Here is a 72089-nt window from a genome sequence, read left to right on the forward strand (position 1 = left end):
CCATTTCATTTCCCAGAATAACCAGTATTAGCATCACACAATGGAATATCTAGGAGCAGACTCAATTAACACCTCAAAAGCATGTGTCCCCACATTGAGTGAAAACACTCAATTGACCTGTTGGAGTCAGACTTTAACAACTTGTAACATTCCAAGATATCCTGCAAAACATGAATTATCAGTAATGTCCCATCTCATGTAATTTATAATTATCATTTCTCAGTCACCCTATGCCTAAAAGGGGGACAGGATAACCCTAGACCCAAGAGCCATTAGTGATGCTGGCACAGGAGTACCCCACATCATTCAAAGGTCTCTGGGTGTCACGGGCCCTTCCGTTACAATAAATAACAATTATTTGTAATTTTTAAATGATGGCAAAAATTGTGAAAATTTCATGTAGGCAAAAATGTAAATGATCACATTTCTCAAAAACATTGGAAGGTTTTCATTTTTCCTTTAAAGCTTTCAGATTTTGTAAAAGACCCCCCAAACCATATATTTTATGAAAGTATAGGACCAGTAGAATAAAAGGAAGGGGCTACCGATTAAACTTTTAAGGCCCTCACGATATATGTGCAAATGTTTACAAAGCAATATTTTTGCTAAAAAGACACTAAAATAATTATGAGCAGAAACACAGCAAATTTTACAAAATTCCTCCTAAATTCCTACTAAATTTAAAAACTCAACCTGTATTGAGTTAATCAATAATAAATATTTGTACATTTTAAATTACACCTTTTTGCGAAATGGTGAAAACTGAACGTACACAACACTATAAATAACAAAATTTCGCTAAAAATCTGGAGGTTTTAAATTTTCACTTACAGCTTTCAGAATTTGTAAAAGACCCCCCAAGCTTTATGTTTTCTGAAAGCATAGGAGCAGTAGAAACAAAGCAGTTGCTACTGATTTTTAAGGTCCTGCAATATTTGCGCAAATGTTTACCAAACAATATGTTTGTAAAAATGCACTAAAATCATAATTAGCAGATACAAACACAGCACATTTTACAATATTCCTGCCAAGTTCCTTCTAAATATAAAAGCTAAACTTGAATTGAGTTAATAAATAACAAATATTTGTAAATGAAAAATGTTGCCTTTTTGAGAAATAGTGAAAATTCGCAAAAAATCTGGAAGTTTTCCTTTTCATTTACAGCTTTCAGAGTTTGTAAAAGACCCTCCAGACCATACATTTTCTGAAAGCACATGGCCAGTAGAATAAAAAGAAGGTGCTACTGATTTTAAAGCACTGTGATATTTGCGCATACAGTACCTGCCGCCGAGAATGTGTTTTTAGCACGACAGCATCGCGCTGATTCTCGGCGACAGGGTGCTGACATCTCGCACTCGCTTGAATGGTGACAGCACATTCCAGCAAGCGCGTCATAGAAGCGACGGGAGATCCGACTTGGATTCCCGCCAATTCTACACGTGTGCGGCGTTTGTTATGAATCCTGAGGGGGAAGTCCCCGCCGGATTTTAAATAAAAATCCGGCATGGGTTCCCCCCTCAGGAGCATACCGGGCCCTTAGGTCTGTTATGGGTTGTAAGGAGAGCCCCCCTACGCCGAAAAAACGGCCGGCCAGGAAAGGAGTGGGGACAAGCGAGCGCCCCCCTCCTCCTGAGCCGTACCAGGCTGCATGCCCTCAACATGGGGGGGTTGGGTGCTCTGGGGCAGGGGGGCGCACTGCGGGGCCCCCCCACCCCAGAGCACCCTGTCCCCATGTTGATGAGGACAGGGCCCCTTCCGGACAACCCTGGCTGTTGGTTGTCGGGGTATGCGGGCGGGAGGCTTATCGGAATCTGGGAGCCCCCTTTAATAAGGGGGGCCCAAGATACCGGCCCCCCACCCTAAGTGAATGGATATGGGGTACATCGTACCCCTACCCATTCACCTGGAGGAAAAATGTTAAAGTCAATAAACACAACACAAGAGTTTTTAAAATAATTTATTAGTTACTTAGGTACTTTTTACCAGGGGGGCTTCTTCTTTGACGTCTTCGGGTGGGGGCCGCTCTTCGCCGCCGTCCGGTTCTCTTCCACCGCCGGGGGGGGTCGCTTTTATAAAACCGCCCACTCCTCGGCGGGTTTCCTCCGACGTCTTCGGCGGGGGGGTGGTGTGCTTCTTCTTCCGCTATCCGAGGGGTCTTCTTCGGCTATCTGGGGGGTCTTCTTCACTCTCCGGGGGTCTTCTGCTATGTTCGCCGCTCTCCGCTGTTGACTCAGCGCACCCCGGTTCTTCCTCCAGCTGTCCGGTGCCTTCTCCTTCAGCGCTGAACGTCTATCTTCTTCTTCCGTGCTGTGACGTATTCTTCTTCTTCCGGGCTGTGACGTATTCTTCTTCTTCCGGGCTGTGACGTCATCTTCTTCTCTTCTCCCGATGTTGACACGCCGGCTCTTCTCGCTGAAATGACGGGTGCGCGGCTTGCATCGGACTTATATAGGCCTCACAGTCCCATCATGCTCTGTACCTACCCATGTGATACCTACCCACGTGGGTAGGTATCACATGGGTAGGTAAAAAAAAAAATAATTTTAAATTCAAAACATAATAGAATAGAAAGAATATAGACATCTTCTGAAATTCAGAATTCAAATAGAATAGAATAAAATATAAATGATGTATAGCTGGCTTCAAAAATATAATTTTGAAAATATAATTTTAAATTTTAATATAATAGAATAGAATAAAAGAGAAAGAATATAGCTGTTTCCACAAATCTAATTTCACATAGAATAGAAAAGAAAAAAAAATATAGTCAACTTTCGAAAATTTAATTTTAAAATTCAAATTTCAACTTTAGAATAAAATGGAATAAAAAAGAAAATAATTTAGCTGTTGTCTGGAATTTAAATGTTGAATCTTGAATATAATACAATACAATAGAAAGGCTCTAACGTCTTTCAAAGTTTAAAATTTAAATTTAGAATAAAATAAGAATAATATAACCATCTTTCAAAAGTTAAATTTCAAATCAAATGAAATAGAATAGAATAAAATGGAAAAAATGATTTTGGTTATATTCATTATATTTTATTCTGAATTTGAATTTTAAACTTTAAAAGATGTTAAAGCCTTTCTATTGTATTCTATTCTTTTCAAGATTAAAATTTCAACATTTGAATTTCAGATGTTCTTTCTATTTTATTCCATTCTATTCTAACTTGAAATTTAAATTTCAAAATTCAAAATTAAATTTTCGAAAGTTGTCTATATGTTTTTTCTATTCTATTCTATGTGAAATTAGAATTTTGGAAAACAGCTATATTTTTTCTTTTTTATTCTATTCTACTATATTAAAATTTCAAAATTACATTTTGGAAGTCAGCTTTTTATGTTTTCTATTTTATTCTATTCTATTTGAAATCTCAATTTTGGAAGATGTCTATATTCTTTCTATTCTATTCTATTATGTTTTGAATTAAAAATACAAATTTCTAACATTTAATTTAAATTTTGAAGGACGGATATATGCTTTATTTTTAGTCTATTTTATTTAAAATTAAAATTTTGGAATTTGAAATAAAATGGATGGCAGTTATGTTCTTTCTATTGTTGTCATGGTCTTACCTCTCTCCTGTCTCCTTCGTTTGACATGTGCTGGCGGCCATCTTGGTTTCTAGGTCTCTTGTAGCCTCCCACCCTGCGGCTCCTCCTTCCCACTGGGAGGAGCTGGATGCCTGGCTCACATATTTAGGAGGTCTGTGGCTTCAGTTCCTTGCTTGGTCCTCCTGTGTTCACATGCTTCTAGACTGCTGCTGCTTCTGGTTCCGATCCTGGCTTCGTCTGACTTCCCTGCTGGTTCCTGATCCTGGCTTCGTCTGACTTCCCTGCTGGTTCCTGATCCTGGCTTCGTCTGACTACCCTGCTGGTTCCTGATCCTGGCTTCGTCTGACTACCCTTCTGGTTCCTGATCTCTGGCTTCGCAAGACTCTGCTTCGGTTTTCACCATCCATTTGGACTTTTGATTCACAGCTTGATTTTCAATAAAGCATTCTTATTTTCACTTATCTCTTGTTGTACGTCTGGTTCATGGTTCCGTGACAATTGTTTTCTATTTTACTAAATTTTATGCAAAATTTGAAATTTAAATTAGAATTTTGGAAGTTGGCTTTATTTTTTTTCTATTATATTCTATTTTGTTTGAAATTATGAATTTTAAAATATTACTGTATAGTTTTTATTCTATTGTATTCAAAATTTGAAACTCAAATTTCATCATATTAATTTCAGAAGGTTGCTATAGTCTTTATATTTTATTCTATTCTATTCTATTATTTTCTATTTCAAAATTCAAATTCCAAAATCTTAATTTCTCAAAACAGCTATATTCTTCCTAGCGTAAATCCGCGTGGCGCAAGCCCGCCTATATCAAATGGGGCGGGGACCATTTAAATTAGGCACGTTCCCGCGCCGAACGTACTGCGCATGCGCCGTCCCTAAAATTTCCCGACGTGCATTGCGCTAAATGACGTCCCAAGGACGTCATTGGTTTCGACGTTAACGTAAATGGCGTCCAGCGCCATTCACGGATGCCTTACGCAAACGACGTTAAATTTTAAATTTCGACGCGGGAACGACGGCCATACTTAACATTGGGTAGACCACCTAGGGGGCAGATTTATCTTTACGCCACATATCTCTACGGAAACGGCATACATTTACAGCGACGGGCAAAGCGTACGTTTGTGAATCAGCGTAACGACTCATTTGCATATTCTACACCGACCGCAATGGAATCGCCACCTAGCCGCCGGCCTATAATTGCAGCCTAAGATCCGACGGTGTAAGTCACATACACCTGTCGGATCTTAGGGAGATACAAAGATACGGCGGCGTATCAGGAGATACGGCGTTGTATCTTCTTTATGAATCTGGCCCTATATTCTTTCTAATTTATTCTATTATATTCTAAATCTGAAATTCTAATTTTCAGAAGATGGCTATATTGTTTCTACAGTATTCTATTTGTTTCTATTCAAAATTCATATTTCAAAATTTAAATTTCCAAATATATATAAATGTGTATTGTATATGAAATACATTTGAAATACATATTTTGGAAAATGGCTATATGCTTTCTATTTTATTTTATTCTATCATTTAACCACTTGCCCACCGGGCCTATTCTGGCACTTCTCTCCTTCATGTAAAAATCACAATTTTTTTGCTAGAAAATTAATCAGAACCCCCAAACATTATATTTTTTTTAGCAGACGTCCTAGGGAATAAAATGGCAGTCATTGCAATACTTTTTGTCACACCGTATTTGCGCAGCGGTCTTACAAACGCACTTTATTTGGGAAAAAATCACCTTTTTAAATTAAAAAATGAGACAACAATAATTTTTGCCCAATTTTTTTATATATTGTGAAAGATAATGTTACGCCAAGTAAAATGATACCCAACATGAAACGCTTAAAAATTGCGCCCGCTCGTGGCATGGAGTCAAACTTTTACCCTTAAAAATCTCGATAGGCGACGTTTAAAAAATTCTACAGGTTGCATTTTTTGAGTGAAAGAGGAGGTCTAGGGCTAGAATTATTGCTCTCGCTCTAACGATCGCGGCGATACCTCACTTGTGTGGTTTGAACACCGTTTTCATATGCGGGCGCTACTCGCGTATGCGTTCGCTTCTGTGCGCGAGCTCGTCGGGACGGGGCGCTTTAACCACTTCAATACCGGCCCATTGTCATTTGACGTCCACAGATGGGATCTCCCATCCTGGGTGGACGTCAAATGACGTCCTGGGCTTTGCGGGTGGATATCTGAATGATGCCTGCAGCTAGAGGCATCATCCAGATATCCTTTTGTTCTGCCGGCGATCCTGCGCACCATAAGAACGATCATAGCGGCAATTCCGCCGCTAGATCGTTCTTACAGGCGGCGGGAGGGGACATCCCCCCCTCCTGCCGCCATCCGGTGCTTCTCCGGGCTCTCCCGTGCCATCGGGGGCCCGGAGAAAGAATCGTCCCGCGCTCGGAGGAAGCATAGAGATGACTAGTGACCAGATGGTCACCAGTCATCTCTATGACCGTCGGAGGACCCGGGCGCGATGTGATGACATCACGCCCGGGTCCCGTAAGTAAACAAAGCCGCGTTTGCGGCTGCTAAGCAACTGTATTCATGAGATCGGTGAATTTTTTTTCACCGATCTCATGATTTCCAGCCTGGAGGAGAGATGCAGGGTCTTATTGACCCCGCATCTCTCCATAAAGAGGACCTGTCACACACATTCCTATTACAAGGGATGTTTACATTCCTTGTAATAGGAATAAAAGTAAAAAAATAAATAAAAAAAATTAGAAAAGTGTTAAAAAAGAAAAAAATAAGTAAAACAATAAATAAAAGAATAAAAAATAAAATTAAAACGCCCCTGTCCCCGGTAGCTCGCGCGCAGTAGCGAACGCACACGTAAGTCCCGCCGACATATGTGAACGCCGTTTAAACCACATATGTGAGGTATCGCCGCGTGCGTTAGAGTGCCAGCAACAAATCTAGAACTAGATCTCCTCTGTAAATCTAAACTGGTAACCTGTAAAAAAAATTAAAGCGTTGCCTATGGAGATTTTTAAGTACCAAAGTTTGGCGCCATTCCATGACTATGCGCAATTTTAAAGCGTGACATGTTGGGTATCTATTTACTCGGTGTAACATAATCTTTCACATTATACAAAAAAATTGGGCTAACTTTACTGTTTTGTTGTTTTTTTAATTCATGTAACAATTTTTTTCCAAAAAAAGGGCGTTTGAAAAATTATTGCGCGAATACCGTGCAAGATAAAACGTTGCAATGACCGTCGTTTTATTCCCTAGGGTGTCTGCTAAAAAAACATATATAATATTTGGGGGTTCTGCGTAATTTTCTAGCAAAAGAATGATGATTTTTACATGTAGGAGAGAAGTGCCAGAATAGGCCCGGTAATGAGGTGTGTATAAAAGCCCTGTATTGAAGTGGTTAAAAAAAAAAAAAAATTGTTTTCTTATTTATTTTTATTTATTTTTATAATTTTTTACACTGAAATAAAAATAAAAAATATCGCTTTTATTCCTATTACAAGGAATGTAAACATCCCTTGTAATAGAAAAAAGCATGACAGATCCTCTTAAATATGAGATCTGGGGGTCAAAAAGACCTCACATCTCATATTTGGGCTTAAATGCAAAAAAAAGAAAAAAAAATTAAACTGTCATTTTTTCAAATGACAAAAAAAAAATGTGCCTTTAAGATGCTGGGCGGGACTGACGTTTTGACGTCACTTCCGCCCAGCAGAGCTATGTGGACGGGTGGGGGCGATTTTTCCCTCAGTCGCATCCCCACACAGGTGCCGAATGGACCCGATCGCCTCCGCCGCTACCGACGGCTCCGGTAAGCGGCGGAGGGCGTGGGAGAGCGGCGGGAGGGGGGGGCCCTCTCCCGCCACCGATAACAGCAATTCGCCGCGGAGATCGCCGTTATCGTTTACAGGACCGTTGGCACTAAAGATGGATACCTCGGTTGTGGCAGCAGCTGCTGCCGTTACCGAGATATCCATCTTTAAACACAGGACGTATTTTGACTATGGGCCGGTGGGCAAGTGGTTAATCTATTCAACTCAGATTTATTCTTTCTATTTTAGTCAATTTTTCAAAATTCTAATTTTGATATTTCAAATTGGATTCTATTCTATTCTATTTAAAATGTAAAATACATATTTTGAAATTCAAATTTTGGAATTTGGCTATAGATTTTGTTTTAGTCTGTTGTATTTGAAATCATGGGGCCAGATTCACATACAAATCCCGCGGCGTAACGTATGTCCTTTACGTTACACCGCCGCAAGTTTTAAGCGCAAGTGCTTGAAACGAAAAAAATAAAAATAAATTAAAATTCGAAGCGGGAACGACGGCCATACTTTAACATGGGCTGTGTAAAGTTAAGCAATGAAAAAGATTGCTTAACTTTGCGACGGGAAAAACGACGTTACGCACGCGAGTAGGTTCGTGGATCGCCATAAATGCTAATTTGCATACCCGACGCTGGAAAACGACGCAAACTCCACCCAGCGGCGGCCGCAGTATTGCATCCTAAGATCCGACAGTTTAAGTCAATTACACCTGTTGGATCTAAGGGCTATCTATGAGAAACTGATTCTATGAATCAGCCGCATAGATACACTCGGAGATACGACGGCGTATCAGGAGATGTATCAATTTCAAACTTTGAATTTCATAAGAATGCTATATTATTTTTATTTGAATAAATTATATTATTTTCTATTCTATTATTTTCTGTTCATAACAGCATTTCAAAAGAGTGCTATATGCTTTATATTTTATTCTGTTCTATTCTATTAAAACATTTAAATACAATTTTCAGAAGACAGCTACATTCTTTATATTTTATTCTATTACATTCTTTTATTTTTAAAATTACATTTTTGAAATTTAAATTAGAATTTTGGAAGACAGAAGTATTTTTTTTCTATTTTTTTATTTTATTTGAAATGCAAATTTTGAAAACCATCTACATTCTTTCAATTTTATTCTGTTCTATTATATTCAAAATTTGAAATTTGAATTTCTAAATTCAAATTGTAAAAGTCACCTCTACATTTTTATATTGTATTCTATTCTATTTGACATTTGAATTTTGGAAGAAGTATATTTTCTTTTGATTCTATTCAAAATTTTATTTTCTAAATTAGATTTTTGGAAGGTGGCTATATTTTTTTCTCTTTTATTCTTTTCTATTCAAAATTCTAATTTTGAACACAAGCTATATTATTTCTATTTGAGTGTGGTCAATTTTTTTAAATTTTAAATTCTAATTTTGGAAGATGGTTATATAGGGCCAGATTCACAGAACAGATACGACGGTGTATCTCCTGATACGCCATCGTATCTGTTGTTCTAACTATGCGGCTGATTCATAGAATCAGTTCCGCATAGATAGCCCTAAGATCCGACAGGTGTAATTGACTTATACCGTCGGATCTTAGGATGCAGTACCTCGGCCGCCGATGGGTGGAGTTTGCGTCGTATTCCAGCGTCGGGTATGCAAATTAGCAGTTACGGCAATCCACAAAGGTTTTTCCCGTCGTTACGTCGGCGCAAGTCTTAGTTTGCCGTCGCAAAATTAGGGGTACTTTAACATGGTGTAAAATTACTCCACCATGTTAAAGTATGCCCGTCGTTCCCGCGTCGCTTTTGAATTTTTTTTTCCCGGCGTAAGTACGTTACGCACGTCGCGATTCACAAACACGTCGCGCCGCCGTAATTTCGCGCAAAGCACGTCGGGAAAATTGCGAACGGAGCATGCGCAGTACGTCCGGCGCGGGAGCGCGCCTAATTTAAATGGTACCCGCCCCATTTGAATTGGGCGGGCTTGCGCCGGACGTGTTTACGATACACCGCCGCAAGTTTACAGGTAAGTGCTTTGTGGATCAGGCACTTACACTGAAAACTTGCGGCGGTGTAACGTAAACGGGTTACGTTACACGGCCGCAATTCTATGTGAAACTGGCCCATTGTTTATATTTTATTCAATTCTGTTATTTTCTTTTCAAAATTTCTATTTCAAAATTCGAATTTTTATTATTTTATAATTGAAATACACATTTCTGAAAATGAATATATTATTTCTATTCTATTCTATTCTATTCTATTCTATTATGTTTTGAATTTAAAATTACAATTTCTAAGTTTTAATTTTAATTTTAAAGAACTGATATATGCTTTCTTTTTTAGTCTATTTTATTTGAAATAAAAGATTATGGATGGCAGTTATTTATTCAAAATTCTAAGAAGAAGGCTATATTCTTTCTATTTTATTCTATTATATTCAAAATTCTAATTTGGGAAGATGCTATATTCTTTCTATTTTGTTCTACTCCATTCTATTTTATTTTTTTCAAATTTAGATTTTCAGAAGACGGCTATATTCTTTCTATATAATATAATTTAATTATATTCTAAATTTGGAATTCAAATATTGGAAGAGAGTTATATTTTTTCATTTTATTCTATTCTAACTTATTGTCTATTCTATTCTTTTCTATTCTAATCTGTTAATTTTTCTATACTTTAGTATTGTTTTATTTTCTATTATATTCAGTTTCATTCTATTCTTTTATATTCTATTCTATTCGTTATATACTTTGTATTCTACTATATCCTATCATATCATATTCTATTCTTTTATTTTCCATTTCATTCTGTTTTATTCTTTTCTATTCTGTTCTATTTTTTTACAATTTATTCTATTTTATTCCGTTTTATTCTACTCTACTCTATTTTTTCTATTATATAAAATTGTATTCTGTTTTACTCTATTATGTTCTATTATTTTTATATTTTATTATATTATATTATATAAAGCAGCCCAAGTAGAAAACATCATTGTTCTTTTAAACCTTAATGTTATCACATTGGTCTACAAATTTGGGGAAATTATCACCCTCTGAGATAAAATGTGATAATTCTTACATATTGTGATTAGATGAATTAGAAAACAGATGATAAAGGTGCTGGTTGGCTAAAGTTTTCCAGATATTTCACAATAAATATTTATACACAGAGGAGTATATTTCCCTACAAGGGGGGAGGAGTCTGATGGTCATGATGTCTCGTAACTTCTCCACAAAGTACAGAGAACAATGAAAATGGCACCACATGGAAGTATAAATGTATCTTCACTGTGACACTAAAGATTATTGCCTGACTGTAATTTATTCTTCTTTTATTACAAGGTACATTTGTCTTGGTCAGATCTACGCCTCATACAGTTACATCTGGTGACTTGTGAAAGTGTCATTGCCGAACATTTCCAAGGGACAGTTGTGTGATATTTTCCCTCAGAAGACAAAATTAGACATGTGCCATTTGTTTTGATCCAAATTATTTTTTTAACACATTTTGAGAAATTTGTTAATCTGGAAATATCCAAATGAATGAAAACACATTTAACATTTTTTTTCTGAATATTCGTAAATTTTTATGTTTGAAAATTCCTAAATTCAAAAATAAAAAAAATCATAAATTTGTCAATTTTAAGATTTCGGAAGTTTGAAATTTAAAAATCCAAAAACCCGAAAATTTGAAATGATGAAATAATAACGAATTAATAATAACTTAACTATTACTAACTATTAAATTATAGTAGCTAGATTCACAAAGAGTTACGCCGGCGTATCTACTGAATCTAAGCCGGTGTAACTCGGAATCTAAGCCGTCGTATGTTTAAGTGTATGCTCAAACTGAGATACACTTAAACCTAGCTAAGATACGATGGCCTGTGCCGTCGTATCTTAGCTGTCTAGTTCTGCTGGCCGCTAGGGGCGTGAACGCTGATTTACACCTAGAATGCGTAAATCAGCGAGAAACGCTGATTTATGAACGTACGCTTGCCCGTCGCAGTAAAGATACACCATTTACGTAAGGCATTTTCCGGCGTAAATTTAGTCGAACAAATAGCTGGCCTAGCCAATGTTAAGTATGTTCAATGTTCAAAAGCTGACTGTGTGACCATCATTACACCAGTCGAGGATATTAAGGAAAATTGTGTTGCTGTGATTCACTGCTGGATTTTTAATTTTGTTTTATGGAATTTTTCGAAATATTTTTTTTTTACTAGTAATGGCGGCGATCAGCGATTTTTTTCGGTACTGCGACATTATGGCGTAGGCCTAGTGTTTGATATCTGTGCTGTAGAGGGATGAATGATAATAGAAGGAAGACTGAAGCTGTTTCTGGTCCTGCTGGTACTGGATTGCACTTGTACTGGCTGGTGATCTGGAATCTTTCTTTTCTATCACTCTCCAATCAGTGTGTGAGGGCAAAGTGGGGGCAAGCTGCTATCTTCAGGTGTTGGTTACATTGTGTGATGCTTTGATTAGTCACATCATTTATTTGTGATCAGCACTGTCCAATGGACAATGCAGTGACAGTACTTTGCTTGTGCATGCTGGGGGGCGTGTAAGATAAGGTGACCAGATTTTTTAAATGAAATCCGGGGACATATTTTTTCTTTACTAGTAATGGCAACAATCAGCGACTCTCTGCCCATCGCCGCCCACCTCACAGCTTCTCAAGTCTTACTCTTCGGGCCCCGGCTACTACTGGATGGGGAGCGGAGGAAAATCACTTTGCCAGGGAAGGCAAGGAGTTAGGCAAGCGGTTGACTAGGATTTGAGCCAAGGCAGAAGAACATGCAAGCGAAACTGAATGGGCATGCACCCGAAAACTGAAGAAATATTCCCTCCGCTCCGACCAGTACATGATCATCAGAAAGGGGCACAGATAATGGGAAAAATACACCCCCCCTATGCTAGTAGCCACGGCGGAGCGGGGGTGTGTAATTCTAATTTTTTTATTTTAATTCTGCACTGATTGTCTTTAAAATGACCCCTGCCCCCTATTAAATCCAATCTGGGGACAAAACCAGGGACAGAATTGGTCCGGGGACAGTGTCCTCAATCAGGGGACTGTCCTCTGAAACTGGGGATGTCTGGTCACCCTAATGTAAGAGCAAGAAAAAAATGAAGCTCTAAAATATCATCCAATCCTGTGACATCCACCTTCCATCCACTTATGTACAGTAGGCAGACAGAAGGCAGTCATTGTACCCAAAAATCACAATTCTGATGTTAATGTCATTCATAATGATGATGATGGTAACAATATGACTGAATTTGTTTAATCTGATCTACAGCATTATACATTGAATCAATGTGTTACATTTACATCATTCTCTTCCCCAGCATTGTCCCTCTCGTGTTCAGTTCAGGTTTGAAAAGTAAAATGTAGAGTTTTGGAGAAAACATACACAATAATATTCCAGCACTGGAGGTCAGTATGGCGAATATCTCCACAGCCACCATGTATTTCCCTCTGGTGCTCAGATAGGCCGGGATCATGGCAATCCAGACACTGCAGAACATCAGCATGCTGAAGGTGATGTACTTGGCCTCATTAAAACTGTCCGGTAATGTCCTCACCATGAAAGCCAGAAGAAAACTCACAGCTGCCAGAAACCCCATATAACCCAACATAGAGTAGAAGCCGATAACTGACCCCTCATTACACTGAATGAGGATCTTCCCAGGATAGGAGTCCATGTCATACTCCTGAAATGGTGGAGAGATGGACAACCAGAGAATGCAATTCATAACCTGAATGGATGAGCAGAATAACATGACTGTATTGGGAAGTTTGACTCCCACCCATTTTCTACAAGAGCTTCCAGGTCTGGTGGCTTTAAAAGCAATGAAGACCATGATGGTTTTGGCGAGGATAGAAGATGCTGAGATAGTGAAGGGAATTCCAAAAGTGACTTATTGCAGCATACAGGTAATATCCACAGGACGGCCAAGGAACAGGAATACAGAAAGGAAGCTCAGTATGAGGGAGAGGAGCAGAATGAAGCTGAGGTTCCGGTTATTGGCTCTGACTATGGGAGTGCTCCGAAACCAAACAAATAGTCCAAGTATAAGGAGAGATGTTGTAGCAAATATGACTGAAGTTATAGAAAAAAATAAAACTAGAATGTCCTCCTCGTATGATAAATACTCATTGACCTTGTCATTACAAATAGTTTTAGCTTTGTTAGGCCATTCATTGTCAGGACACTTCTTGCAGAGTTCACTGTCTGTAGAGTAAAAAGAAGTGAAAATAACATTAATCATGGTATACCGAGAATGCAACTATTTGACAGTTTTGGCCTCTTCTGTGTAATCATTTTCCTGACCATTACTTTTAGATACAGTAAATGTTGGAGTCTTTCTCAGACAGACAGTGGGAGGAAGCAGATTCTTGTTGTTTGGTGCAAAGTGTAAAGTGTGTACAGAATCACTTTAAAGGACTTTAAAAGTTTTTCATTTTCTAATCCAATATCAGAGTTTCTATGTAAAATAAAAATAGAGCTTACCAGGTTGGTTTGATATTTCTCCTTCTGAACACGGAGCACAATTATAACAACATGGGTGATATCCTTCTCTTACAGATTTTCTGAACCCCGGAAGACATTCCTCGGTGCATTTACCTCTTGGGACCTGAGATAATATAGAGCTATATGATCTATTCAAGAGCAAAAGTACAGATATAATAGTGTAGGGAAGCCAAGCTTCTGATGTTTACAATGATGCAGCATGTACAGTATACCTTGGTGGAAACACATGGACCATTCCAGAAGGTGGCCCTTCATTAGTCTGGATACCACAGAATATGTTCTGATCCGGAAGACAGAAATAAACATCTAGGAGTACTAGCAGAATCCTTTCATTAGAATGGTTACAACATCCCCTTTCCCCCTTGCTATATGCATTGGCAGCTGAGCCATTGGCCATTGCAATCAGAGCCCACCCTGACATTCAGGGTCAGCAGCGAGGCCCCACTGTAGATAAAATAGGAATGTATGCTGATGATACCATCTTATATCTAGCGGACCAGTGACCATCACTCCAAGCTGCGTTACAATTAATTGAACAAATGGGGGGATACTCGAGTCTGCGTATAAATCGGGACAAATGCCAAATTCTTCCAATAGATGTGCTTCCCCCCCTTTCACAAGCCCCCCTCTACCACTCGCTAGGGTATCCAAAATGTTATATTTGGGGGTGGAGGTGACTAGGGACCTAGTTGACTATGCACCCATGAATGTAGCTCCCCTGTTTGAATTACTTAAAAGCAAAATGCAGACGTGGTCCAGACTACCCTTGGGGGTGATGGGACGTTTAAATTTAATAAAAATGATCATACTACCCAAGATTCTATACCTAGTGTGGCATGCCCCCCTATATATCCCCTTAAAACCTTTTAAACAGATGGAAGCCATTCTTAATTCATTTGTTTGGGGTAATGGTAGACACAAACTAGCGTGGCAAATCTTAAAGAACCCAACGGATATGGGGGGTGTGTCCCTCCCGGACCTACAGGCCTCGCAATTATCTCACATGTATCATTTCCACACGTCGGAAATGCAGCGCTACAGATCCTTGGTTTGTGACAAACCGGGTCATCCGACATACACACCCGTTCAGGCGATCCTTCGTGGGAAAAAAACACCCGGTCCTGCCGCACGGTACAACTCAGGCATGTTGTTACATCTCCAAAGGATATGAGAAATATCTCTTAAAAAGCAAAATATGGGAAAATTTTATTCTCACACCCCGTTGTGGCTTAATAGCCATATGCTGGAACTGGAAACTATTCCAGACTTGATAGTTTGGGCTAGATATGGAATACAATATCTCCATCAGGTTTTGACAGATTCAGGGCTCAAACAGTTCCAGACCCTTAAGGAGGAGTTCTCCCTCCCACACCAACTAACATTTAAATACCTGCAGCTCCGGTACGCACTTAGAACCCAGATACCAAACCTAGATGTAGGGATGGAGCCACCCCCTGTGCTGGATGTTATTTTGGGGGATGACCCCTCCAAACTCATATCACGCATGTACTACACGATTAGACGATGGGGTGCAGCTGTTATTATCCATAAGGCCAAGATGGGGTGGGAACAGGACGTAGGACCCATAGCTGACGATGAATGGGATGAGATCTTGGAGGGAACCAAGACAGTGTCTCTCAAGGTGTCCGACAGACTGACACAACTGTATATAGTGCACAGAGCCTACCTGACGCCTATACGATTGGCAAAGTTTCAGCACACGCCGAACCCGACGTGTCGCTTGTGCAGGGCTGACCCTGGCTCATTCTACCATCTGATATGGACCTGTCCCCATGTTCAGACGTATTGGACGCAGGTTGTCCGTTTCCTCCATGACAATATGGGTTCCCCTGTGGTGCCGGACCCTAAGCTATGTATTTTGGGGCTACTGCCAGATGTGGAGGTGGACAAATATCACACAATATTTATCTTTGAAACATTATTCTTGGCACGTAAGGTGATAGCTCGGGGATGGATGCAGAACCCCCCCCCCCCCACACACACACACACACACACTTTGGCACTGGAAAAAAATGACACCTTGCCCTTTAAGAAGCTGATCTACACACACAGGGGGTCCACCCAAACATATTCCAAGATCTGGGACAGATGGTGGGAGGATGGGGAAACATGTGTGTAAGTGTTATGTGCCTGGTGCATGATTCCTATGTATCTGGGGCATAACTTGTCAATATGATATACTTGTGTATGTATTTTCGTTGTCCAACCATACGAAAAACTTTCTGAGACTAAATGTAACTGAATGACTTGTAAACTGTGCTTTACATCAATAAAGTTGTTTTTTTTCCCAAGTAAAAAAAAAAGAAAGGTGACAGCAACAAAACTATCAGTACAAACATAAACATTGCCTTAAAATTCCAAAGAGAAAATCTCCTACAATACAAAGAGAAGAAAACAAATAGCCATGTACCTCTAAAAGCCACATACAATCCGGCACTAGAAGGGGGTGAGAGAGATAATAAAATAGATGGAACCCATCATAACAGAGGACAGAACCTCTGGGGTGCCAAGCTAGGGACCCAGCAGAGAGGTGGGGGTGATGCTTGAGGAAGATACCACTGTGAACATTTGAGGAGCTCGAGGGATTCAGTGGCAGTGATTCATCTAGTCTAGTGAGAGAGACTGGGAGCTCAGTGGGCTGAAGAACTACAAGAAGTGATTGTAGTGGAAGTGAAGGAACATTTACACCTTGTATTAAAAACTGTTGCCATAGGAGACAGCATTCCTACACATGCAGAAGTGGTGTCTTGCTGGATGCCTTTCCCTGCATGGCTGTCTTCCTGTTGAAGTCTTGGAGTCTGCCAATTAATCTTGCAATTACCAAAGGGTGTCCTGGCCCTAACCCTCTCTCCCAAAGTCCTGTTAAGAAAAATAAAATCTCTTTTGCATTCAAGAAGTGTCTGGGGCCCAATGAATCTAACACCTTTGCACCCACTATGCCTCACAACCCACCATATACAGAAGGATGGCAGCTTTCTCTGGCCCTGGGGGTTCTCATTAAACCAAAGGAGGCTGGAGACCTTGCTACATTCTGTACACAGGAGTCGGGGTCCTTCTATAAATGTCTATGTCCCAGTCTGTGTGATGAGGAGGGGGAGGTAATAGTAGTTCAGCTGGACTTGTTCTGTAATGTAGAAGATGTTTTGTAGTTTATCTACTCCTTCAGTTATATAAAGTGATGGGAACATATCCCGGCATTTATATCCACACATCTAGACCTGACATCTAATCACCATGGAATGGGTCAGGGCAGATGTTGGTGGTCTATGAACAGGATGTGGGGAGGGGGTTAGGTTTTGTCTGGAGATGGCTTTAAGGTAAAAACTAGAATGTTTCTTGTATAAGTTGTGGATCAGCTTCCCCAGTGTAACTCACCTTGTCTCCTTTCCATGATATTCGCTCCGGTTCTAGTGTAAGTTGCTGATCCTCTGAAAGGGACCCATCAAAGTGACCCACAATCATCCAATCAGTGATATTTCTACCTTTAATTCTTGTAATCCAATTTACAATTTCCAGTGGGCTGGGCAGTTCTCCTTTATCATTAAAAATCATGACCTCGTCATTCTGATCCTTGTACTGGACTTCTTTTACATAGCGGGACAGCTTAAATAATAACAGAAATGATTATAGGTAACAAGTATATACACTTACAGACCGGATGATTTTCCCCCTTAATGACCAGGGGCCAGATTCTCTAAGAATCTGCGTTGGCGTAGTGTAAGCCATTTACACCACGCCACCGCAACTTACAGGAGCAAGTGCCGTATTCCCCAAACACTTGCTCCGTAATTTGCGGCGGCGTAGTGTAAATGGCCTGGCGTATGGCCGCGTAATTAGAAGGGGGCGCCTTGCATTCAAATTAAGCGCGCCCCCGCGCTGATTGAACTGCGCATGTGCCGGGCTGAAAATATCCCAGTGCGCATGCTTCAGCTCACGACGGAAAACGTCCATGACGCCGACGTGTGCGTCATTGACGTAAAGTCGTATTCAAGAACGACTTAGGAAAACGACGTAACCGACGGAAAAAGACGACACGGACCCGACGCCATACTTAACATGGCATACGGCGGACTGGCATAAGGTTACCCCTCATATAGCAGGGGTAACCTTACACTTACGGAAACGACGTAAGCGACGAGTACGCGACGCAAATTCATTCGGGAATCGGCGTATCAGGCTCATTTGCATAGTCAAATGAGACCTTAACGTAAACGTCACCTAGCGGCCGGCGTTGCATTACATCTAAGATCCGACGGTGTAAGTGACTTAAACCTGTCGAATCTTGGCCGTATCAATGCAAAAATGATTCTAGGAATCACTCGCATAGATACCCGGGCTCAGAAACAGAGATACGACGGTGTTTCCTGAGATACACCGTCGTAACTCTTCTGAGAATCTGGCCCCAGACCATTTTTTGCGGTACAGCACTGTGTCACTTTAACAAACAATTGCGCGGTCGTGCGACGCTTCACACAAACAAAATTGATGCCCCTTTCCCCCCACAAATAGAGATTTATTTTGATGGTATTTGATCACCTCTGCGCTTTTTATTTTTTGCACTATAAACACGAAAAAGAGCGACAATTTTGAAAAATAAAACAATATGTTTTACTTTTTTGCTGTAATAAATATCCTCAAAAATGTTTTTAAAAATCAAATTTCTTCATCAGTTTAGGACGATATATATTCTTCTACATATTTTTGGTAACAAAAATCACAATAAGCGTTTATTGATTGGTTTGCGCAAAAGTAATAGCGTCTACAATATACGGGATAGTTTTATGGCATTTTATTATTTTTTTTGCCAATTCTTGAGGCGGTTAAAAACGGAATAACTAATAAAAAAATGAAAGAAAACCAAAACAGAGCATGACTTCTGGTCAGATCCCTCAAGAGGACTTCAAATCCCCCCAGTGTGCTCAGAATTAATATATCATATTGACTTTTTAAAGTTTAGCCCTAAAAACTTATAGATCCCATGCTGTGTGTGAGTTCAGGAAATCAGTGCCAGAAATATTTCCTGTATAACTAGGGATGGACTGGCCATTGGGACTACAGGGAGTTTCCCGGTGGGCCGATGGCTCAGTGGGCCGGCTTGAGTGACAGCAGACCGCCGCCCCCCTCCGGTCCTCTGTATCTCCCTTCCCACAGCACTCACCTCCTCTCCCTCCCCGCAGCACTCACCTGGGGGGAACAGGGAAGCAGGGGGAGGACCAGAGGAGCAGGGACGATGACAGAGGAGCATGGGGGGAGGGGACAGACAGCTGACTCAACAGCTATGGCCTGGGAGTTTCTCACTTCTGCCTAATCTTGTCCCATAAGGGGGGGGACCAAACTGATTTGTTTCCCTGGGTGAAATAATGTCTAGCTTCCCAACTGCCTATAAAAGTACCAGTACCAGCCGTTCTACTCGAATAAAGTAGAACGGCTAGTGGCTAGTGAAGGGGGAGAGGGGGCTTGGGTGGCCCGGGGGGGGGGGGGGTGGTGTCCGGCCGCCATGGGAGAGACCTGTCAAAGTGGGCCAGTCTGGATGAAGTCCAGGGCCAGAATTTTGTCCCAGTCCAGCCCTGTGTATAACTAGAGTCAGACAACTCTGATATGAAAACATATGAACAGCCAAAGAACTAGCATTATCCAAGGAGAGTTCAGCATCAGCAGCCTCCATTAGGGAGACCAGTGAATGTCTGTTTGTTGGTCTCATTAAAAGGAACCCGTTCCCCAAAAAAGTATCACATAGGGGACTTGTGTCCTCATATGATCAAAAATAAAGTGTAAGAAAATAAAGTTAATTCCAAGCACTTTAACCCCCTTAAAATACATAAATATGAACCTCCCATCACATACACACATATACAAAAATAAACACAGATGGGGGGGTGCCTGCCGCACTAAAGCTTCAATTTTTCTGAACATGTTATCAACACGCATGCTTGAGTGAGAACAATAATTGTATGTTATCAGTTATCTGGTGTGAGTGGATCATGGGTGCATTGTCAGGCTCCTGCAGACAAGTCCTTCAGTTTTATGCCCATACATCTGTACAGGCTTTTTGTTAGAAAGCTGGAGGACTTGTGAATGGACTATGAGTGCACTGATCAGCACAACCACAGTCCATTGATAGTACAATTCTGTCTGCCACGATGGAAGAGAGGACTTGTAGTTTATTCATTCTCAGATTCTTGTGAATAAATGACATGGCTGTGTGGGTGGAGCCCTGATTTTAAATGTGGCTGCGGTTCTGTGGGAGAGGAACCTCCTACCCACTGGCATGGGAGGTTCGGGTGGTGAACACCCTAAATACTGATGTGCCATGTAACATGTTCCAAAAGGTTAACTTAAAGCCTTAAAAGCATTACCTATGGAAAAGTGAAGGTACTAAAGTGTGTCACCATTTCAGACGTGACGGTTATTTTATGGCTTGACATACTGACTATCTATTTATTCATTGCAACCTCATCTTTTATATTTTACAAAATAAGTGGGTAATATATTACATTTGTATGCCCTAAAATGAACTTAGTGTATCTTTTACTGAAAACAAAATATTACATTTGGTAAACCATTGCACTGATATCATGTGACAGAAAAAGATGATACAGCAAACATTGTTTCTCCAGGGTCTCTGCTTTCACAAAATATACTGTATACTGTTTGGGGGTTTTATTTAATCTTCAGGCCTAAATGTTTTTTTAACATGGGTGCAATAAAAAACAGCTCCAGAAGTGAAAGGGTTAAACACCTCTAAACAAAACATGAACCTGAACTGGGTGTAATTTTTGTCTGGGCCATTGTGTTCCAGTACTGAACTCACCGAGTATAAAAAGATACAAGTAAACTTTTATTGGACGCTCTCACCTTATACTTTAGTGTGTGTGGATTTATTTCAGATTTTTTTTTTGTTTTAAATAAGAAATCCATGTCATGTAATGCTTGAGCCAAAATGTAGACTCCAATATACACTCTATAGGATGTTTTCTCATCAGAAAAATATAAATTAAGTGGACGTGTCTCCACACCGCAGTCCCTAAGAGGACGTCTAGTTGTGAGTGGAATAAGGAAATTTTTCATTTGGTTTTTTGAAAAGCATTCATATTCAGATATGAGAATATCCTCAATCAGGGGGTCATTTGGGTGGCTGGATGGATAAACACTACGAAAATATTCCATCAATCCCTTTATGTAGAGATGGGGGAATGTAAACACCAAGCTGCAGTTACTGAGAGCAAAAAACATTTCACTCATTGACCAAGAATCTGGTATAATAAATGTTTTCTCCGTGTAATAAGGGACATTTTTAAACAAAAACTTGCAATAAGTGAGACTAACTGAGCCACAAATAATAAGAACTTCCGTGGTTGAGCTCCGCAGCTCTGGAGGAATTTTATCACAATTCTCTTTAGACACCAGAATCTTGAATTCAATACAAATTCCATGATCAGATAAATGTTTGCTGAGATGTCGGATCTCCCTCTCTCCGTATTCATCATCAGATGTAAGGATCCCGACCCAGTTCCACTTCAACCTTTCCAGTAACTTTGCTATGGCCACATATTGCATCTCATCATCCGGAACTGTCCGGAAAAAGTTTGGATACATCTTTCTATCACTCAGCAAAGTATCTCTGGCTCCATAACCAATCTAGAAAGGAAGAAAAGTCTATATAATTAATCTGGAACTCTTAATGGACAGAAGAGAACCTTAGAAAAGGTTTTAATGTTTATTTATGTTTTATTTTTTTAAGAGCAAAAAAAACGTGTCATCTGACCTGTCTACAATAGATGTATAACCACATTTTATTGGTGCTTTTATTTCCCCGGACCAACCAGATAAAGATACAAGAGTAAGCCCAGGTTCACACTGGGCTGCGGGAATGAAGCTGTGCAAGTTCAGCTGAACTCCTACAATTTCACTCCCGTCTGTCAGTCCCGATTTCGGCCGCGATTTCAGAGACATCTGTGCGGGTTCCTGCACAGATGTCAATGTAAATCGTGCCCAAAATTGCAAAAAGTAGTACAGAAACTACATTTTGAAATCAGTGCAGCGCCGCAAGATGTGGCATTGCACCAATTAGGACATTGCCAGCAACTGCTGGCAAATGCCGCTGATTTTACATGTCAAATCACATGTCAAAATGCACCAGAGTGAACCAAGGCTACATGTATTATTTCATAAATGATTGCAGCCATCCGTAAAAGCTGATAACTCTAAAGCCCTGTACACACGATCGGTTTGTCCGATGAAAACAGACCAATCGTGTGTGGGCCCCATCAGTTTTATTTTCATCGGTGTAAAAAAATAGAACATGTTTTAAATTTTTCTTATGGATAAAAAAACGATAGAAAAATCCGATCGTCTGTATGGAACTCTATCGGTCAAAAATCCACACATGCTCAGAATCAAGTCGACGCATGCTTGAAAGCATTGAACTTTTTTTCGGCTCGTCGTAGTGTTGTACGTCACCACTTTTGGACACGGTCGGATTTTTGACCGATGGTGTGAAGGCAAGACTGATGAAAGTCAGCTTCATCGGATATCCGATGAAAAAATCCATCAGATTAGATTCCATCAAATATCCGATCGTGTGTACAGGGCTTAAGAGTTCTTCCTCCTGTAATCGCACCTAGGGGTTTCCTGATCATCAGTTTACTGGACAGACACTCCCACTGCAAGACTGATTTTGACTTTAGCTTGCGGTGAACAACTGAGTATAAACACAATTACCAGCTCAGCTCCTGAACCTGTATATATTTTATGGACCAAATGAATGTTTACATTTCCACTATGGGTCTGTCTATTCAACCAGAACTCTCATTTCTTCAGATAACAAAGAAATATACTGTATATGTATATATATATATATATATATATATATATATATATATATAAATATATATATATATATATATATATATAGAGAGAGAGAGAGAGAGAGAGAGATGTCTATACTGTATGGGGCAGATCCACAAAGCGAGTACGCTGGCGTATCTACTTATACGCCGGCGTACTTTCAAATTTCCTGCGTCGTATCTTTGTTTTGAATCCTCAAAACAAGATACAACAGCATCTGGGTTAGATCCGACAGGCGTACGTCTTCGTACTCCTTCGGATCTAAGACGCAATTCTTCTGCGTCCGCTGGGTGGCGTTCCCGTCGTTTTCCGCGTCGAGTATGCAAAATTGGCTATTTCCGACGATCCACGAACGTACGAGCGGCCGTCGCATTCTTTTACGTCGTCTCTAGTCGGCTTTTTCCGACGTATAGTTAAAGCTGCTGTTTGGTGGCTTATAGTTAAACCTGCTATGTTAAGTATGGCAGTCATTCCCGCGTTTAATTTGAATTTTTTTTTTTCGTTTGCGTAAGTCGTCCGTGAATCGGGATGGAGGTAATTTACGTCCACGTCAAAACAATGACGTCCTTGCAACGTCATTTAGCGCAATGCACGGAGGGAAATTTAGGGACGGCGCATGCGCAGTTCGTTCGGTGCGGGGACGCGCTTCATTTAAATGAAACACGCCCCCCTCTTCGCCGATTTGAATTAGGCGCCTTTACGCCGTGAGAGATACACTACGCCGCCGCAACTTACAGCGCAAATTCTTCCAGGATTTAAACCAAAAAAAGTAAGTTACGGCGGCGTAGCGTATCTCAGATACGCTGCCCTGGGGCAGATCTTTGTGGATCTGCCCCTCTATCTATATCTTTACACTTCCATCTACTTTGATCATTATTTTCAATATCTTTCTTGCACTGTGTACACACATTGTATCTGTGACGGGAAGGCCCATGGAACCCAGAATCCCTCAGAAAGTATGGGATACCCTTGTTTTAGCTCTTATGTCTAAATCAAGAGATTTTGGGAAACCCTTATACCGTATTTCCAGGAGTACATGAACTCCATAGGGGGAGGCATGATAATGCGTGAGGAAGCTTTGGGAGTCCACATAACTCTTATAGGGAAGGAAGATAAAGATCCCTCATTATGTGTCAGTTATAAGCCTATATCTTTGATCAATGTTGACATAAAGATCTATATGAAAATTCTGGCAGATAGAATAAGACCTTTCATGTCAGGGCTGATAGAAAATGATCAGTCAGGGTTTGTACCTTGGAGGGAAACGAGGGATAACGTCCTAAGAGTGTTATTTCTGATACAAAAAGCCAAAAACAGTAAAGTACCAGTACTGTTTCTGTCAAAAGGCTTTCCTAATATTTTGAAATATATATATCTGGAATTTTTATCGGGAGTGTTTGAAAATTTAAAGAGCTTTAAGCAGTATCATCATCTTAATAGTGTTTATTCTACCCAGACAGGATAGTTTTTCTGGAAGGAAAAGAAGCCCCATATATCAGTTGAGATTTTGACCAGACCTAGACAAGAGGGAGGACTATATCTACCAGATTTTAAAAGATACTATGAGGCAGCTGTACTAAAGAGGATAACCGACTGGTACCAGGAGGAGGGACAAAGAAAAAATGGGTAGAAGAGAGCTTGAGTAAAAAGGAATTGGGAAAGAGAACATTGATTCCACAACAATATAGAGCCTTCTCTCAAGAGATACCATCAATAACAAAAGAAACCTTTAGAATATGGGATAGAGCATGTAAAATAAAAGAGTGGCCCTATAACAGCCCGCTGTTGCCCCACACGGGTACGGACTACATCCCCCCAGGAAAGGGAGGTGGGGTATACCTGAGATGGGCAACCTCGGACACACAAAAATTTAAGAACTTATTGAAAGGTAATACCTTGTGCTCTATGCTGGAATTACAAGAAAAATATGGATCTACCTTAGGAGACACTTGGAGGTATAGACAATTTCAAAATTTTTTTAATCACATTACCGAAACCCTTGCGAGCTTTGAATGAGCTGAATCCATGGGAAAAACGTATAGTGTGGGGGGGAATGGGAAGACAGGGAATATCGAATATATACAGGATATTGATACCTTCAAGGGGGTCTGAGACATTGAAAATACTAGAAAGTTGGGAATTAGAATTAAATCAAACAATATAAGAGTATAAGAAGAGACACGTCTTTGACTTTGTCTATTTTACGTCAATAGAAGCTAAAGTAAAAGAGATGAATTATAAGCTCCTAACTAAATGGTACTATGTTTCAATGAAACTCCATAGAATAAACAGGGAGACATCACCCTTATGTTGGAGAGTAGGGATGAGCCAAACATACCCGCGTTTGGTTCGCACCAGAACGTTCGAACAGACCGATTGTTCGCGCGAACATTAAGAAACCCGTTGAAGTCTATGGGACTCGAACATTCGAATTCAAAAGTGCTCATTTTAAAGTCCAATATTCAAGTTATTGTTGGAAAACATCATTGAGAACCCGGGTCTTGTTCCAGGGAACATGTATCAATGGAAAAAAAAGTTTTAAAAACTGTAGTTTTTTCTTGAGCAGCGATTTTAATGATGCTTAAAGTGAAAAAAAAATTACTCTCAGAAAAAAGTAATTTAATACTGCTTGCGGCTTTAATGTAATGTTTGGTCCCTGCAATATGGATAAAAATCATTGAAAAAAATAGCATGAGTTTCCCCGCCACCACTCCCCCCAGGTCATTACAAGACCCAGTGCCGATCCTGACCTCCCTGGGGCCCTAAGCAAAATGACATGGCACATTAATAATGAGAATCGGGGGGGCGCTGACGACAGTGACATGTCACATTAAAGAAAGTTGAGAAGCGGGGTGAGGGGGTGTTCTGCTGTCGGAAATGACTCAGCCAGCGAGTTTAGAAGCGGGGTGAGGGGGCGAAAATGACTTCTCACCAGGCGGGGGCCTCTAGTAATTTGGGGGGCCCTTTGCAGCTTTGCGGGGCCCTAAGCGGCTTGCATAGTGAGCCTAAAGCGAGGATCGGCCTTGACAAGACCGTTTGGCCATATATACTGTTACTTTTAATAACTGTATATTTAAGATTTAATAACTCACATATATGATATATGGTTAAAATAAGAGAGTTCTATTGTCCAGATCGAAAGCTTTAACATAACACACATTTATTAGAGCTTATACAAAGTCTAATCTAACACACAGAACTATAGTCTCAAACAAGACTGTAGGTTAAAATACATACATTTACATGAAGGAATCTAGAGTATATTCCTCTAAAACATTAGATTACAAGTATGTGCAGTTGCTACATGCAATTATCACATGTCTATACCATAATTACCCTTTTAAGACCCATGCCTTTAGGCCATCTCTCCATCAAGTCATCCTTTCATAAAGTGATGTTTCCATAAAAGTGAGCTCCATTAATCTGTGCTGTGGAGTATATATTTCTAAGCTGGTGTCCCATTGGTTGGCCTAGCTAGGATCATGATTGGAGGCCTGACTACATAAGTCAGCCCCCTTTCATGCAAATTCTGGTTTCTATATCCGGTAGCAGATTAAAGTGACCTTTCCCAAGCTTAAACAGGATGTGGCTATCTTGATTGAACATCCCAGCATGGGGTCCATCACATAAGGTGGTTTAATTCACTGTCTCCAAAATGTCTGGTTACAACAAAGGCTTGGCTATGTACTAAATGCCATGAATTAGCATGCTAAATGAACAATAAACTTTGTACTCTGACTGAAATGTCTTCAGCCCCTACTCAGAGAAATATATTCATAATTAGAATATATATATTTATATTCATACACAGACGCAGCCATATATATATATATATATATATATATATATATATATATATATATATATATATATATATATATATATATATATATATATATATATATATATATATATATATATATATATATATATATATATATATACACACACTTATCTCTACTTAATTTAGATTACCCAAAAACCATATGGCAACAATACTTTGAACAGCAGTATACAGGTAGTGCAAACAAGATAAGGACTGTAGGTTTCTTAAGTAGAATCAGAACCATGTCATACTTTGCTCCTGCATATTGCACAATTTCCTAAAGAGACCCTCAACAAACTACATGACACTTGTGCCTGATGAGGCCACTGATGTTCCAGTGGTGGTGGCCCGTGAGACTGTCCATGCAGGCTTGGCCCCCCAAAGCGCACGTGCTGTGTGGCAACAATATGTCGATTATTTTAGGGGTGGGGGGGCCATTACAATGCCAGATCTTGGCTCAATACATTTTTTTTTGGGGGAAAGAAAAATTCTAGAAAAAAAGGGGGTTGCCATCCGGGGGCCCCCTTTGAACAAATTCTGTGAAGAACTCCTGTTCTCTGAAGGCCTCCGTTATTTCTGCAAGTCAAAATGTATAAAAAAAACCTAATGTCAGTCAAGCCTTAGCTTTCTCCCCATATCTAACCAACAAAGTCATCCACTGATCATAAAGTCCAAAAATCAAGTTTCACATCGTCGTACTGCATGATCGTTTTCACGACGTTTTCTACCGACTGCGAACTACGTTCTCACTCCCTTTATACACTATTAAATAGCCCACGTGCAGTAACAGCTAATGCGTTTATGGGCAATTAAATAGCACACGTCCACTAACACTGAGTACTATGTTTAGGTGTAAACTAAACACGATGCAGGCAATACAACACGTTAGAGCACTGCATCTAGCACAATCTACTGCCTAACAATAAGAATAGCTGATCTAGCCAAGCTATACAGTGTATAAATATATGTACAACGCTAGGATGTATATATATCCTCTACACACTGTAAATTTAACTAAACTGACTAGCCTTCCTGCTCTATCTATCTATCTATCTATCTATCTATCTATCTCTCGGCCTTATATAGTGTGGGGGGTGTACTAAACCCCCTGAGCCATAATTGGCCAAAGCCACCCTGGCTTTGGCCAATTGTGGTTCTTCGTTTTTTGCGCCTTGTGATTGGCAACGCCGCAGTGAATTATGGGGCGACGCGCGTCACTCGAATTTGGCGCGAATGACCCGTTTTGTTCGAAATTTGTCGAACATACGAACAGACGATGTTCGAGTCGAACATGCGTTCGAGTCGAACACAAAGCTCATCCCTATTGGAGAGACTGTGGGATGAAGGGAACACATGCCCATATATGGTGGCATTGCCCCTTGATACAGGTATACTGGAGAGGTATTATGTACAATAAAGAAGATTAGTGGATTGGAGGTGAAACAAGATCCCTGGTATTGCTTGTTCCATAGCACGGGGATGACAAGGAAAAAAATATAGAATGGCTTTGGTCCCATACCTATTGAACGGAGCTAAAGCACTAATACCAAGGAATTGGAAAGTGCCATCAATAGGAGAATGGTTAAGAAAGATAGATAGAATTAGATGGATGGAGGAGCTGTTGTCAATCCATAATGAGTGTAGGCCAAGATATGATAAGATTTGGAGAGGATGGAGAGAGTTTAAGGAATCAGAGGCTTACATGGAAGGGACGGGAGATCGGGGACGGGGGGAGTAGAGGGCTTTCTTTCCCCTTCTCCCCTTAGTCTTCATTTTTTTTCTTCCCTCCCTCTCTTCTTTTTTTTTCTTCCTTCTTATCACTAGATATTAGATTTGCACACCTGCACTATGATCCCCCAGGGGACTATATCCCCCCCTTTTTTTTGTGTGTGTTGATAGGATTTTTACACATAATCAGGCTTGGAGTGGGAGCCTTCTTAAATCACTATATACATATAGGCCCGGATTCACAAAGCACTTATGCCGTGTAAGTGTAACTATGCGCCACCGTATCTGTGCGCCGTGCCCACAATCTGAGATGCGCCTAAAAATAGGCTTCCTACGACCGACGTAACTTGCCTACGCTGTCGTATTGTGGGCGCATATTTACGCTGGGCGCATTTGCCGCTCCCATTGATTTTCTATGCACATATGCAAATGAGGGAGATACGCCGATTCACAAACGTACTTGTGCATAATATACACGGTTTGCGTAAGTCGTACGTCCGGCGTAAAGTTATTCCCCATATATGAGGCGCAACTCATGCTAAGGTATGGACCAGGGAACACAGCCGTCGTATTTTACATTGTTTACGTAGTACGTGAATAGGGCTGGGCGTACGTTACGTTCACGTCGTAGGCAGTGATCCGTCGTATCTTAGGGAGTAGTTCCGACGTGATTCTGCACATGCGCACTGGGATGCGTCCACGGGATGGCGCATGCGCCCGTTTGTTTTAAGTACTTCTATGGCACTTGGCCCATCATTTGCATGGGCTCATGCCTCATTAGCATGGCTCAAGCCCACTTCCACCTACGCTGGCTTACGCCGAGGAAACCCAGCATAGATTTGAGAGCGAGTGGGAGCACTGGCTTCCTGAATACTGTGCTTGCCTCTGTGCGCTGCGTCGGTGTAGCGTATATTAGATACGCTACGCCCGCATAAATATGCGCCGATGTATGTGAATCCGGGTCATAATATTTATCATTAGAATTTAGCTGGTTCTGTAACCTCCTACACTAGTAATTTTTAACTTCCCCTTTTTTTCCCTCCCCCCACCCTTTTGCCTTGTGCTGTAAGGACCTTTACACATAATTAGGCTTAGAGTTGGAGCCTTCTTAATTATTATATATATGTAGCACTACCCCCGAAGGAGCTGCTGGTTTGTTTTGGCCGGCATGTTACCTCTAATCCTTCACCATCTAGGGTATCAGATGAGAGTTGAGAAAAACTTCAATGTCCACACTTTAGGCTTCTTTTTCTTTGCTTTATTTCCCCAATGTGGTAAAATAAATAAAAGTAGTAGTTGAAGAGTTGGAAGGGTAATAGATAACAGGTTCAGGTGTATAACTTTTTCCAGAAACACTCCTGCTTCCAGCAATGTAGCTCTCTGAATAGGCCTCTCTCACTAACCTAGCAGCCAGGATGTCACACGGAAACTTGGTAAAGTCTCTGCCACAGACCTTCCCAAAGATGGAGATATATTCGGTCCAGAATCCTCTCAGCACAGGATTAAGCACCCGGATCTCTCTTGAATAAATTCCTGTAAAATCAGAACTGACAGGCGACCATCACTCAGCCTTTCAGTAGTAGTGCATCCTTTGATGAAGTTCAAGGCCTCTCCTGAGATACCAGCCTCTTGCTCAGTGCTCTCCAAGATAGGTTCTTCATCGAGTGGCTTCCCCCCTCAGGAAAGACAGCACAGGGCCACTCTGCAAACGTAGACCCAGTCTGACTACCATGCCTACTTAGTAGATCCAACCTCAGACCAACGTGGTCCCTGAGCCAGGAACATTTAAACACGCACCCCCGGCCAGAAGGGCCACACTCTGGGGTGGTTGGATGACAGACCAGGATCGGCGATGATCCCGAACTAATAACGTCTGTCCCTTAAGTACTCCTCCCCAGCATGTACAGCGGGACGATCAACTCCCTCTGATTGGCTGCTGAAGGGGAACACCCAAAACACCTTAACCTGACTGCTGCCACCCTCAGCCTGGAGTGAGAACGACACCCCAGACAACAATAGCGGTCACTCACAGTACAGCCATGGCTGGAACAGAGGCCCAAATTTAGTGAAAAATCATACAGTCTGAGTCAACTAACTCTCAGACTACCCTCTAAATTGCCAGCTAGAAAGTAGCAGGCCGCTACATATATAATTCCTATCACTAGAATTTAGCTGGGTTTACTACCTCCTTCACTAGTAATTCTTTATTTCCCTTTCCCTTTCTCCTTCCCTTTCTCCTTCCCTTTCCCTCCCCTCCCCCCATCCCCTCCCCCCTTAATTTGTGTTGTGTTGGTAGGCTTGTTTCCCCCCCCCCTCTCTCTCTCTCTTTCATTTCTCCTTTTCTCTCTCTCTCTCTCTCTCTCTCTCTCTTCTTTCTTCTCTCTTTCTGGTTCTATCTTGTTACTCTCCTTCCAATCTTTCTCCTTCCTTTTCTTACTTTCAAGGATTCCTCTAATTAGTGGACTTAGAATATGGGGGCCATATGATTGGGTATATCCTACATAGGATACGTAGACTTTCCAGTATAACTACTGTTAATATTATTAGCTTATTTGTATGAAAGGGATATATTGAGACTGTATATGTGTGTTGTATATGTGTTTTAAGTATTTTTGTACTGTAATGTATGTACTGTAATGTTGAAAAAGATTAATAGAAATAAATTTGGATATGTCTAAATTACCCTGTGTCTATTTGGGGCACAGGGTGAGCAAGAAAATAATTGGCATTGAGAAATGTCTTGGATTACTTAAATGGGAGATTAATATTTATCCACAATATCTCCCAGGATATATGCCATATTAGAAAGAGTGATTCATTCATACTGTTGGGACATATACTGTAAGGATATGCTAATGTGTTCAACTCTAGCCACCTGTCTGTCTGTTATAATGTAAATGAGTCTAGGATAACTTTTAAGGATCTTTCATTGTGGCTTGTGCTAATTGACCCCATAATTGTGTGAAGGAGTTCTGTGTTAATGTGTATTGTAGTTAAGGAGAGGAGACAGCCAGGCTAGGAAACTCAAAAGTCATTCATATGAGTCATCTTGACTGCTTGGAGGGATTAGTTAATTAGCTCATGTTAATTTATGTCTCTGAGTATTGCTGGAGTAATATGGGACCCTCCTCTTTTGGTGTATATAAGAGCCTGTATTCCTCAATAAAGATTTGTGATTCCTGCTTGAACCTCATACAGAGCCTCGTCTCGTATTGGGGAAGAATTATTTGTATGGGTTTCTTGTTCGGCTGACTGGAGTGTTCGGTAGCTGCCTTTGTGTTTCGGGAATGGAATCTCCTAAACAACTTTAACCCCTTTCATACTCGGGGTGTCATTACAGTATCAATCACCAAAAACGACTTTGACAGCAACTACAGTACATATAAGATTCAGACCTACAAGGCTTGATACTCTATATACTGTATACAGTATACATGATAGAGTTATGCAGTGCTTCTACATCTCCAATATATCCATCCCCCACCATGTGCTTATTAATCTCCCTGACTGCTCAATGGAATATAAAATAATACAATAATTCAATAACAAAACAAACTTGTGTTAACCCTTTCGCGGCAGAGCCATTTTTTCGTTTTTTGCACACATGTTTAAAAAATGATTTTAGGTCTGAAGATTACACAAAACCCCAAACATTATATATTTTCTGAAAGCAGACACCCTAGAGATTAAATATCGCTAAGTCCAATTTTTTATGTCACACGATATTACCGTAAAGGTAATATTTCGGTACAAAACGCACTAACGTGAATTTTAAGGCAAACAAACGCAATACATATATAAATATAAAAGACAAGGTTACGCCAAGTAAATAGATACCCAACATGCCCAAAAACAATTTTTGCGCCCGTAAAATGGCGTCAAACTCTCGTACCCTATATTTTCTATAGGAAACAATTCAAAGAACTTCTATAGGTAGCAGTTTAGTGTTAGGCCCGGTACACACGACCGAGTTTCTCGGCAGAATTCAGCCAGAAACTCGGTCGGAGCTGGATTCTGGTGAGAAACTCGGTCGTGTGTACACTTTTCAGCGAGGAAGCCGACGAGGAACTCGTCGGGCCGAAAAGAGAACATGTTCTCTATTTTCTCGTTAGTCAATGGGAAAAGTCGGCCCGCCGAGTTCCTCGGCGGCTTCCACACTGAACTCGACGAGGAACTCGATGTGTTTGGCACTTCGAGTTCCTCGGTCGTGTGTACGGGGCCTGATGGAGGAGTTCTTGTATTAGAATTATTGCTCTCACTCTGGCACACGTGGTGATATGTAAAATGTGCATCACAATCAACGTTTTCACATGTAGGCACCCCAACGCATGCGTTGACGTTTGTGCATGTGTATATGTGGGGGTGGGGGGCCTCCAAAAAATGTGAGGGGCTTATGTGCTTGGGTGCAACTTAATTTTTTTGCAAAAAAAAACATTTTTTTTTACTTAACTTTTTTTTCATCACATAGGGGACAAATTCCCCCAAGCTCTCCTCTGTGTACAATGTTATCCCCTCTGCTAAACACACACAAACTTTACCTCTCTGCACATATTCCCCCTCCCCCACATACTTTCACAATGCACTCCTCTCTGAATGGACTCCCTCGTTTCCACAGTGACAGGTCCCTCACCTCTTCCTCAATTGCTGCACTCTGTGGTACATGCAGGCTTTTTTTTCTGCACAGTGCAGTGGAATGGAGAGCTCCCCCTACTGTAGCACAGAGCTGAGGAGGTGTTTCAGGGCTTCTCAGCTGTGTGCTACAAAGGCTGAGTAGCGGCGGCAGGCAGGGATGGAAGCATCGGAAGAACTCACCAGTGATCGAAGACAGCAGCCTGGAGTAGCTAGTAGGCAGAGAAGCCAGTAGAGGAAGTGCGCTGTGCAGAAAACTTTCTCTACTGGCTTCAGTATTAAATGACAGGCAGTAGAGCAGAGGAGAGGAGAGAAGAGGAGAGGAGAGGAGATAAGAGGAGAGGAAAGGAGAAGAGATGAAAGGAGAGGAGGGGAAAGGAGAGGAGAGGAGAGGAAAGGAGAGGAGAGAAGAGGAGAGGAGAGGAAAGGAGAGGAGAGAAGAGGAGAGAAGAGGAGAGGAAAGGAGAAGAGATGAAAGGAGAGGAGGGGAAAGGAGAGGAGAGGAGAGGAGAGGAAAGGAAAGGAGAGGAGAGAAGAGGAGAGGAGAGGAAAGGAGAGGAGAGAAGAGGAGAGGAGAGGAAAGGAGAGGAGAGGGCTGCCAGAGGTTCGGGAACGCAGTTCAGCTGCATTCCAGCAGAAAAAAAGCCCTGGCCATAACAGTCTGGACTGAACATTGGCCCATTCCTACACAGCACTGCCTTATTTTTTTTAGAACAATCTTATACTTTATGACGCTTTGCCACAAGGATTATCTGTACCCTTTTGACCCACCTCACCATAAGACGACTCGCTGTCCTGACGTTACATAATATAGGAACATTTCTATTTTCTTACCTGGGTGTAACCATATAGACTCAGCAGCTGGGCCATTTGGAGAGTGGTGTCAGAATGGAGATCTCCAATGAAACCAGCCAGGGCACCCCACTCCATACAGGAATAATTTGGAGCTTCCTTTGTATGTCCAGACAATATCTGTAGAACGTCTTTTATAGCTTTATTCACATGTCCACAGGAATCATACACATGATATCCCAGAGTTATGTTGGGCAGAATATCTGGACTGCGGTTTATCTCATCAATAGCAAATATAAAAGCCAGGAGATGTCTGTATTCTCTCATGTAAACCCTGCAGAAAATGGAGAGTTTAGCATTGGGAAAATGGAAAGAAACTGCAGTAAAAAAAATACAAAAAAGATGAGAAAAAGGGGAAAGAGAACTGCAACGTGGTCACAGTCTAATCCCTCTAGGTGCTGCGATTATCATGTAAACAATAACTACAAGAAACAAACATAAGAAAAATATAAATCGCGCTACCTCAACCATCCTTCTTGCCAGACACAAGCATATGCCAGTGGGTGATCTATGGTGATATAAAAAAAGTCTGGCTGCTATGTCAGGAGCGACCTATATTGGCCACTAGGGTGCAGCATGCAGCCACCTCAGAATCCCACACCAGTGATGATGATGGTGATTTACAAGTGAGAACCAAAAACAAACGAAAAACACTTAAATCAAAAAGACATTAGCTAAATATAAACTTTGGCTATGAATGAGTTAATAGTCCAAAATATTAACAGCAGAAAGTCCATTAGATAGCAGGTAGTATGTCAAACACCTGTGCATCTGTGCCACATTACAGATTGGTTATAAACGTGTCCAAAGGAAAACGTGATATCTCCTCCACCAAACTTATAAATTACCAAATTCCCACTATCCCTTATTACAGGGGATCAGAAACAGCATATAATAGGTCCCAATCTCGCAGTTTCAGATATGCAGTCCTGTTGGATCTCGTTCTTCAAGAAATTTCAGCAGTATCAATGCCCACCATGTGAAAACAGTGACAGCTCCACATAGTGCATTAAATGTGTAGAAATGTATTTAAAAAGTTAAAATTGCACTTACAATTATGCAGTTTAAAATTTGCAGCTGAAAGTGATGAATTTGATGTATTAAAGTGATGTATTACTACTGCTAATAAATGAGACCGCTTCCCTTCTGACTGGTTCTTAGGAAACCAGCAACCACCAACAAATTCTGCTTGGTCATTCATTTGTGTTGATGGGTTGGATCAGAAATGTTGGACGCACTGATTGATGATGAATTTACGCTGTGTTTTTTTTTTTTTGTGCTAAAAAAATGACTTGTCATAAACTATGGTGTGTTTATTTTTTCCCTTATTATATTATAAATGAGTATGGCTTCTGTGTACCTCTAACTCATTTACATAGGCCAGAGGGCCTGTATCTCGGGTTTTCATTTTTCCAATGAGCCCCCCAGCATGCAGACCCCCACAACCACCAGACCAGGGTTGTGGGGAAGAGGATCTTATTCTCATTATTATGGTGTTTTGTCAGTGGCCTCTTGGCAAGGTAACCCCCATGCTGAGGGTATGGTATGAATATTTTTGGGGAGAGGCCATTTTTTTGGGGTACCCCTTGCCATCCTTATCAGAACCTGATCAAGGATAAGGGTCATTTATGCATCCTTAGGCCTCGTACAGACGAGAGGATATCCACTGGAAACGGTCCGCCGGACCGTTTCCAGCGGACATTCCTCCTCTGGATTTTGATCTGATGGCTTTTACACACCATCAGATGAAAATCCCTGCGGAAAACATCCACGGTGCCGTGCCGCGACAATGACGCGGCGACGTGCGCGACCCTGAAAGGTAGATGCACGACGTGCGCGACCCTGAAAGGTAAATACATCCCTTGCATGCATCGAAGTGATTCGACGCATGCGAGGGATGGGGATCGGGCGGACTTATCCGGTGAGTCTGTACAGACGACCGGATAAGTCCGAGGGACTGGATTCCAGCGGATAGATTTCTTAGCATGCTAAGACATTTTTATCCGCTGGGAATCCGTCGGCTGGATTTTTATCCGCTGGGAAATGTCCGCTAGGCCCTACACACGACCGGATCTATCTGCTGGAACTGATCCGCGGATAAATCCCAGCGGACAGATCTGGTCGTGTGTACGGGGCCTTAGGCCCGGTACACACGAGCAAACATGTATGATGAAACCGGTCCGTCGGACTGTTTTCACCGTACATGCCTGCCAGAGGGCTTCTGTACGATGGTTGTACTAACCATCGTACAGAAGTCCGCAAGTAAACAATACGCGGGGCGTGTCCGCGCCGCAATGATGACGCGGCGATGACGCGGCGACGTGGGCTGGCCTGCCATTTAAAGGCTTCCACGCATGCGTCAAAGTCATTCGACGCATGCGAGAGACGGCGGGCGCTCGGACATGTACGGTAGGTCTGTACTGACGACCGTACATGTCCGAGCGGGCAGGATTCCAGCGGACGGTTTTAAAACACGTCCAGGAATATTTGTCTGCTGGGAAAAGGCCCGGCGGGCAAATGTTTGCTGGAATTCGGCCCGCTCGCGCCTACACACGACCGAACATGTATGCTGAAACTGGCCCGCGGACCAGTTTCAGCATACATGTTTGGTCGTGTGTACGGGGCCTTAGGGGGAATTATACAATTTGTTTTGTTTTGTGTGGGGTCCACCCATTAACATCTATACCAGATACTCACCTGGGATAAGAGTCTGCTATAGATTAGGTGACCCCTCAGCTGTTTGGTAGGTGGCTGAAGCTGTAATTTGCCAGCAATTTAAACAGGATTGTTTCCATTTGTAAATGTCAATGTTGCTGTAGTAGGTTGTATACATCATGCTGACAAACCACTTCACCAGCAGGGTCAGGGCATCCCCAAGGCATGTTAGTTATTTTTTAACTCTGCCTCAAAGAGTCTAATCAACCCCCAAACACACACACACTCTCACACACTCATAGTTTTTTTGTTTGTTTTTTTTTTTTTTATTATTGACAACAAAACAATCCTCCCATGTTGTAGAGTTAAGGAGAAGGGGAGACATTCTTTTGTTTAGCAAAATAAATGTGGCAGGGCTGACACCATTCCTTGTTATTTCATTTAACAAATAGAACAGTATTGTCAATAGACATGTGCACACTGAAATATTTTGTTTCGGAATTTCGTTTTTGTCCAAAAAATACATTTATTTAGTTACTCCCGAAATTCGTTTGTATTTAATTAATTTCGTTAGAAAATCCGAGTTAATTAAGGTCGAATCTGTCATTGAAGGCTTATGGTGTCTGTCGAATGTTCTAAGAAGATTTGACGGAGCAGCTAAACTGTACGTCTAATCGTACATTTCCGGTCGAATGTTCCGCCTACAAGCTATAGTAGAATTCTACTGTTGTATGACACTAGTAATAATTATGGGCCAGATTCACAGTTGTAATACGCCGGCGTATCTACTGATACTCCGGCGTATTTTCAAATTTGCCACGTCGTAGCGTTGTTTTGAATCCTCAAAACAAGTTACGACGGCTTTAGGCTTCGATCCGACAGGCGTACGGCTTCGTACGCCTTCAGGTCGTAGGTGTAATACTCCGGCACCCACTGGGTGGAGTTTGCGTCGTTTTCCGCGTCGGGTATGCAAATTAGCTGTTTACGGCAATCCACGAAGGTACGCGCGTTCGTCGCATTCTCTTACGTCGTCGCTAGTCAGCTTTTCCCGTCGCAAACTTACGGCTGCTATTTCATGGCTTAGATTTAGACCAGCCATGTTAAAGTATGGCCGTCGTTTCCGCGTCAAATTTAATTTTTTTTTTTTTTTGCGTAAGACGTCCGGGAATACGAAAGGACGTAACGCACGTCGCCGTTCAAAAAACACGTTGGGGCGTTGTAATTTCGCGCAAAGCACGGCGGGAAATTTCCTAACGGAGCATGCGCAGAACGTTCGGCGCGGGAATGCGCCTAATTTAAATGGTACAAGCCCCATTTGAATTAGGCGGGCTTGCGCCAAACGCATTTACGTTACACCGCCGCAAGTTTACAGGCAAGTGCTTTGTGAATCAAGCACTTGCGCTGAAAACTTGCGGCGGTGTAACGTAAACAAGATACTTTACGCCGCAGTGCAGGTACCTGAATCTGGCCCGATATTTATAAATTATTATTACTAGTCTACCAACATTCAAATTTTTCTATAGCCTATGGGCCGAGCATTTGACCGGAAATGTACGATTGCGGCGTGGTACAGTTTAGCTGCTTGTCAAATCTTCTTAGAATTTTCGACAGACACCATAAGCCTTCAATGACAGATTCAACGTTTGTATGTTTTCTGCTTCGTCGAATCTTCATCGTTCATGTCGAATGGTCTCCCCCAACACTGTCTCTATAATGTCAAATCTTTTCTCTCTATGTAGAATGATCTTGGACTAATAGAGTTAAGGTTAGGCACATTAGACCGCAGATTCGATAGACACAGATTGCTATTATCAGTGTCATGTCGTATCTCCTATCTATATCGAACTGTTGTTGCAACGAAAACGAAAATAAAGCATTTTTTTATGTCGGATCTTTCAGATTTCGGATTCTGCACGTTCGTTTTTGTTTGTTAAAACGATAACGAAAATACCCGAAATCCAGGACGAAAATGCATTCGGACGAAAACAAATGCACATGTCTATTTGTCAGTCCACAACAAGAACAGATCAATGGGAATTTTTCTGTGACTGTGTTTTCTTTAAACCTTTCACTGTCAGAGCCGCATTTCTGTGAAATATTAAAATACCTGATGATTAGCTAAAATCCCACAAACATTATGGCCTGGATTCACCTAGCACTTACGGCGACGTATCTCGAGATACGCTGCGTAAGTGAACATATGCGCCGTCGTATCTATGCTCCTGACTCAGAAAGCAAGATACGCCTGAAAATAGGCTTCATCCGACCGACGTAAGTTTCCTACACCGTCGTATCGTGGGCGCATATTTACGCTGGCCGCAAGGGGCGCTCCCGTTAATTTACGATTCGAATATGCAAATGAGTGAGATACGCCGATTCACGAACATAGTTGCGCCCGGCGCATAATATACGCGGTTTGCGTAAGGCTTATGTCCGGCGTATAGTTATTCCCCATCTATGAGTTTCCTACACCGTCGTATCGTGGGCGCATATTTACGCTGGCCGCAAGGGGCGCTCCCGTTGATTTACGATTCGAATATGCAAATGAGTGAGATACGCCGATTCACGAACATAGTTGCGCCCGGCGCATAATATACACGGTTTGCGTAAGGCTTATGTCCGGCGTATAGTTATTCCCCATCTATGAGGTGCAACTCAAGCAAAGGTATGGACCAGGGAACAGCCGCCGTATTTTACGTCGTTTACGTAGTAGTATGTGAATAGGGCTGGGCTAGGTTATGTTCACGTCGTAGGCATTGATCCGTCGTATCTTAGGGAGTAGTTTCGACGTGATTCTGCGCATGCGCACTGGGGTGCGTCCACGGGATGGAGCATGCGGCGTACGTTATTCGTATCTTTATGACTCTCGGCCCATCATTTACATGGGGTCACGCCTCATTAGCATGGCTCACGCCCACTGCCACTTACGACGAGTTACGCCGAGGGAACCCAGCGTAGATTAGGGAGCAAGTGCTTTGTGAATACTGTGCTCGCCGTTCTGCGCTACGTCGGCGTAGCGTATATTCAATACGCTACGCCGGCATAACTATGCGCCAAGGTATGTGAATCCGGGCCTATATATTTTCTGAAAGCAAAGACCCTGTTATATTAGTGGAGCTGTTTATAAAACACATATTTTCTGTAAAAAATACACTAAAAGTTATGTTACTGCACACAAAAAACGAAATGTGGTAGTCAACTTTTTGGTAAAACATAAAATATGAGTTTGTTCCGACTAAATAAAAACCCAACATGTAAAGCCTTAAAATTGTTCATGGCGTTGAAAAGGTAAATGCAATTCCTGCCATCAGAAACAGAAATACTATATAATGTTATTGTGGTGCCTTAAATGCCTGTCCAACCAAAACCTTTTTTCCTTTGCTAAAAATGCTCGGATGCTCTCATCCGTTGGTTGAGGGGTGTTAGGATCGGTATCAAGATTATATAGTGAGGAGTAATATTCAGCAAAGGAATTTGCCATTTCTTTGGGGTTGAATATTTTATGCTTATCGGACATGGTGTAACAGAAATGGGATTGTAGATTTAGTCCTAACAGTTTTGAGCCTCTAGGATAGGAATTTACTTGCACAATTTCCAGAGGAATAGTGGGCCAATTTCAGGGATTGTATGCGTTTATCATATTGTTCAAAAAGTAGAAGTCTGAGATCAGAGCGATGTTGGGAGAGTTTTTGGGCCGTTTGTACATTTGCATTGGATTTATTTAGGGTCTCTAGCGTTTTGATGTCATGTGATATGATTCAACTTTTGTGTCCTCTGCCTTTTCTCCCTTGCACATATTTGTAAAATGACCCCTCTGATAAAAGCCTTGTGTGCACACCACAACATTGCAGGATCGGAGACAGAGTCGGCATTCAGAGCAAAAAACTCAGATAGGCTGTCAGCTATGTTGGCTGCATTCGAGGGCATCTGAAAAACACGGGAGTTGGCCCGCCATATATAGGTAGGGCTGGGAGTGTGCCCCTCTGCCACCATGATCGAGACAGGAGTGTGATCAGACCACGTAATACCATGTATGGTGGAGGATAGTATTTTGTCTGGCAGAATGGTAGGCATAATCCTGCTTTCTTGCATGTTGGTACCTCCATATATCATACAGTAGGTGACCACGATATTGTTTCAATATCGCTCCCTTTCTCAGGGAGATTGGCGAGATTGACCACCTACAAGCCCCGTCACAGGAGCCAGCGCCGTTCCGGCTCGCCGTGATGGGAAAAAGTTGACTTGGATTCCCGCCAATTCTAGCTGTGGCGTTTGGTATGAATCATTTCCCCTCACTTCCTGTCCTGCAGATACGTTTTACCAGACAGGAAGAGAGAAAAAATCTGCAATTGGGACAAAGACAGAAATACAAAGCTGACAGGGATTCCAGCCTTCCAGGACTTTACTAAAAATTGTGTTTATTTCTGTGCTGCTATTGGAGAGATTCCCTCGCTTTCTATGGTTGAATGTTATCTGCAGGACAGGAAGTGATGGGAAATATCTCTAATAGAGCCCCAGATATCAGTAGAAACCTGCCAGGGATTCTTTATCATTCCCAACTCTATTCAAAAGTGAAAAAAAAAAAGGTATGGAGTCAATAAGGGCCAAAGTCATTCAAGGTCCCATGTATACTTGTGCATTGTATACATTGTATTACATTGCATTGCAATTGTATTGCATTGTGTACAAAACATGGCAAAGCCCCTTCTCTATGGGCAGTGCAATGTGATGTCATTCAGTGTGAATTGCACCCCAATGCATTGTACAGTAGATCCCAACACACAACACACCTCTAGGCTCCATAATACACATACCATGCTCTGCCTTGTGCTGCCTTATTAAAAAAAAAGAATTGCATGTTTTTTCCACCATTGTGGTGCATTGGCAGCTATTCATAATGAATGAATGTGACCATTAACACCCGGTTTTCATGAACATATTTTTATATAAATGCTGTGTAACAGACTGAATGAGTCCTGCACATTATCACACATCTCTCCTAAAGACACAGCTCTGTAGATCACATTGGAAGATTTACACTTCATATTTCACTTACGCTGAACACATGAGATTATAAATAAGACTTCCCTTCTGATACCACTGTGACACTGAAGAATGTACAGAGAATATCCCTCCTATAATGATGTCTCCATCCTGAGAATACTTGTACTCAAATGTATAATTCCTCATAGTCATATCACAGCGGTGAGCAGAGTTCTGGGTGTCAGATGTGCAGGGGGTCACACACAAAGACAACAACCACAATATTATAAGTAGATATCTGAAGACAACATGGCCGAGTCTCTGAAAGACTCCAATGAGTTCTTCTCCCAACCTCCTCATCATCACTGACAGCAGCCCAGGATCCTGACACTGACTTCATGGCTCAGCTGAAGGCTGTGAGAGTGTCAGGTTTATAAAGAATAATTCTTGTTATTTATTACTGATAGTCTGGAATATGAATCTGCTTATAGAGCAGGAAAAAAAGGCCGAACATAAAATACACAGAATCCATCTTTGTCAGCACTGTAGAAAATGAAGGTTATAAAAATATCATTATGACATCTTGTACATGAAACAGAAAAAAAATAGAAGTTTGATGGCCAAGAATTCCATGTTTATTATTATTATTATTATTATTATTATTATTATTATTATTATTATTATTCATAACCTGAATGTATTATAAATATAGGTCTAGGGATGAGGTTCAACAGTTATCATAGATTTGGAGTGAAATATATAAAGGAAAGAGAGCGCAAAGCCACCCTAGTGTAATAAAGTTTAATGTTAAAAGGCTAGATCAAATCACGGCTGCAAGTGACGTCACGCTGCGCCCGCGTGCCCGTGCGCGGGCTTTACAGCAAAAACACAGCCTGACAGGATGAGGAAGCAGAGATCCCAATAACATCCCACATCCACATCACTCGCCTTTGAGAGCCAACCCATACATACAGGCCAGGAAGGGAGACATCTATTGCTGTACATGCGACCCTTGAGTTCCATATTTGTGAGTGTAACCTTCTTTGATTTGATCTTGCCTTTTACCATTAAACATTATTACACTAGGATGGCTTCACGCTCTCTTTCCTTTATATATTTGAGACCAAGTCCGCCACCCAGTGGATTCTTGGGAGAGCTGCAGCACCTAGAGCTAAGAGAACTTTTATATAGACTGTTACAATCTGAATGTTGTGTATGGGGACAGCGTTAGTTTGTTTTTTCTGTGTTTTCATCGATTTGGAGTGAATCTCTGGGATTTAAAAAGTTTGAAGGAATGGATGACCTATCGATGGATGGGTGGAATCACAGTAGCTTTACAATCAGTGTTGTTAGGGACAGATGATAATTTTGTGTAGAGAGAGATTATTATTTAATTTAAAAAAAATAATTGACATGTCCCCCATGGCAGTGCATAAATCAGACCATTAGTGTGTTACTGCCAAGCTACCTTTTGTTTGAAGCATGCAACTGGATCATTTGAAAGACTAAGGCCTTGTACACATGATAGGATAGCCAGAGGATAACGGTCTGAAGGACCGTTGTCTTAGGTTAACCGATGAAGCTGACTGATGGTCCGTCGCGCCTACACACCATCAGTTAAAAAAAACGATCGTGTCAGAACACGGTGACGTAAAACACAACGACGTGCTGAAAAAAAACAAGTTCAATGCTTCCAAGCATGCGTCGGCTTGATTCTGAGCATGCACAGGTTTTTAATCGATGCTTTTGCATACTAACGATCGGTTTTGACCTATTGGTTACCAGTCCATAGGTTAAATTTTAAAGCAAGTTCTCATTATTTTAACCTAAGGTTAATAACCTCTGGGGCCTACACACGATCGGTTTGGACTGATGAAAACGGTCCTTCAGACTGTTGTCCTCTGGCTATCCTATCGTGTGTACGAGGCCTTAGTGTTGAACGGTTAACACACAAGATACACACATATTCTTAATCTAACTTGTTCCCCCCTCTTCCTTTCCTTATAGCAAGGGGAGGTTCTTCTTTGTTCCTTTTTTTTTTTTTTAGAGGAACTCTTACATACATCACTTCTTACCGGTGAATATTAAATACACATAAGATACACATAAAGGGGGGGGGGAGGGGCGAGAGAGATAGAGATGGACTTATGAGAAGGACCATCGTTGAGCCATCTCAAGGAGAGTAAGCGGGAACCAGAGGGGGAAGAGATTTTTGATATATATGGTATAATTTGTACCTTACTAGAATGTGCTAGCCTTTGAACGGTTGTTAATATTGATCTGTAAATATACATTCTAATGCTGATGTGCTGCACATGCACATTCCTCATCTTTATCTTCAGTGGTCATGTATGGGGCGGGGTGCCAAGACAAAATATAAATTATAAAATTTCTAGCCATCTGGATATGAGATGGGAAAGAATATTTTCAGCTGATGTTCTTACTTGGTATATTAGCGGATCGTTTTCTGCCTATCTATAATTGTTATATGGGATATGCAATTCGGCAGGCTTTTGTTAAAATTAGCCATAACTTTGCTGTGGTAAGAACCAGCCCTAGATTAAAGTATTCGGACATGTGGTTGGACATGAGAATTAGATTGGTAATAGTTATGATATGACCATCTGAGAGGTGAGGAGGATTGTGCATGTGTAATGTTTAAATATATAATACTTATGTATAGTAATTATAGATACTAAATGATATATAGAATAAATAGTAGAATTTAGAACATCCGAGAGAAGGAGGGGGAAGAAAGGGGGGAAGGAAAGGAAGGTACTCAAGAAGTAAGGTATTAATACAATATGAAGGTAGATACATCTGAAACTGGATAATAATCTTGGAATGGAAAATGTAAAATTAGATCTGGGATACGGGAGGGGGGGCAGGTCTGAGTCACTCGGCCATCTTGGACCAAACCCCCAATTAGGATTTACCCACTGATGCCTTAGAGATTGGCTCAGTATTGAGTGCACTTTCTTATGGGCTTAGAGGGAGGGAAGGGTTCAGGGGAGGAAAGAGGGGGGGTACTGGGAGGGAGGAGTTAGTAGTTTTTTTTTTCTTCTCTCTGTTTGAGAGATGGAGGGAGTGAAGATTACTTCCTTGAACGCCAAAGGCCTTAATGTTCCAGAGAAAAGGAGGATGTTGCTTAATGACTTGAGGCGCTCAGGGACAGATGTGGCTTATGTGCAGGAGACACACTTTAGAACAGGAGGACTCCCATTTCTCCAAAATAGATTCTTCCCTTGTACGTACCATGTGCCAAATCAACAGGCAAAATCTAAAGGAGTCTCAATATTAATATCCAATCGAGTTCCGTGGTCCTTAGTTGACAAACGTGAGGATCCCAAGGGTAGATTTATCTTCCTGAAAGGATATATTGGTAACATTAACCTCCCTGGCGGTATGATTCTGTCTGGAAATACGTACCAAAAGCGGTACATTTATTTTGCAAGGAAATTGGCGTTTTATACTGTAGGCATGTAATTTTTAGAAATAAAGCCCCGTACACACGGCCGAGGAACTCGACGTGCCAAACACATCGAGTTCCTCGGCCAGTTCAGCACTGAAGCCGCCGAGGAGCTCGGCGGGGAGAGAGCTCCCATAGAACAACGAGGAAATAGAGAACATGTTCTCTATTTCCTCGCCGAGCTCCTCGTCGGCTTCCTCGGCCGAAAGTGTACACACGGCCGGGTTTCTCGGCAGAATTCAGCCAGAAACTCGGTCGGAAGCTGAATTCTGCCGAGGAAACTGGTCGTGTGTACGGGGCCTGACTCACTTAAATCTGACCAAGCAAGAGTCTTGTAGGCATCCCGGGTATGATTTTTTTTTTTTAAAACAAAATTATAAATTATAATATAATAAATAATTATAAATAATTATAACAAATAATAATATAATTATAATAAAAATGATTCAATAATGTAATCAACTCAAAATCACTGAAATTTGCAGTTGCAGAAGTGTCGCTGTCATTATTTTATTTTTTTTATGACGAATTTCCCCGCAAATCGATATCGCACATTTCTGCCAGTGATTATAATTTATCATCGCTGTTTTCTAGCTGATCTAAAACCATTTTTGACATAAAGGGACACTTTTGGACAATCTACAGTTTTTAGGCAGAAATGACATTTTTTATTATATAAAAGTACATGCAGGGCACTGGGCAGACCACTAGGGACAAGGGGGTGTGTATTTTTTACATACAGTACTGTAATCTATAAAATTACAGTATACTGTATGTAAAGTGTTTGTTTACTTTTTTGAATTTGGCGCCGTTCTCCGTCCCCGTGCGTCGTAACGTCGCAGGGAACGGAGATCGGCGTCACACGGGGACTGTGAATCGAGCGAGGAGGACCCGCTCGCTCACACAGCGGGTGGAATCGCTGGATCCAGGGACAAGGTGAGTAAACCATGCCTGTGGATCTAGCGAAAGGTAAGCCCGTCCAGCCCGAGCGTGACTCGGGTTTACCGATCCTAACATGAAAAACCAACCCCGAGTCACGCTCGGGTTTACCGTCAGGGGGGTTAAAGTAACGTTAGCTACACTATATGCACCAAACACATATCAGGACCAGTTCGTAAAGAAAACTCTTTCAGAATTAGAGGATTTTGCAGAGTGGAAGTTGATTCTCGTGGGGATTTTAATATCTCCCCAGATTCTAGAGTCGATACCTCCTCAGGGACATCGTCTATTTCAGGTGGTATAAGAAGAGGTATACTATGGAAAATACATGAATTACAATTGGTAGATATTTGGAGGATTTTTCATACAGACGAACGGGACTATACATTTTTTTTCTAATCCCCACCAGGCATACTCCAGTATTGTTATGTTCTTGATTCCCCACTATCTGATTTCAGCTGTTATAGAAACTAGTATTGGAAACATAACCTGGTCAGATCATGCTCCGGTTTCCTTGTGTCTCTCCCTGTCCAACTTGGCCCTCCTTGGTGACTAAATGAAAGTCTTCTTCAAAATTCAGAAGTGAGAGATGATGTAATTAAAGAGATGATAACATATTTCCAAATAAATGACATCCCAGGGAGTGACCCAGGTATGGTTTGGGAGGCACACAAGGTTGTGACTAGAGGAATTTTGATTAAACATGGAGCAATTTTGAAGAAGAAAAGGGAGAAACAGACTAGTGACCTATTAGATGAGATCAAGGCACTAGAAACGCAGCATAAAAAGACACAGACACCCTCTGTAGGTAGGGAGACCTGGGCCAATTGAGGAGAGAACTGTCCGAGATTCTATGTTTTAAAGCTAAGGCTATAATTCAACAAGGAAAAAGGTAAATTACGAACTGGGAGACAAATGTAGTAGATTGCTAGCAGGGAAAATTAACCAGTTGCCGACCGCCGCACGACTATGTACGTCCACAGAATGGCACGTACAGGCATATGGGCGTACATGTACGTCCATGCCTTCTAGTGGGTCGGGGGTCCGATCGGGACCCCCCCCGCTACGTGCGGCGGTCGGTAAGTGGTCAGGAGCGATCTGGGATGAGGGGGCGGCTGTTCGTTTTTGTCCGCCCCCTCGCGATCACTCCCAGCCAATCCGCTTCCTCCTCTGCCTGAACTGTAAACACAGGCAAGGAGGAAGTGATGTCACCTCTCCTCCCGCCAGTATTTTCGTCCGGCGGAGGAGAGGAGACATCACACAGTGAGTAGCACAAGCACTACACTGACACACAGACACATAGGCACACAAATCCCCCCCCCAGTCACCCCCCGATCACCCCCCCAGCCCCCTGTCACAGTGTCACTAAATAGCAGTGATCATTTATTTACTGATCACTGCATTTAGTGTCAGTGTGACAGGCAGTTAGTGTTAGGTCCAGGGTAGCCCCCTACCCCCCCCAATAATGGTTTTAACCCCTTTATCACCCCCTAGTTAACCCTTTCACCCCCCTTTTGCCAGTGTCACTAAGCAATCGTTTTTCTGATTGCTGTATTAGTGTCGCTGGTGCCGCTAGGTGAAAGGGTTAACTCTAGGGGCAATCAGGGGTTAAAACCTTTATTAGGTACCCCCATACATTTTCTAATAAATGTTTTAACCCCTGATTGCCCCTAGAGTTAACCCTTTCACCCCTATTGCCAGCGTCACTAAGCGATCGTTTTTCTGATCGCTGTATTAGTGTCGCTAGTGCCGCTAGGTAGCTAGTTATTTTTTGAGGTTCGCCCTCCAGGTTTTTATAGCGTTAGGTACCCTCATACATTTTCTAATAAAGGTTTTAAGCCTTGATTGTCCCTAGAGTTAACCCTTTCACCCCCTATTATCAGCGTCACTAAGCGATTGTTTTTCTGATCGCTGTATTAGTGTCGCTGGTGCCGCTAGGTAGCCTGTTAGTGCCAGTAATGCTTACACGCACGCGCAAAGCATGCACCCCCCATATGTGGAATTACACCCCAAAATACATTCTGCTGCTTCTCCTGAGTAAGGGGATACCACATGTGTGAGACTTTTTGGGAGCCTAGCCGCGTACGGGACCCCAAAAACCAATCACCTCCTTCAGGCTTTCTAGGGGGGGGATTTTTGATTTCACTCCTCACTACCTATCACAGTTTCGAAGGCCATAAAATGCCAAAATAGGACAAAAAAACCCAAATGACCCCGTTTTGGAAAGTAGACACCCCAAGCTATTTGCTGAGAGGCATGTCGAGTCCATGGAATATTTTATATTTTGACACAAGTTGAGGGAATATGACAAACTGATTTTTTTTTGCACAAAGTTGTCACTAAATGATATTTTTCTCACACATGCCCCGAAAACCAATCACCACCTTCAAGATTTCTAAGGACATACATTTTTGATTTCACTCACACAAATCTTGAAGGCGGTGATTGTTTTTTGGGGTCCCGTACGCGGCTAGGCTCCCAAAAAGTCCCACACATGTGGTATTCCCGTACTCAGGAGAAACAGCAGAATGTATTGTATGGTGCAATTCCACATATAATCATGGCATGTGTGAGAAATATATAATTTAGTGACAACATTTTGTAAAATAAATGTTATTTTATTTTTTGGTCATTATTCAATCACTTGGGGCAACAAAATTAAGTATTCCATGGACTCAACATGCCTCTCAGCAAATAGCTTGGGGTGTCTTCTTTCCAAAATGGGGTCATTTGGGGGGGTTGTGTGCCATCTTGGCATTTTATGGCCTTCGAAACTGTGATATGTAGTGAGGAGTGAAATCAAAAATTTGCGTCCTTAGAAATGCTGAAGGCGGTGCTTGGTTTTCGGGGTCCCGTACGTGGCTAGGCTCCCAAAAAGTCCCAAACATGTGGTATCCCTGTACTCAGAAGAAGCAGCAGAATGTATTTTTGGGTGCAATTCCACTTATAACCATGGCATGTGTGAGCAATATATAATTTAGTGACAACTTTTTGTAATTTTTTTTTTTTTTGTCATTATTCAATCACTTGGGGAAAAAAAAAATATTCAATGGACTCAACATTCCTCTCAGCAGTTTGCTTGGGATGTCTACTTTCCAAAATGGGGTCATTTGGGGGGGGGGTTGTACTGCCCTGCCATTTTAGCACCTCAAGAAATGAGATAGGCAGTCATAAAATAAAAGCTGTGTAAATTCCAGAAAATGTACCCTAGTTTGTAGACGCTATAACTTTTGCAAAAACCAATAAATATACGCTTATTGCGATTTTTTTTACTAAAGACATGTGGCTGAATACATTTTGGCCTAAATGTTTGACTTAAATTTAGTTTATTCAATTTTTTTTTACTTTTTGTTATAAGAAAAATCTTTTTTTTTCCGGTCTTTTTCCATTTATATTGCAAAAAATAAAAATTGCAGAGGCAATCAAATACCATTAAAAGAAAGCTCTATTTGTGGGAAGAAAGGGACACAAATTTTGTTTCGGTACAACATTGCATGACCGCGCAATTACCAGTTAAAGCAGCACAGTGCCAAATTGTAAAAACACTTTTGGGCATTTAGCAGCATATTGGTTCGGGGCTTAAGTGGTTAAAGAAAAGAACAGGTCAACTTATATATCACAAATAAAAGAGAAAGAGGGACAATTAATACAAGTACCTAAAGACATCGCCCAGACGTTTGGAAAATATTATTCTGCTTTATATAATCTGACACATGTCCCTACCCCTCGGTCCACCATAGTAGAATATCTTACTTCAGCAGATCTTACTAGGCTACCCTCTCCAACCCACCGCAATTTGGATAACCCTATTTCCGTAGAAGAAGTAATGGAAACATTAAAAACAATTAAACCTGGAAAATCTTCTGGGCCAAATGGTTTCAGTATAACATACTATAAAGAATTTTCCGAGATACTGAGCAAACAAATGACCAAGGTCTTTAACGCGGTGGGCCTGACTTCCGCATTCCCTCCTGATACTCTTAGAGCACACATCACGGTAATCCCAAAGGAGGGGAAAGATCCGGCGGAATGTGGAAGTTACAGGCCCATCTCATTACTCAATACGGACTTAAAACTTTTTACTAAATTATTGGCGACTAGACTACAACCATGGCTCTCCCAAATTGTAGATTTAGATCAAGTAGGATTTATTCCTACAAGAGAAGGGAGAGACAATACGACAAGGGTTCTTAATTTTATTCATCAGGCAAATGAGACAAATATACCATGTGTGTTTTTAAACACTGGTGCTGAGAAAGCCTTTGATAGGGTTAACTAGCAGTTCATATTTGAGGTACTGAAGCAAGTGGGCCTGGGACAATGCATGATCAGTTGGATCACAAGTGCATATACGAATCCACAGGCTGTGTAAAAGTAAATGGGGTCCTCTCAAAACCCTTCAATATCTCAACTGGCACTCGCCAGGGTTGTCCCCTTTCACCTCTTCTCTTTGCCCTCTCCTTAGAACCCTTGATGAATAGAATTCACCAAAATCCCGATATACAGGGAATCCAGATCGGGGAGGGAATTCACAAGGTCTTGGCATTTACGGACGATTTACTGTTCTCCATGACACATCCGCATATCTCTTTCCCTAATTTAATGGGAGAATTTGCGAAATACGGCCTACTATCCAATTTAAAAATTAACCATACTAAATCTGAAGCCATGAGTGTGGTAATAACACATTTGTCCCGTAAAACTATTCAAACAAATTTAGACATACCGGATTTAAGAGATGGATTGACATGGAGCAGCAGCTGAGCCCAGTCCCCTTGTGTAGAGCCCCCTGGTGCTATGCAGCCCTACCGACTTTCCTTAAGAAACACCCTACAATTGGTACAACTCTTGGGATTACGGCGCGGGTTTGCCGAAGTGGCAAACTCTCTTCAAAACAATCACCTTTGTTCCCCATTTTGGGAAACCCAAGTTTTAGTCCAGGCATGAAGGTAGGAGCCTTCCAGATCCTTAAAGAGAAGGGAATATATCAGGCCTCACACTTTATTAAATCAGAAACATGGCCAACTATTAAAACATTGATGCAATTAGGAGGTCCCTTTGAAGTTACGATAAAGAACCATTCTCCCGAGGGATTTCGAAAATGTATGGATTACTAAATAAACCTTCAGATGACTTTGAGATACCAGAGATTAATAAATGGGAGAAGGACCTAGAAAGGACCTTCACCCCATTTCAAAGCAAACAGATTATCTACCTGACCCTAAATTCCTCAGTCTGTACGCAGACTCAGGAATTTAATTATAAGCTACTGACACAGTGGTACTATACACCAGTACGAGTTGTACAAAAATTCTCACTTACAATTACCTGATGACCCCTGATGACTCCACTTTTCTCAGATCCCCGCTCAGACTTATAAGAGATCAGTATTGTGTCATATGATTAACGCAGCTAAAGCAGGGATTCCCCTGCATTGGAGAGACACCAGCCCCCATCAATTCTAGATTGGATAAATAGAGTGAGGGATATAGAAGCCATGGAGGGCATGGTCTTCTCAGCCAAGGGTAAGAAAAAACAGTATGAAGAAACATGGAAGAGTTGGAACCTATTTAGAAATTCAGATGAGGGGAAGAGACTATTGGATGAGATATAACAATGAGGAGCTAAGGAAGGGAAAGAAGGGAAAAGGAGAGGGAGGAGGAAAAGGGAAAAGAAAGAAGGAGGAAAGAGATACTCCCTGTATAGTGTGAAGGATAAACTGTTGCTGCTTCCAGATTTATAATTTAAAGGGAAAGAAACATACCCCCCCCTTTTTTTTTTTTGAGGGCGGTAGGGTTAGGGTAGGTCCCTCACCTGTCTCTTTGTGAGAGAGAGAGAAGGCGAAGGAAAGGGGGGGAAAGAGGGGTTATAGTTGAAAGTTGGACCGTCACCCAATTAATAGCCTGTTGGTCTCAGTATAGGCCTAGAAATAATAAGTAACTAATTTAAATAGATTTAATAGAAAGGGACTGACCAGAAGATTTAAGATGTATTAAAATAGGACGGGGAAAGGATTAAGATGAATGTATATTATGATAAGATGAATGTATATATATATTTTTTTTACCTTAAGAATTGTAACTTGATTTGGTACTTGCTTTTCTTTTCTATACTTATGTATATTGTGGAAAAAAAAAATAAAATAAACTTATAAATGCAAAAAAAGAAAGACTAAGTGCAAGAACAGTGTGCAGCTAAACCACCACCTTCCATTAACCAAACCCCCTATCCCAACTGATAAGATAAAAGTTAGGCATACACCAGTTAGGTCTATTATCCCTGAATAAAAACTATCCTGTTGCTGGACAATTTTACATTGCTGTATCCTGTGCGGTATTCTAATTCCTACGGAGAATTTGACAATTTGAAACCTTTCCATGTGAGGCAAGCCAATGTCTCTATATTGATGTCTGTATTGATATATTTTATTTTATTTTTATTTATTTTTATGGTTGAACTGGATGGACTTGTGTCTTTTTTCAACCCGACTAACTATGCAAATATGTCTTTGTGCCTTCTACTTTGGCACTTTACCTTCTACTTTACTTTTTTTTTTGTATTATTTGATATCACATTGGTAATGGGACAAGGCAAGGTCCACAAGCTGAAATTTTGTATTAATGACAAAATAAAAGTTCTCCCCCTGCACAGAATTGTCAGCCGTCCCTAACAATTCCGATACACACTGACAATATGGCTGCTGTAAGGCCACCCTTATATAAGAAGAGGTCTGGGTTAGCCATTCCTTTATATTATTGGCTCCTGTGACTCAACTGACTAGGGGCAATAAGTATGCACTGCATTATAGGTTGCCCCTTATTTCTGTTGCTGAACCTGCAAACTTATCAGCTAAAATTCTAAAATGTGTAAACTTTGTGAATGCCGGGGAATTGCTTCAAATTCATTGTAGCGGGGAATCCAAACTTTATACCTATTATCCTGCAATGTCATGAAATCCTGAAGAAACACAGGTATATGGTCAAAAGATAAATAAATAGAATTAACCATTTCACTGCCAGGCTCTGTGCATCCATTTTTACACTCAGATGGCCAGACCATTTTTGCAATTTTTCCTTGCTTTTTTATTCTTCCTTTACAGTTTTCAGAGTTTGTAAAAGACCCTACAAATCATAAATTTTCTGAAAGCACATAACCAGTAGAATACAAATAAGGTGCTACTGATTTTTAGGGCACAATGATATTTGCATAAATGTTTATCAAAACAATATTTTCACAAAAAATACAAGAAACTAGCGCGTACCAGCGTGCTAGACATTTATAATTTATTTTGGTGGTGCATACTGCGTTGGTGTCATCACAAGGGGGGTTATAAAAGGACTGTCAAACGACAGAGCCTGCAGTAGGGGGTCGGACTTCATGGAGGCAAGAGCTTTTTATTGGGGGTGGGTGGCGTGATTGACAATGGATTTACATTGGGGGACACTCATTTTTCATTTTTTATTTTTTAATAGAGGAATTGTCAAAAACTGTCTCTGTGTTATTGTTATTTTTTTACACTTTTTTGGTGAATGGGTGGGGGTACTTTGTACCCCCATACTAATTTACATAGGGGGCTTTCAGATTTAGCTTCCTGCCCACATACTCCCATAACCACAGCCAAGGATTGTGGGGAAGAGACCCTTGCCCTATCAACATAGGGACAAGGTGCTTTGGGGTGAGAGGTAGGGATGAGCTGAACACCTACCCCGGTTCGGTTTGCAGCAGAACATGCTAACAGGCAAAACATTTGGTTAAACACGCAAATACCATTAAAGTCTATGGGACACGAACATGAAAAATCAAAAGTACTAATTTTAAGGGCTAATATGCAAGTTATTGCCATAAAAGGTGTTTGGGGACCTGGGTCCTGCCCCAGGGGACAATGCAAAAAAGTTTTAAAAATGGCAGTTTTTTCGGGAGCATTAATTTAATAATGCTTAAAGTGAAACAATAAAAGTGAAATATTCCTTTAAATTTTGTACCTGGGGTGTCTATAGTATGTCTGTAAAGTAGCGCATGTTTCCCGTGTTTATAACAGTCCCTGCACAAAATGTCATTTCTAAAGGAATAGAAGTCATTTAAAACTACACCCGGCTATAATGAATTGTCGGGTCCTGGCAATACAGATTAAAGTCATTGAAAAAAATGGCATGGGTTAAAGTCACCAATTCCCCCCAGAGGTATCGCCCAACTTCTGACCGTGATGTAATGACCGACATTTCAGGGAGATAGTGACCTGTGGTGCACTATGCCTGCCACAGCAAAAAGTGGCTGTGGCCAAACATGATAGAGCGGGGCAAGGGTACATGGAAGGGAGGAAGGATCGCTATGGTACATGTGCAATTTGTTTTCTTCCAAATTAGTTTTTTAACAAATCTCAACAAAATAATTAATTCAGAAATATCCAAATATTCATAAATTAAAAAAAAAAAATGTTAATTCAAATTAAAAATTGTAAATTCAGAAGTTCCAAAAAAAATAAAAAATGAATCGAAAATTCAAAAATAATTGGAAATTTCATAAAAAAAATAATAATAATTCGGAAATTCTAAATTAAAACTGAAATTCACAAATTCTAAAAAGAATCTGAAATTGGAAAATGTCACGAAAAAAAAACGGAAAATCTGAAATCCAAAAGAGATTTGAAATCCTCAAATAATCGGAAATTTCGTAAAAATTATTAATTTAGTAATTCTGAAATTCTGAAATTTGAAATAAACCGGAAATTCTAAGAAAATCAGAAATGCAAAACAATCGGAAATTCAGAAATTTGAAAACAAAAATACATCCCCATCCCCATTCGTGTTATCTGACCAATCCCCATCCAACACCCATGGCACCTGACCAATTGCCAATCCCCACCCATGTCATCTGACCAATCCCCATCCACCACTCATGTCATCTGACCAATCCCCATTTAATGTCTGCACACTGTATGATCAACAATGACATCACACCTTTCACAATGACATCACACCACTCACAATGACATCACACCTATCACAAAAACAAATTAAATCAATCCCCATTAAGAAGTACAAATCTAAACTCAAATAATTAACTAAAAATATCACACAAATCCAGTATCCTAGATAAGAGGTGTGATGGATCTTGGATACCCCAGGTGGGCATCTCCACCAGACCGGTGTCTCCTGTCCTCCAAACACACCCGCAGCCTGCAGACTCGCCATAACCAGCCCTTAACCCCTCAATCACGAGACAAGCCACACAGGTGTTGAGGGTTAAAAATGCAGAGCATCAACTGTTTAACCACTTAAGACCCGGACCAAAATGCAGGTAAAGGACCTGGCCAGTTTTTGTGATTCGGCACTGCGTCGCTTTAACTGACAATTGTGCGGTCGTGCGACGTGACTCCCAAACAAAATTGGCGTCCTTTTTTTCCCACAAATAGAGCTTTCTTTTGGTGGTATTTGATCACCTCTGCGGTTTTTATTTGTTGCTCTATAAACAAAAATAGAGCGACAATTTTGAAAAAAAAACAATATTTTTTTGCTTTTTGCTATAATAAATATCCCCCAAAAATATATAAAAAAAATATTTTTTTACTCAGTTTAGGCCGATACGTATTCTTCTACATATTTTTGGTAAAAAAATCGCAATAAGCGTTTATCGATTGGTTTGCACAACATTTATTGGGCCAGATTCACAGAGCAGATACGATGGTGTATCTACAGATACACCATCGTATCTCTGATTTTTACTGGTCCTATCTATGCACCTGATTCATAGAATCAGTTACGCATAGATAGGGCTGAGATCCGACAGTGTTACACTGTGTTACACTGTCGGATCTTTTTTTGGATTTAAAAATGGCGCCGGGGGCGTTCCCGCTGATTTACACTGAATAATATGTAAATCAGCGAGATACGCGAAATTCACTAACGTACGCGGACCCGACGCTGTGTTCTTACGTCGTTTCCGTAGCGCGGTACCCGTCGTATACTTACCCCTGCTAAAAGCAGGGGTAAGTATTGTTAAGTATGGCCGTCGTTCCCGCGTCGATTTGTATTTTTTTACGTTGTTTCCGTAAGTCGTTCTCGAATACGGAACTACGTAGTTTGCGTACGCATCGAAACCACTGACGTCCTAGCGACGTCAGTGGGAGCAATGCACGCCGGGAAATTCCCCGGACGGCGCATGCGTATTTAAATCGGCGCGGGAGCGCGCCTGATTTAAATAGTACACTCCCCCAGCCGCGGAATTAGAATTCCGCCGGGGGAGTTAGGATCCGCCGTCGCAAGTTTGGAGGTAAGTGTGTTGTGAATTTGACACTTTCCTCACAAACTTGCGAGGACGGATCTTAAAACACATAGGTTACACGGATCTAAAGATCCGCTAACCTTTGTGAATCTGGCCCATAGTGTTTACAAAATAGGGGATAGTTTTATTGCATTTTTATTATTATTTATTTTTTACTACTTATGGCGGCGATCAGCGATTTTTTTCATGACCGCGACATTATGGCGGACACATCGGCCAATTTTGACACATTTTTGGGACAATTGTCATTTTCACAGCAAAAAATGCTATATAAATGCATTGTTTACTGTGAAAATGAGAATTGCAGTTTAGGAGTTAACCACTAGGGGGCACTGAAGGGGTTTAGTGTGACCTCATATGTGTTTCTAACTGTAGGGGGCGGGGCGGGGCTGGACGTGTGATGTCATTGATTGTGTTTCCCTTTATCAGGGAACACACGATCAATGACGGCGCCGCAGTGAAGAGCGGGGAAACTGTGTTCTTCAGCTCCGGGGACCGATCACGGGACTCTGCGGGCCACGGGACCCGCAGACATCGGGTCTGCGGGTCCCGCTCCCATGGTCACGGAGCTTTGGACCGGGTCGCGGGCGCGTACCGTGAGCCCTTGCCCGCGACCCACGGCTGGGCACTTAAAGAGGGCACACAGGTACGTGCTTGTGCCCAGCCGTGCCATTCTGCCGATGTATATGTGCAGGAGGCGGTCCTTAAGTGGTTAAATACAAAACATACACTTTTAAACACAAGTAGGGACACTCCCCTTAGCCTTGTCATAGAGGGGGTAGGGGACAAGGAAGAACTAATGGGAACTCAACACTTGTAAATTGAAACAGAAACTACAGTTAAACATAAAATGATTATGATAAGCAGGCAGCCCCTTGTTACATATCCCCTGTGGAGAGATGTCTCCAGTCCAGACCATTGTCTATGTGCCATGACCCAACACAATTTACCGCTTAAGGACCACCCACGCCATATATACGTTGGCAGAATGGCATGGACAGGCATTCTCACGTACCTGTACATGGCCCTTTAAATGCCTGCCATGTGGTCGCGACCCTGCCGCCTTCCCCGTGAGTTGGACCGTGGGTCCCACAGACTCGATCGCTGCGGGGATCCCCGCGATCGTCTCACAGAGGTATAGTGTGGGAAAATGCTTGTGTAAACAAGCATCTCCTTGCTCTGCCTAGTGAGAATGACACTGATCTTGGCTCTGTGTACTCCGAGCGGAGATCAGAGTCATGTGACATAGAGCCCATCCCCCTTACAGTTAGAAACACAATGCAGGGAACACTTAACCCCTGCAGAGCCACCTAGTGGTTAACCCCTTCACTGCCAGTGTCATTTTCACAGTAACCAGTGCATTTTTATAGCACTGATCGCTGTAAAAATTACAATGGTCCCAAAAATGTGTCAAAAGTGTTCGATGTGTCCGCCATAATGTCCGCCATAACTATCCCCTATTCTGTAGACGCTATAACTTTTGCGCAAACCAATCAATAAATGCTTATTGCGATTTTTTTTAACAAAAATAAGTAGAAGAATACGTATCGGCCTAAACTGAGAAAAAAAATGTTTTTTTATATATTTTTGGGGATATATTTATTATAGCAAAAAGTAAAAAATATAGATTTTTTTTCAAAATTGGTGCTATATTTTTGTTTATAGCGCAAAAAATAAAAACCGCAGAGGTGATCAAATACCACCAAAAGAAAGCTCTATTCGTGGGGAAAAAAGGACGTAAATTTTGTTTGGGAGCCATGTCGCACGACCGCGCAATTGTCAGTTAAAGCGACGCAGTGCCGAATCGCAAAAAGTGGCCTGGTTTTTGACCACTAAAATGGGGTGAAGTGGTTAAACACAGCAACAAGATAAGGGAGAAGGGATGTAGCATTACATTACATTATCTCAATGCCAGCTTGTCCCCAAGTCTCTCAGTCTCTTCTTGGCCATAGTCTGTGGGTAGGAGGCCAGCCCACATTCCTTTCCAGAACACACAGTGACAGTGGGTTATGTCACATTTCATAAGAATCATAAGAGGGACCCCAATATGTTACAAGTATGTGACAAAATAGACCCACATTGGAGGGGAATTAACATGACCCAAGCAATATTCCAAAATGAGACACGCTGGATACACGATCCGGTTACACTCAGTCCAGAAGGCCTGAACATTGACATAGACAATATTTTTTTTTTGTTTAATTTCTCTTTATTAAGTTTTCCAATTCCATATAACATTTAACACTTAAGATTTCATTGACACTTACAAACACCTCCTTAATCACTTTCTTTACTGAATGGTGGTTTCTTCAATTCCTCAAAAAAAAATATATATATGTATAAAAAAAGAAAAGAAAAATTGGGGTGGTAAAAGGGAACATAAAAAAAAGGGCGGGGAAAAAAGGGGAAAAGGGAACTGGAGGTGGCAACTGAGGAGAGGGGAGTAAGGTGGTTTTGTGCTTGTAAAGGATATATTCATATATCTATATTTAGTGCTTTGTTGCTGTGATTTTACTGTGTTTATTTATTGTGTTTTCTATGTGTCTTCTGCTTATTATGTGTCTTCTTCTACTTGTTTATCTGTGATTCCAAATTTACCTCCCTTAATTTCTGTTCATTACGTATTATTTTATACATCTGTGACAGTAAGTGGTCCGGTTTTAATACCTTTCTACATGTTTTTTCAAATATCGTTAGGGAGTTAAGAGTTCTTACTTGAGGGTCTAATCGTCTAAAAAAGTTTTGATCTGGCTATATCTCCATCCTGCCATTAACATATTTCCTTGTGATGAAATTAAATCTGCTTGAGGCATCAGAACCCCCAGTGGTGCATACCTCAGGCACATTGTGTTACCATCTGATTCCCATGGACCCAGTGCTCCTTTTTCCTCTCCTGGTGGGAAACATGGGTAACCTGGGAGTATAGAGGAAAATGGTTTTAGTTCCCGGATGGTTTCTGCAGAGTATTTTAGGTAACCCATGGTCGCAGAAAAAAATGCAGGGAAGTAATGTTGATTGGGGGGGGTCTTATATGGTGATAGGCGGAAGACTGTCCAAGTGAGCCGTCACTCGTTGAGTCTTCTCTCCCCGATTGGTCCAGAGGAAGGCGAAAAACCCCAGGCGTGCTGTACCAATCTGCAGCGACCGGGGAAAAAATTCCTTCCTGACCCCTCAAAGGGCGATCGGTGCAACCCTGGATCAATTGCCTAGGGGGGTGTGGGGGGATATGTACCCCTGTGTTAAAATATGGGAGTCCTGGTTGTTTGTGCTGTGTCTGCAGCAGCCGAGAGCTGGGAGGACCCTGCCTGGCTGCACTATCCCTAGGGAGAGTCAACTCGTTTGAGAGCATCCTGCTCTCACTGTCCCTGGGGTGAGCAGACTAAGGTGAGAGCGTCTGCTGCACCGCTGAATCTATATATCAAGAGTTATAACTTTACTAGCTGCAAGCTTGTTCTGGGTCAGTGATTGATAAAATAATGAAGACTCCTGTCTTAACTCCTGTTTTAAACTCCTGGGGCCAGATTCACGTAGAAACGCCATACACTGCGGCGGCGTAACGTATTACATTTACGTTACACCGCCGCAAGTTTTCAGCGTAAGTGCTTGATTCACAAAGCACTTGCCTGTAAACTTGCGGTGGCGTAGCGTAAATCCGCCCGGCGCAAGCACGCCTAATTCAAATGGGGCGGGGACCATTTAAATTAGGCGCGTTCCCGCGCCGAACGTACTGCGCATGCTCTGTCCTTAAAATTTCCCGACGTGCATTGCGCTAAATGACGTCGCAAGGACGTCATTGGTTTCGACGTTAACGTAAATTTCGACACGGGAACGATGGCCATACTTAACATTGGCTAGACCACCTAGAGGGCAGGTTTAGTTTTACGCCGCGTATCTCTACGGAAACAACGTAAATTTACAGCGACGGGCAAAGCGTACATTCGTGAATCGGCGTAACTAGTCATTTGCATATTCTACGCCGACCGCAATGGAATCGCCACCTAGCGGCCGGCCTAGAATTGCAGCCTAAGATCCGACGGTGTAAGTCACTTACACCTGTCGGATCTTAGGGCTATCTATGCGTAACCTGATTCTATGAATCAGGCGCATAGATACGACAATCGTATCTCAGAGATACGACGGCGTATCAGGAGATACGCAGTCGTATCTCTTTTGTGAATCTGGCCCCTGGTTTTTAACTCAAGCACTTGTGTTCAAAGAATCCACTTCTGTTCAGAGAATCCACATGTGAAGCCAACATCAGATGGGAGCCAGCACAGCATGCTCTGTGCTTTATTAGCTGCAGTGGGGGGGAGGCATTAAGGGTCTAATAGTCCCCTGATGTCTCCATAAAGAGAACCCGTCATCTGTTCACACTATCACACTTGGAATTGTTAGTCTCCTTGTGGCAGTAATAAAGGTAAATAAAAAAAACAATGTTAAATAATGTAAAAGATAATAAAATACATGTAAAATAATTAAAAAGTGACCCTGTCTCTCTGTGCACACATGAGAGTGCAAACAACTGTAAACACTTTTATAGTGCCCCCTATGGACAATTTGGCGTATCACGGCCCTTCATATTTTCACAGATGTGGTCAGTTTTAAGGCGTGGCATGTTTGGTATCTGTTTACTCGATGTGACCCCGTCCTTTATCATTTATAATTTTCATTAAATATTATATATTGGGTTTAAGTGCATTCAAAAAAGGTAATTTTTGATAGACAAGTTTTTCAAATGGAAGCCTGTCTATTACTGAAAGAGAATGGAAACAAATGTAACATAAAATGCCTCTAGTAACCCATACATGAAGTGTGTTGTACTTCTCATACATGTATCTGTGTGCTGTATACTAGATGATGTATGATAAACATGCATGCATTTGGTTTGTTTCTATGACATCATAGTGTACAGGATTTTTTCTGATATATCATTTAGCTTACTGCAGGCACTATAAACTACACAAGAAGCCACTCACATTATTGTATTAATTCATTAATTTATGTATTGATGAATTAATTTTAAGTAATATATTGATCTGTATTATGTTCTGCATCTTATAGAGGAAAAATGTCCAAAACCGTCAATGGAATTTCAACATTAATAACAAACAGGAGCTGCAATGAACACATTAAACATCCCTGTATAATTTATTAATTATTCGCATATTTACAAAAAATAAATACATATAATAGTAATAATAATAATAATGTTGGTACTTAAAATTTATTTTTTAATGTCATTTATAAAAATTTAACTAAACTTTAATTAATTAAATGTATTTTAATTTAAATGTAATTTATTGAATGTATTATTTATTTAATATTATTATTATTTAACATTTTTATTTGTATTTTATTGCTATTCACCTAAACTAAATGGGTGAATGAATAGTTAAAGTGAAGGAGACATAGTAAGACTTGTATGATGACAGTCTGTGTTGGAAAGCAGATGGCGATCGGTAAATTCAGCGTCTGTTTCCTGGGGGAATGCGGCAGAAACTTTCATCCAATAAAATCTCAGGTTTGTTGTTCTTTGGTGACTTTTGTTCTATTGTGAATGGAGCGGCCCCACCACTGTAATCATGTGCCGGTCATGTGGTGTCTCTATTGAGCGCTCAGCTCAGGTGTCAGGAGTCCCGGGAGAACGGCACACAGAAGGTTTACAATCACTCTAATAATGGAGAATGAAGTCACCGGCTTTACTATTCTCTACAATCTGCTGCCATGTGTGAGATATTGTCACATCATTCTAAATGTGACTCTAAACTTTCATCCAATAGAAGAGACTCCGACTCTTCCCTGAAGAAGATCTCTAATAATACTTTACTAAAGAACTGCTTTCCAGTATCAGCAATGCCGAGAAATAAAAGTTATAAAGTTTAGTTGTTTCTTTTGCTGGATATTCAGTATATATTAAATGTAAAATATAGATGCAAGATTACAAAATAATATAATTGTTATTAGCATGAAAAATATTAAGAAAATGTATATTAGAATTAAATGATAAATGTACCGTTCAATAATATATTAATAATAATAATAATAATAATAATAATAATAATAATAATTTAATAATAATACTAATAATACTACTAATAATACTACTACTAATAATAATAATAATAATAATAATAATAATAATAATAATAATAATAATAATAATAATTATTATTATTATTATTATTATTATTATTATTAGTATTATTTATGAATAAATATATATCATTTATATGGATGGATTGACGACCACCCCTCTTGATTTTTTTAAACCACTTCCTCTCTCACACCTGTACCCCACATATGGACCAGAGCAACATTTACATTTCTCTATGAGCTTAATGATGCAGTAACAAAATATATAACAAAGTAATACATATATAATTTCTCTTTATACCAACTGGAACATTGCATGGCATCATTTTGCCTAAGCCTTTGTATAGTCTCCTGAACACTTGTGGGGGATTGCTGTTTCAGAAGACAACTCACCCAATACAATCAGCTCATTCTATGGCCAGCATATAGTAGCTTGCCTAAACAGGCTAACAAGTTGTGGTGAAAATCTGATAACATGAACCACCACTGCTGGAATTTTTTTTTATATAATTTCTTAGTTCTAGCTGCAGTCTACTGCCTCTCTCCCTCAGAAAAGGGGTCCTAAACAAAAAGAATTACACGCTTAGCAGCAAAACTGTCGCATTTTGCTTTGTTCAGTCTGTAAAAAGGAATCCATTTATTTGATTGCACATGAAATCTGTTTACTCTCTCCCTCATAATTTGTTACTTATTCAATAAAGGCCTGAAAAGTGTGGTGCAAATTTATGCTTCCAATTTAAAAAAATATATATCTAACTTTTAGTTCTAGATGTAAGATGTCCATTCTGTCACTCAGAAATAGAAACCTCCCCTTCCCCCGAATATCTATTGTGCAAATCTCTAACCTTTTCCCATCTTCAGTCTCCAAAGCAAGACACTCATTTATTTAAACCTGCATGTAATTTTCTTGCTCTCTCCCTCAGAAATTGCGGCCTATCCAATAAAAGCTTCAAAGTTGTGATGCAAATCTTTACGCGTTTTCCTTTAAAATTGAAACAAATAGGCACTGATTTTTTTTCTTTCTAGATGCAATTTTCTTGCTTTCTCCCTCAGAAATTCTGGCCTGACCAAAAATGCTAAATAGCTGTGGTGCAAAATTGCTAATTTTTCCCTTTTCAGTCTCTGAATTAAGACACTCATTTACTTTTATTTCCAGATGCAACATTCCTACACAGCCACTCAAAATTTTCAATCTGCTCATTAGAGCTTTATATATTTTCTATACCAGGCCACATGCCCTCAACATGGGGGGGGTGGGTGCTTTGGAGCAGGAGGTCTCTGCCTCCTCATGTCAAAGCACCATGTCCCCACCTAGGCTGTGGTTGTGAAGGTATGCGGGGAGGAGGCTTATCGGCATATGAAACAGGATTTTTTATTGGAATTTAACAAGGGGCATCCAGATCCTGCCGCCCCTATGGGAATGAGTACGGGGTACAGAGTATCCCCACCTAATCACCAGAAAAGTGTCAAAAGGTAATAACAACTAAGAAACAGTTTTTGACAATTCCTTTATTAAAAACTAAAAAAACAGTGTTCCCAATGTAAATCCATTGTCAATCACGCCGCCCATCCATTAAAGGGTCACTAAAGGAATTTTTTTTTAGCTAAATAGCTTCCTTTACCTTACTGCAGTCCTGGTTTCATGTCCTCATTGTTCGTTTTTGCTCTAATCCTTCTCTGTTCTGAACACTTCCTGGTTGTCTGTTTCCTGATGAAAAAAGTCATGGGAGCTTTCTCTCTGTGGTCACTAATCAAGGAGGTGTGATTACTGTGTGTCTAAAACCCCTCAACACCAATCAGTTTTGTTTTCCAAACAATCACTGCCCTGTATTTGCTCTGTGCAGCAGAGAAGGAGTAAACATGCAAAAATGAAACTGAAACTACAGGTACATTATATGATTGATTTTTATATATTTTTAATCATTTTTAAAAGGAATCAGTTAACTATTATTTCTCTATACCCTGTAAACAGTCATTTCAGCAAAAAAAAATCCTTTACAACTCCTTTAAAGCCGACCACCTACTGCAAGATCTTCTTATATAGGTAAGGGTGGGGCCACCTTGCAATGTCACCTGGTGGCATCACCCCCCTTGTGACGACACTGATGCAGCATTCACCAACCTGTGTTGTCACAAGGGGGCAGAGCCACCAGGTGACATCACAAGGGGGCCCGCCCCTTACCTATATAAGAACTGTCAAACCGTGAAACTGCAGAAGGCGGTTGGTTTTTGTGGACAGCAGGAGCATTTTAATTTTATTTTTTGGGTGCAGTGGGTAACATGATTGATGATGGATTTACATTGGGGGACATTGTTTTTTTTTTAAATAAAGTTATTGTCAAAAACTGTCTATGTGTTTTAATACTTGTTTACACTTTTTGGTGAATAATACGGTTTATTTGTGCCCCATACTTATACACATAGGGGGGCATGATCTGAGGACCCCCTTGTTAATAGGGGATTGCAGTTTCTGATAAGCCCCCTGCACACATACCCCCACAACCACAGCCCATAGTTGTTGGGATAAGGCCCTTATCCCCATCAACATTCCCAAAGCACCCATCCCCCATGTTGAGGGCATGTGCCCTGATATGGTTGAGGAGGGGGGAGCTCCCTGTCCCCTCTTCTCTGACCTGCCAGACTTCATACTCAGATAAGGTTCTGCTGGTTTTTTTCTTCTTTTAAATAGCCGGCAACTGCAACCGTGAGTCATTTTAAATGGAATTTTTCTCTTTTTTTTCCAAAATATAATTTTTGCTGCAGCAGGTTCTATACACATGGTACAGATGCGCTACTCTATAGGCAGACTAAGGACTCGTACACACGAGCGGATCTGTCCGATGAAAACGGTCCGCGGACCGTTTTCATCGGACAGGGCCGCTAGTAGATTTTGGTCTGATGGTTGTACACACCATCAAACCGAAATCCGCGCCAGGATACGCAGTGACATGACCGCTCCGTCGCCGCGGCGACGTGCGCGACCCTGGAGGGTCAATGCTTCCACGCATGCGTCGAATCACTTCGACGCATGCGAGGGCTTTCGGCCAAGCGGACATGTCCGGTAAGTCGTACAGACGACCGAACATGTCCGACGGACAGGCTTCCAGCGGACATGTTTCTTAGCATGCTAAGAAACATTTGTCCACTGGAAACCTGTCCGCTCGGCCGGGAATCTGGTCGGGTCGGCCGTTTACACGACCGAACATGTCTGCTGAAACTGGTCAGCGGACCAGTTTCAGCAGACATGTTCGGTCGTGTGTACAAGGCCTAAGGAGACACCCCCCCCACCCCGGCACTATATTTTAAGGATTTTTTGTTTTATTGTTGCACTTTAAGCATCAATAAAATCACCGCTCCTGTAAAAAAACAAAAAAACAAACAAACATTTGTTTGCTTTGATACATGTCCCCCAGGGCAGTACACAGACGCTATGGGCCAGATTCTTGTAGAAGCGCATAACTTTGTGCGGGCGTAACGTATCTGATTTACGTTATGCCTCCACAACTTAGACGGGCAAGTGTAGTATTCTCAAAGCACTTGCTCCGTAAGTTGCGGCGGCGTAGCGTAAATCGGCCAGCGTAAGTCTGCCTAATTCAAATTGTGAAGAGGTGGGCGTGTGTTATGTAAATTATCCATGACCCGACGTGATTGATGTTTTTCACTTACGGCGCATGCGCCGTCCGTGGAATATCCCAGTGTGCTTTGCGTCAAAGTACGCCGGACGTATTGGTTTTGACGTGTATGTAAATGACGTCCAGCCCCATTCATGGACGACTTACGCAAACGACGTAAAAATGTCAAATTTTGCCGCGGGAACGACGGCCATACTTAACATTGGTGCGCCGTACTTATGCCACCATATAGCAGGGGTAACTTTACGCCGGGAAAAGCCTAACGTAAACGGCATAACTTTACTGCGTCGGCCGGGCGTACGTTCGTGAATTCGCGTATCTAGCTGATTTACATATTTCGACGTTTAAATCAGCGTACACGCCCCTAGCGGCCAGCGTAAATATGCAGTTACGATCCGACGGCGTAAGAGACTTACGCCTGTCGGATCTAATAGATATGCATAACTGATTCTAAGAATCAGGCGCATAGATACGACGGCACAACGCAGAGATACGACAGCGTATCTGGAGATACGCCGTCATATCTCTTTTGAGAATCGGGCCTATATGTCTTTTATGGTCAATAACTTGAATATAAGCCTTCGAAATGGACACTTGGGGCCAAATCCTAAAAAGAGATACGACGGAGTAACTGCTGTTACGCCGTCGTATCCCTGGTCCTAACTATGGAACTGATCCACAGAATCATTTTTCCATAGTTAGGGAGAAGATCCGGCATGTGTAATTGAATTACACTGCCGGATCTTAGGATGCAGTACCGCATCCGCCGCTGGGGGCATTTTGTGTCGAAATGCCGCCTTGGGTATGCAAATTAGCACTTACGGAGATCCACGAAGCTTTTCAGCTTTGTTTTTTCTCCGTAAGTATTAAGTTGCATACGCAAAATTAGGGCTGCTTTTACATGGTGTAAAGTTAGTACACCATGTAAAAGCAGACCCTTCTGTCTAGCGACGCGTTTTTTTTCCGAATTTGAATTTTTTTTTTCGCGCCGTATCTTTTTTTTTTTTTCGACGCAACTTTATTGACCCGTCGCAATCCACAAAGCCCGACGTAACGTATTTTCGCGCTATGCACGTCGGGAAAATGACGTCACGAGCATGCGCAGTATGGCCGGCGAGGGAGCGCGCCTCATTTAAATGGGAATCGCCCCCATGAAATGAGGAACGCCTTGCGCCGGCGGAATTTAAGTTACACGATCAGAAATTTCTAGGTAAGTGCTTTGTGGATCGGGCACTTAGGTAGAAATTTTAAGGCAGTGTAACTTAAATTAGAAATTTGCCGTTACGCCGGGTCTTTGTGGATTTGGCCCTTGATTTTTCCTGTTTGGCTCCCATAGACTTCAATGGGGTTCATAGTTCGGGTTAGAACTTTTCCCCTGTTTGCGAGTTCTGCTGCAAAACAAACAAGGGGTGTTCAGACCATTTCTAATCTCCAGTCTCATAAGAAATACGGGCCAGATCCACAAAAGAAATACGCCGACTTAACTCGAGATTTCTAAATTTACACGGCGTGTATCTTTGCGCCCGATCCTCAAAACGAGAAGCGCCTGAAATTCCGGCTTTTCCGTCCTACCTAAAATAATTACACCGGCGCATTCTCGGGCGCAAATTACGCTAGGCACGCCGCTTTTTTTGATAGGCAAAGATGCAAATGAGGGAGATAGGGCGATCCACAGAATTAAGTGTGTGCGCCGTAGATTACGCCCTGTGCGCACCTGTTAGTTTCCCGGAGGGAATTTACACTTTATAAAAGCAGCCCTAATTTTACACATGCCGTCTGAATGTCTGCTGAAGCAACACCATTGAGGAAGAGCTCAGCACACACACACTTTCAGGACTACAATCTGTCTGCCAAAATGCCAGGGCCATCAATGATCCTAGCTGCATTAGTGTCTTTAGAGGCGCAAAGAAGGAGGAGGGCACAGAGGAGGAGGAGGAGGGCACAGGAGAGGGTATACCGCCCACGCCAAGATGTGTTTGGCATGCCTGCTTCTGAGGTATACCGCAACTTCAGATTCAACCGTGAAGCCATCCTGGAATTAACCACAATCCTTCAGGATGATCTCACCAGCCCAACACAACGCTCCCATGCACTGCAGCCACTCATCAAAGTACTGGCAACTCTGCATTTTCTTGCCACTGGCTCTTTCCAACGCACAAGTGGAGGCGTGGCTGGGATGGCACAATCCTCCATGAGCAGGTGTGTGCACCAAGTGGTCCCTGCAATCCTGCGGCGCATGGGAAATCAATTTCAAAAACCCACCCAGGAGGACCAGCGTTTGAAGACCATGACAGACTTCTATCTCATTGCCAGATTCCCACGCACCATCGGGGCCATTGATTGTACCCATATGGCACTACAACCCCCCCATGATACTGAGCACATGTTCCGGAATCGTAAAGGCTGGCATTCCATAAATGTGCAGGTGATCGTAGATGCCCATGGCCTCATCTGGCACGTCTGTGCTAAATTTCCGGGATCCTGCCATGACAGTTATATTTTCCGGCAGACCCAGATCTCCAGAGATTTGGAACAGAACATGTATGGAGACAGCTGGCTGATTGGTGAGTGACATGTGTGTCAGGTATGTCCCCCCCATGATGCTGACATCACAAGGGGCACATGCATGACTAATATCCTCCTGTCTTTTCCCTTACAGGTGACTCTGGATATGCCCTGGGACCTCACATGATGACCCCATTCAGGAACCCCCAAACCCCAGGAGAGCAACGCTACAACCAGGCGCACATACGTACCCGGGGAGTGGTTGAACGTACATTTGGGCTTATGAAGTCCCGCTTCAGATGCCTGGATAAGTCTGGGGGTACATTGTTGTATTCCCCAGACTTTGTGTGCCAGATAATCGGGGCATGTTGTATACTCCACAACTTTGCCATGAGAAGGGGACTGCATATTGACTTATGTGCTGACCTGACCCCCGACCCAGGCAATACCCCCCCAACCAACTCTACCCGGTCTGCTGAGGGCACAGCAGCCAGGAGACGCCTTGCAGAAGGCATTTTTTCCCAGTAAACGTACATGAATAATGTCACAATAAGAATGTATCTTTTCCCTGTAAATGCACATCAATAAAGTCACAATGAGAATGCATGAATGCACACCACTGTGGTCCCTAGCACAGACACATCACATGCACATCGAATTGGATTAGATCCAAGTACCCCCCCCCTTTGGGACTTGGGAGCAGTAACGCCACGCCACGGCTCCAATTATGTCACTGTGCATTCATACACCATTCAGGAACCTGGGATTGCACTTCTCCCTGGTCCTGGGGATCCCTACTCCACCAAAACTGAGGGTGACACCCTTAATTTATCAGGAATGCCACCCCCCCACATTCACACATCATTCACACACATAAATCAAATCATAAGTACAGAAGACCAAATTAAATAATAAAAAAAAAAAAAAAACATAAACAAAAAAACAAAAGTATCCCTGCTAATTAATTAGCGGCGGCGATTGCTACGCCTTGGCTGGGCAGGGGCACGGGCAGGGGCACGGGCAGGGGCACGGCCACGGCCACGCCGTCGCGGAGGATGTCCATTGGGGGGGGGGTGAGCTGGGGAAGGAGGAGCCTCCTGGGGGGGGTGAGCTGGGGAAGGAGGAGCCTCCTGGGGGGGGGTGAGCTGGGGAAGGAGGAGCCTCCTGGGGGGGTGAGCTGGGGAAGGAGGAGCTGCCCCTGCTGGCCTGCCCTCCATGGCCCCTGCAATTCTAGTGAGACAGGCAGTGAGGGCAGCCGCATTGGCCTGGCCAGACCTAGTATTGTCCTGCACAGCCTGGGTCAGGGCACTCAGCTCATGGGCCACGCGTGTTGTGGCGGTCTGTATGTCGTTCAAGCATGTAATGACCGCCGTTGAGTTGGTGGCCACATCACCGAGTGCCTCCATCATTTCACCCTGGCTGTGCTCCATCTGGGTAATTTTTTCGAGTATTTTCCCAAGAGTGCGGGTCTGCCGGGCATTGTCCTTCACCACACTGGCCGACAGAAGCTCGCCCACAGCCACGGTCTCCTGGGTCGGCCCCCTGGCTGCCGCTGAGTCTTGCGGGCCTGGAGGAGGGGACAGAGTGACCCTTGTGACTGGAGGCCTGTTTGGGGAGAAGTGGGAGGGGCTACCCCTGATGGTGGCCTGACTGGTGCCAGCCTCAGGGGTAGCCTCAGGGGAAGACTCAAAGGTCATCATATCAGTGGCCAGGAGGACTTCCCGGCCAATCTGCATATTTTCGTCCTCCTCCCCCTCATCCTCCTCCCACTCATCCTCCTCCCCTCAACCTCCTCCCCCTCAACCTCCTCATGAGGGGAGGTTTGGCCAATCCCCTCCCCTGGGGAATCCTGCCCTTCTTGGGACTCATCATCAGCCTGTCTTGGGGGTGGTGCAGCAGCCTGGTCCGATGGGCCTGCAACCTCCTGGCCTGCAACCTCCTGGCCTGCAACCTCCTGGCCTGCAACCTCCTGGCCTGCAACCTCCTGGCCATCTGTGAGGACACAAAACAATCACATGTTTGGGGAACCACACACTTGGCACATCTTCCCTTCCCCCACCCACACATGCTAATCAACAGAGATTTAAAAAAAAAACGTACCTGTCCTCCTAGGAACATCTGACGTATAGCCAGGCAGGCCCACCACCTGCTGTGGGTGGAAACACTGGGCCACTGCCCATTCCTCCTTCGTCAGTCTGACTGGGCAGGGCCCCCCTCCTCCAGTGCCCCTGGTATGGGCGTTGATCCTTGCCATCTTATTCCGGACGACGCCCCTCAGATCATTTATTTTTTTCTGTATGCCAGCGGGGGTCCTGGTCTCCCCCCCCTGCCGCATTGATCTGGTCCGTGATCTTTTTAATAAGCTGCCTCCTCCTGGCCGGGGTGGTGTTCTGGCTCTCAGGGCCATGCAGAAATCGCCCATATTTCACAATGCCCCGAGCAAGAATTTGCTTCTCTCCCAGGGTGAAATTAAGCTTCCTGCGTTTGGGGGGCATCACATACACCACCCAGCAACAACAAACACACCCTACAAACAATCTAGAATCCACACCCAAAAACCAGACAAAAATATACACCACAAAAAACTAACAAAAATATAAACACACAAGGACACAGCTAATATAAATTCAAAAACAAACACGCACAAACAAAAAAACAAAAAACAAACACCAAAAAACAATCAGCAAAAACACTAACAAACAAATTAAATAAAGACACTTCGCAAAAACAAACAACAACTAGACTCTCCAACTCCTCAAACACTTTTCTCACAAACACAACTTACCAACACACCAACAAACAGAGCAGAAGCAAATTGCTCATGGAAGGGAAACAATGGGATATACTTTTGCAAGGGAAGTGTGTTTGTGTGGGGCTTTTTAGACACAGGGCGATCCTCAAACTAAGTACACTTGGCCTTTTACCTATCTCACTGATTGCGCCAAGACCAGTTCTGCACATGCCCAGTGAGGTCCCGATTCGTGCGCGCATGCGCAGTACGGCCGGCGCCTCATTTGCATGGGGTCACGGCTCATTACATTAAAGCACGCCCACTTCCTTCCCACTTGCAATAACCCCGCCTTACGCCTCGGAATTTAAGTTACGCTGGCTCAAATTTACACGCAAATGCGCTGTGGATACGGCACTTACGACACCAACTTAGGGCAACGTAACTTAAATGACATAAGTTCGGACAAACTAAATTTGCGCCGCTGGCTGAGGATCTGGCCCTACATTTTTAATGTACAGATGAAATAAATTGGTGCTTGCTCTCTCCCTCAGAAATTACAGCCTGTCCATACAGATTTAATCACTGTGGTGCAAAACTGAAAAATGTTTGCCTTGCCAATCTCTGAATAAAGACACATTTTTTTTCTTTACAGTTATGATATGTCTGCTCTGTCCCTAAGAAATTACAGCCTGTCAAACAGGCATAATAACTGTGGTGCATAACTGTAAAATGTTTGCCTTGTCAGTCTCCGAATCAAACCACGTTTTATTTTTTTCCAGATATGATATTCTCATCTAATAACCCAAACATTGCAATCTGTCCATGCAGGCTTTTTATCATTTTTTATTTCCAGATGCTATATGCTTTCTCTCTCTTCCAGATGTTTCGGCATGTTAGAATGTTTATACTGAAATATTAAAACACTATTATATTCATGGAATTATGCAAAATCTATGTTTTAG

The 72089-nt window shown here is 41.8% G+C and overlaps 1 pseudogene; it reads right to left on the reverse strand.

Annotated features, from left to right (window-relative positions):
• Window positions 1-12671: 12671 nt before the first annotated feature.
• LOC120929522 lies at window positions 12672-40011 on the reverse strand (annotated as a pseudogene).
• Window positions 40012-72089: the final 32078 nt, after the last annotated feature.

Source organism: Rana temporaria, chromosome 1 (assembly GCF_905171775.1).
Source record: "Rana temporaria chromosome 1, aRanTem1.1, whole genome shotgun sequence".
Taxonomy (NCBI): domain Eukaryota; kingdom Metazoa; phylum Chordata; class Amphibia; order Anura; family Ranidae; genus Rana; species Rana temporaria.